The sequence below is a fragment of the Schistocerca cancellata genome, chromosome 3 (assembly GCF_023864275.1).
Source record: "Schistocerca cancellata isolate TAMUIC-IGC-003103 chromosome 3, iqSchCanc2.1, whole genome shotgun sequence".
Classification (NCBI taxonomy): Eukaryota; Metazoa; Arthropoda; class Insecta; order Orthoptera; family Acrididae; genus Schistocerca; species Schistocerca cancellata.
The window spans coordinates 671,463,601-671,535,689 of record NC_064628.1 but is presented as its reverse complement, the minus strand read 5'-3'; the positions used below and the strand labels follow the sequence as shown (position 1 = coordinate 671,535,689).

Below are 72,089 nucleotides of genomic sequence, written 5' to 3'. Positions count from 1 at the left end.
GTCGGTGAAGCCTGGCACGAAGTCGGCATTCCATAACATTCCAAAGGAGTTCTATAGAATTCAGGTTATTGTCGTGTAGCCACTCCGCCACAGGCCGTGAATTATGAGCACATACTCGATCGTGTTGAAAGATGCAATCGCCATCCCCAAATTGCTCTTCAACAGTAGAAAGCAAGATGCTGTGATAGATGCTGTGATAGTGCCACGCATAACAGCAATGGGTGCAAGCCCCAGCCATGAAAAACACGTCCACACCATAACACCACCGCCTTCGAATGTTACTGTTTGCACTATACACGATGGCAGATGACGTACACCGGGCATTCGCCATACCCACACCGTGCCATCGGATCGCCACATTGTGTACCGTGATTCGTCACTCCACACAACGTTTTTCCACTGTTCAATCGACCATTGTTTACGCTCCTTACACCAAGCGAGGCGTCGTTTGGCTTTTACCGTTGTGATGTGTGGCTTATGAGCAGCCGCTGAACCATGAAATGCAAATTTTCTCACCTCCCGCCTAAGTGTCATAATACTTGCTGAGGATCCTGATGCAGTTTGGAATTCCTGTATGACGATCTGAATTGATGTTTGTCCATTACACTTTACAACCCTCTTCAACTGTCGGCAGCCTATGTCAGCCAACAGACAAGGTCGGCCTGTACGCTTTTGTGCTGTACGTGTCTCTTCACGTTTCCACTTCACTATCACATCGGAATCAGTGGACCTAGGAATGTTTAGGAGTTTGGAAATCTCGCGTACAGATACCGAATCACCTGACCACGTTCAAAGTACATGAGTTCCGCAGAGCGCCCCATTGTGCTCTCTGACGATATCTAATGACTACTGAGGTCGCTGATACGGAGCACCTGGCAGTAGGTGTCAGCACAATGCACCTAATATGAAAAATTCTTGTTGTTGGGGATGTCCGGATACTTTTGATCGCATAGTGTATCTGCCAGACCTTGAAGAGGCTACTCCGTATCGTTAACAGACTCTACTATAGGTGGAACAAAGACTGTGAAAAAGGGAAATGAGAAAGCACCCTGAACCTGAATCAGAGATGCCTGAAATTGCAGCTATAATTTATACTACCTATGCTTTATTCGCGAAGCCCTTTAATGTAATACGTTAGGATCCAAAAATTTTAACGAATTTTACAAGACAGCGCATTTATTAGCGAGGGCTTACACTACTATACATTGCTCCTAGCCTACTGTTCGACAACTACCAACGAACTCTATTTCTTCGTACTCAAACGTTATTTATATTTTGCCTCCTGGGAATTTGCTGCCAGCGGTAAAATTGACACTGTTCAAGAATTCCAGAATATAATTTACAAAAAAGCTCCTTTCGAACAGGCTTCGGAAGCCCAATGGCACCACCGACCGCCATGTCATCCTTAGACGATAGGCATCACTGGATGCACATATGGAGGACCATGTGGTCAGCACACTGCTCTCCTGGCCGTTGTCAGTTTTCGTAAACGAGCCTTTACTTCTGAACCATGCTCCCCGCTTGCCAACAGCGCTCGATGGACCCGTGCAGTCACCTACCAGACCGCTAATCAAGCCCGACAGCGCTTATCTTTGATAACCTAACGGGTACAGGTATTAAAACTACAGCAAGGCTGTTGGTAGATAGTTTATAAACATAGTTCAAGAGGTTAAAAAATGTGATGATATTTATGCGAAGATGGTGGTTATGTGATATAAATTTGCCGCGCTGTATGAGGCTCCACGTCAAAGATTGCACAGCCCCTCCCGCCGGGGGTTCGAGTCCTCCCCCGGGCGACGAACAGCAGACAATGCTGACACCAGTACTAGCCAGGACAGCGTCTTATTCCCCAGAATCGCGGGTGTGCAAACTGTCGGCAGTGGTCTTCCAACACCGTGGCGAGCACGGAGACATAACGCCCTCTCAGTAACAATATTCTTAGTTAAGTACAGCTTCCATACAAGAGGTCGATTTTGGTGCACAGTAACAGGGTGGAAGGTGTGGCAACTGTGGCGGTTGCGTGCCACCTCAGCTTAAGGCCGCGTCCCACTTGAGCGACAGAAGCGACCAACAGCGTCCGACATTTGGACGTGCGACATTTTTGCTGCAAGCAGTAGCATAAGACTACATACTCGGGTGTCCTACGTGCGAGCGGCTGACTCTCTGTATAAGATGGCTACAAGAGCCGACCAGCTTTTACAGTCTCATTTTATTTCCTGTGTAAATCGATAACAAGAGCAAATAACACTGTATTAAGGTGCGACCTGTCGGCGTTGAGCAGTGCGTTTTGTGCTCTTGTCAAACGCGTGCCCGATCAGCTGAATGAGAAAGGTGTAACAACAAGTGTCAGGGACGACATACATATACATAGGCCGCTCTGTGGAATACTCTTTTTTAATTCCTCATTATTCTTAGTTTTATGCAACTGCTAAGTCTAACAGGATTTAGATGGAAGGATTCTGGTTTTGCTCGTACATGAAGGTAGACGTGTTCTGCACTAGAGTATTTCTTGTTAATTGTTGTGCGCCATCTGAGGCACATGCTGTAAGAGAGATTTTGTGTTTGAAATTGAATGAAAATGAAAGTTTGATGTCAAATATACGGAGAGTACTGTAAAAAGATCACTCAATAGATGTATGAAATTAAGGAGCGTCTCGAAAAATAATTTTTGTTTTACCAAGAACCGTTATCATGGTGTGACGCTACACTATAGACTGGAGTTGCACATAACGAGTGTGTGTGTGTGTGTGTGTGTGTGTGTGTGTGTGTGTGTGTGTGGAAGAATATGCACTTTCTACGAGGTCGTAATGTTCCTCATCACCGGATGATTTAACTTGCAAATCGAATTCACTCCACCCCAAAAACTTCGAATTCATACGCACATCGCCCTGGTTCCCAGAATTCCTGAAGAAAGACGTTGACTGTGGATATTGTATCACAGACACAGTCCCTTTGGCTGTTCAGAGATGTCACTAAACCCGCCCAAAGATGTAAACAACCATGCATGAGCAGCGCCTATTAGACGGAGGTGGTCCGACAGCCGATCAGTTCCAGTCATTTCACCAGGAATGAGGTACACGGCTCGTGTTGTCTGTAGTTCAATCATGCCTAAACGGTCAATATAACGCTCGATCGCTTCCATATTGTTAGTTTGTGGCAGGAGGGGCTCTCAAAAAGGGAAGTGTCCAGGCGTCTCGGGGTGAACCAAAGCGATGTTCTTCGGACGTGGAGGAGATACAGAGAGAAAGCAACTGTCGATGACATGCCTCGCTCAGGCCGCTCAAGGCCTACTACTGCAGTGGATGACCTCCACCTACGGATTGTGGTTGGGAGCAACCCTGACAACAATGCCACCATGTCGAATAATGCTTTTCGTGCAGTCAAACTGTGCGCAGTAGGCTGCATGATGTGCAACTTCACTCTCGACGTCCATGGCGAGGTCCTTCTGCAAACCACGACACCATGCAGCGCGGTACAGATGGGCCCAACAACATGCCGAATGGACGCTCAGGATTGGCATCATGTTCTCTTAACCGGTGAGTGTCGCATATGCCTTCAACCAGACAATCGTCGGAGACGTGTTTGGAGGCAACCCGGTCAGGCTGAACGCCTTAGACTCACTCGCCACCGAGTGCAGCAAGGTGGAGGCTCCCTGCTGTTTTTGGGTACCATTATGTGTGGCCGACTTACGGCGGTGGTGATCATGGAAGGCGCCGTAAAAGCTGTACCATACGTGAATGCCATCCTCCGACCGATAGTGCAACCATATCGGCGCATATTGGCTCGACATTCGTCCTCATGGACTGAATTCGCGCCCCCATCGTGCACATGTTGTGAATGACTTCCTTCACGGTAACGACATCGCTCGACTAGAGTGGCCAGCATGTTCTCCAGACATGAACCCCATCGAACATGCCTGGGATTGATTGAAAAGGGCTGTTTATGGGCAACGTGACCCACCAACCACTTTGAGGGATCTACGCCGAATCGCCGTTGAGGAGTGGGACAGTCTGGACTAACAGTGCCTTGATGAACTTGTGGATAGTATGCCACGACGAATATAGGCATGCATCAATGGAAGATGATGATGATGATGATTGGTTTGTGGGGCGCTCAATTGCGCAGTTATCAGCGACCGTACAAATTCTCAAACTTTGCTCAGTCCAATCTCGCCACTTTCATGAATGATGATGAAATGATGAGAACAACACAAACACCCAGTCATCTCGACGCAAGTGAAAATCCCTGACCCCGCCGGGAGCCGAACCCGGGACCCCGTGCTCGAGAGACCGCGTGACCACGAGCTGCGGACTCAATGCAAGAGGACGTGCTACTGGTTATTAGAGGTACCGGTGTGTACAGCAATCTGGACGTTCACCTCTAGAATCTCGCTGTATGGTGGTAGAACGTTCGATGTGTGGTTTTCATGAGCAATAAAAATGGCGGAAATGACGTTTATGGGATCTCTATTCCAATTTTCTGTACAGATTCTGGAACCGACGTGATGCAAAACTTTTTCTGACGTGTGTGTATGACAATTCAACGTTGCGCGCAGGTGAGCCCGTGATCTATCCCCACGGTGTAGAAACTATTGCTTTTTGTGTCGTACTAAACCTCTTCAAGAGACGAAGCAGTTTCCCGTGATCAATGTAAAAGGTGACGGAAATTCATCAAGTAAGTGAAAGCTGTGTGTTTGGTCTGAGTGATCAAGAGGATCAAGAGGTAAAGCAATATCGACGGATTATGCAGTTAAATAATTCTTCCATTAACAATAAATAATTAGTAGTTGCATCTGTATATCAGGTCATAATTTTATCTTTGGACATTCAGTGTAATTATTCGTGATTCATAGCAATGACTGTTATCATTTAAAAGTCAAGTTCATACTTAAGAGATACTCTGAAGGTCATATCTGTTAACTGTCAGTACCAGATAGTGAAATATTGAGTCAAGAGTTGAGATATCCAGCTATTTCAAACTTCAGAATTTTCTCAACATTAAGCGGTGTGTTCTGCGTAAGTGTATGTTGTGTAGCGCAAGCTCATTAGATTACACCATTCGCTATCCAAAGTACTTGGTCTTAAGCATCACATATACTTTTATATAGATACATACATTTCAGTTGCCAATAAACCTTAGAATGTTTTAGCTGCAGAATAAGGTTATAAAATTGGCTTTACTTACAAAAACAATGTGATAAAAGACCGCTGTGCATGAAATTCACAAAGACAGGAATCTTCATGAAGAATTTCATCATTTACACTGAAGAGCCAAAGAAACTGGTATATGCATGCGTAGTCAGATACAGAGATATGTAAACAGGCAAAATACGGCGATGTGGTCGGCAACTCTTACGTAAGACAACAAGTGTCTGGCGCAGTTGTTAGATCGGTTATTGTGGCTACAATGGCAGCTTATCAAGATTTAAGTGAGTTTGACGTTGTGTTGTAATCGGCGCACGCAAGAGGATGTGCTACTGGGTATTAGAGGTACCTGTGTGTACAGCAATCTGGACCACTACCTCTGAAGGTCTCGCTGTGTGGTGGCACAGCATGCAATGTGTGGTTTTCATGACCAATAAAAAGGGCGGAAATGATGTTTATATAGATCTCTATTCGAGGACACAGCATCACCGAGGTGGCGATGAAGTGGCGATTTTCCCGTACCACCATCACACGAGTGCACCGTGAATAACAGGAATTACGGTAAAACATCAAATCTCCGACTTTGCTGCGGGTCCTGAAAAAGATCCGGCAAGAACGGGACCAACGACGGCCGAAGAGAATCGTCCAACGTGACAGAAGTGCAGCCCTTCCGCAAATTGCTGCAGATTTCAATGTTGGGCCATCAACAAGCGTCAGCGTGCGAACAATTCAACGAAAACATTATCGATATGGGCTTTCGGAGCCGAAGACACACTCATGTATCCTTGATGAATGCACAACACAAAGCTTTACGCCTCGCCTGGCCCTGTCAACACCTACATTGGATTATTGATGACTGGAAACATGATGCCTGGACGGACGAGACTCGTTTCAAATTGTATCGAGCGGATGGACGTGCACGGGTATTGAAACAACCTCATGGATCCATGGACCCTGCGTGCCAGCAGGGGACTGTTCAAGCTGGTGGAGGCTCTGTAATGGGGTGCGGCGTATGCATTTGGACTGGTATGGGACCCCTGATACTTCTAGATACGACTCTGATAGGTGACACGTACGTAAGCATCCTGTCTGATCACTTGCATCCATTCACGTCCATCGTGCATTATGATGGACTTGGGAAATTCCAGCAGGACAATGCGACACTCCTGAACTCCAGAATTGTTACAGAGTGCCTGCAGAAACACACTTCTGACTCGAAACACTTTCACTGGCCACCAAATTCCCCAGAAATGAACATTATTGAGCGTATTTGGGATGCCTTGCAACGCGCTGTTCAGAAGGGATGTATACCGCCTCTACTCTTACGTATTAATGGACAGACCTGCAGGATTCATGGTGTCAGTTCCCTCCAGCACTACTTCAGACATTAGTAGAGTCCATGCCACGTCGTGTTGCTGCACCTCTGCGTGGTAACGGGGGACCAACACGTTATCAGGCAGGTATATCAGTATCTTTGGCTCTTCAGTGTGTATCAGCAACTACAAAGATACGTTCGGTTACCTCATCAATGAATTAAACACGTGTGTCTCTTAAGTGACAACGAACTTGCAACACTGTGTACGCAGCTAATCTCAGTGTATTTCTAAATGATGAGCAAGATGAAATCAGCGCATTTGACGCACTCAACGAATATCAAAGATCTACAGAACCAGAATCAAGATGGAAAGATCAATTTGTATTGACTCTATATTCAATTCTCGATATCGGTAGCACCCATGGCTGTAGACAGAAAACAAAATTTGAGCATAAACTCAGAATAAATCTTACGCATATGTCAGCATTCAGCTGGCAGGAGATGATGCAACCAATTACAGTGTTATTAAGGAGACAAAACCTTCAAAATACAGACAGAATATAAATGGCTTATGAGATCAATACCTATGTAATACCTAGTCTCAATCGTGTAGCTGCGTGCGTCCTATCTATACCTGAAACAATAGACAAATACTTTGCGTGGCCGCGTGGCATATCTGGAAGTTCAATTTGTTCAAATTGACTTTTCTTAACACAACAATCCCTTGCGTCAACTGCGAATTCGTAGTGTGAAATCCGTACAATCATTGGATAACAAATTTCCTTATACGAAAAAAACAAGCAATATGTTCATGGAAATCACAGGAAGTATAACAGGAAGTATGTTAGAAAATGTTACGCCCATCAGATTTAAAACCGACTACTTGTATCGATGCACAATGCAAAAATCATAAATGTGCCTACATCTATGTCTTGTAAACAAGCTACTTAGGATATAATGAATAAGTCCTCAGCAAGAGTCTACCAACAATTAAACCAATGAGTGCCTAAGCCCCCTATGTCAAGCAAATGTCTTCACACCAAATGGTCACACGTTTAGAAAAATGCCCAAGCAAAGATTGTAGCTACAAACAGAAGAGCTCCGTTGCTATACGTCATCACCAAGCTCTGTCCACCTCATGTTAAGAAATATAAAATCAAACTGACCCCCTCGACTTTATGCGAAGTGAGTGGTGTTGAAGTCGAATGGAACACATATACCTATGCAAGAGAACGATTAATATTTAAAATTGGGTAAGAAAAAAATCTCTGTATTATCACGATTAACTCTATAAATAAGTTAGTCTTCTACCAAATTTTGCGATCAGATTGGAAAGTTTTCTTTGACACTAAGCATCATACTTATGCCTGGCTTGTTGGACATTTGACATATTTTCTAGTCAAACTCTAGGGCATTGATATAGGCAATTTACTGGTTATTTGTCTTTGCCCCGAAGTTGGCTCCTACCAGTTTCTCCATTCGTCTGTAAAGAATTCGCGTCAGTATTTTGCAGCCGTGGCTTATTAAACTGATAGTTCGGTAATTTTCACATCTGTCAACACCGGGTTTCTATGGGATTGGAATTATTATATTGTTCTTGAAGTCTGATGGTATTTCGCCTGTCTTATACATCTTGCTCACTAGATGGTAGAGTTTTGTTAGGTCTGGCCCTCCCAAGGCTGGCATTAGTTCTAATGGGATGTTGCCTACTGCCGGGGGCTTGTTTCGACTTAGGTCTTTCAGTGCTTATAAGTGGGATAGGACCGAGAAAAACGTGGAAAATATGCCATGTATGCCAACAATACTGTTTGTACATCAGCACAATTGGAAAGGTTTCTCAGTTCAAAGCAGGCAGAACTTAGCCTTTTTGGTTAACTGACCCACCTGGAGATGACACATCCTCTTAGTATCCATCTGAATGCCCAGGACCTACACACATGCAGCCTCATCTAGTCCATGGATCGCTACTTCTGGTACCTATTGAGTACATTTTACTTGTTTGGAATTGTGTTCTGTGTGTTTTTATAAGATTAAGGATTAAATTATTGGCTATGAACTAGTGGCAAGGTTGTCCCATTATTCTCCTTAATATGATGTGCTTTGGTCCTTCGCCATGAACTGTATCGGGAACAGTCAAATAGGAACGAGACAGAAGGAAAAAATAAGTACACTATTCATTACTTCTAAAGTAATCATCACACCTGTTTAGACATTTATCCCGCTGTGAGAGAACACGGTCAGTGCCTACGTGGAAAAATGTTTGCGGTTGCCTATGGAATCATAACGTTCTACTAGTCGGCGCGTGCAATGTCAGAAGTTTGAACGTGGCAGCGAAGTTAGAAAATCTGAATATGGAAACGCAAGGGCTCAATCTAGTTGTCGTGGGGGTCAGTGAAGTGAAATGGAAAGCGACAAAGATTTCTGGTCAGATGAGTATAGCGTTAATTAACAGCAGCAGAAAATGGTACAACGTGAGTAAGACTTTTTATGAATGGGAAGGTAGGTGAGAGAGTGTGTTACTGTGAACAGTTCAGTGATAGGGTTGTTGTTATCAGAATCTACAGTAAACCAACACCGACAACGATAGTTCAGGTACACATGCCGACATCGCAAGCTGAAGATGAAGAGATAGAGATACTGGTAATAGAGTACGTAAAGGGAGATGAAAATCTAATGGTCATGAGGGTCTGGGATGCATTTGTAGGGGAAAGAGTAGAAGAAAAGGTTATAGGAGAATATGGGATTGGGACAAGGAGTGAGAGAGGAAAAAGACTAATTGAGTTCTGTGATAAATTTCAGCTAGTAATAGCGAATATTCTGTTGAAGAATCAAAAGAGGGGGAGATATAATTGGAAAAGGCCGTATGATACGGGAAGATTTCAATTAGATTACATCACGATCAGACAGACATTCCGAAATCAGTTATTAGATTGTAAAGCGTACCCAGGAGCAGATACAGGCTCGGATCACAATTTAATAGTGATGAAAAGTAGGCTGAAGTTTAAGAGATTAATCAGGAAGTGGAATTCAGAAGTCCTAAGGAATGACGACATACGCTTGAAGTTCTCTAAGGTTTCAGACACAGTAATAAGGAATTGCTAAGTTGGAAATACAGTTTAAGAGGAATGGACATCTCTGAAAAGGGCAATCACAGAAGTTGGAAAGAAAAACGTTGGTACAAAGAAGGTAACTACCAAGAAACAATGCGTAACAAAGAAACACTTCAGTTGATCGATGAAAGAAGGAAGTGCAAAAGTGTTCAGGGAAATTCAAGAATACAGAAATACAAGTCGCTTTGGTATGAAATAAATAGGAAGTGCAGGGAAGCTAAGACGAAATGGTTGCATTAAAAACGTGAAGAAATCGAAAAAGAAATGATTGTCGGAAAGATTGACTCGGCATATAGGAAAGTCGAAACAACCTTCGACGAAATTAAAAGCAAGGGTTTGTAACATTAAGTGTGCAACAGGAATTCCACTGTTAAACGCAGAGGAGAGAGCTGATAGATGGAAAGAGTACATTGAAGGCCTCTATGAGGGGAAAGATTTGTCTGATGTGATAGGAGAAGGAACAGGAGTTTCATTTTGAAGAGATAGGGGATCCAGTGTTAGAATCAGAATTTAAGATAGCTTTGGAGGACTCAGGAACAAATAAGGCAGTAAGGATAGATAACATCCCATTTGAACTTCTAAAATCATTGGGGGAAATGACAAAAGAACGACTAATCACGTTGGAGTCTAGCGACATACCTTCTGACTTTCGGAAAATTATCATCCATACAATTCCAAAGACTGCAAGAGCTGACAGATGCGAGAATTACCGCACTACCAACTTAATAGCTCATTCATCAAAGTTACTTACAAGAGTAATATACAGAAAAAGGGAAAAGAAAACTGAGGATGTCAGATGACGATCGGTCTGGCTTTAGGAAAGGTAAAGGCACCAGAGAGGCAATTCTGACGTTGCGGTTCTTAATGGAAGCAAGATTAAAGAAAAATCAAAACACGTTCATAGGATTTGTCGACCAAGAAAAGCTTTCGATAATGTAAAATGTTGCAAGATGTTCGAAATTCGGAGAAAAACAGGGGTAAGCTATAGGGAGAGACGTGTATTACAGAATATGAACATGAACCAAGAGGGAATAATAAAAGTGAGCGACAAGAACGAAGTGCTCGGATTAAAAAGGGTGTGAGACTGGGATGTAGTCTTCCACCCCTTCTGTTCAATCTGTACACCGAAGAAGCAATGATTAAAATAAATGGAAGGTTCTGGAGCGGTATTAAAATTCACGGTCAAGGGATACCAATGATACGATTCGCTAATGACATTGCTATCCTGAGTGAAAGTGAAGAAGAAATGGTTCAAATGGCTCTGAGCACTACGGGACTTAACATCTGTTGTCATCAGTCCCCTAGAACTTAGAACTACTTAAACCTACCTAACCTAAGGACACCACACACATCCATGCAAGACGCAGAATTCGAACCTGCGACCGTAGCAGTCGCGCGGTTCCGGACTGAGCGCCTAGAACCGCTAGACCACCGCGGCCGGCAAAGTGAAGAAGAATTACGTGATCTGCTGAATGGAATGAATACTCTATTGAGTACAGAATATGTTCTGAGAGTAAATCGAAGAAGGACGAAAGTAATGAGAAGTAGTAGAAATGAAAACAGCGAGAAACTTAACGTCAGGACTGATGATCATGATGTAGATGAAGTTAAGGAATTCTGCTACCTAGACAGCAAAATAACCAATCATGGGCGGAGCAAGGAGGGCATAAAAAGCAGACTAGCACTGGCAAAAAGCCCTACTAGTATCAAACGTAGGCCTTAACTTTAGGAGGATATTTCTCAGAACGTACATTTGGAACACAGCATTGTATGGTAGTGAAACATGGACTGTGAGCAAATCGGAACAGAAAAGAATCGAAGCTTTTGAGATGTGGTGCTACAGACAAATGTCGAAAACAAGAGGGCTTGTAAGGTAAGGAATGAGGAGGTTCTGCGCAAAATTGGGGAGGAAAGGATCATGTGCGAAACACTGACAATGAGAAGGGACAGGATGATAGGACATCTGCTAAGACATCAGGGAATGACTTCCATGGTAATAGAGAGAGTTGTTGAAGGCAAAAACTATAGAGGAAGACAGAGATTGGGATACATCCAGCAAATAATTGAGGATGTACGTTGCAAGTGGTACTCTGAGATGAAGGGGTTGGCACAGGAGAGGAATTCGTGGCAGGCAGCACCAAACCAGTCAGAAAACTGATGACTCAAAAATTAAAAAAAGAAAAAAAAGAAAACCTGTGGAACCGTGATTGCACTCATATTTACAACTCTTATTCCGAAGCAAATCGACGGTCACGAATGTCTATCTTCAAGGCTCGAGAAATATGTAAATCGCAGGGGAAAAGACTGGGACTATATGGAGGATTTAGAAGGGATTCCGAGAAATTCTGCATCGTAGTCCTAACAACTATGTCAAGATATGGGCGGGAATTATCCTGCAACAGGATGATACTGTGCGTGTACATTCCTGGGCTTGAATCTGATGACACACTACAATTTTTGCAAAGCGTCCTCGAACTACTGTGCGTTAATTATGGCGCCGTGTTCCAGGAACACAATGAGCAGCGGGTTCTCGAGGTCAAAGAAAAATGTCATCGTGACTTCCCCGGAGCTGGTGTGAACGGCTTTGGATTTTTTCCTTGGGGATGAATTCATGTGCTTCCTTTGTTGTCTCCGACGCTTGCTCAAAATGATGACATCACGTTTCGTCTCCCGAGTAAATATGGGACAGTAAACGACATTCCTCATCGTAACACCCAAGTAGGTGCTGCAGTAACGTCGAATTTCTGTTCAACCTCTGCTCCTCCATCAGGCCTTGGAGAAGCCTCTGCGTACAGACTCTCTGGAACTTCAGATGTTCCGTCATGATGACGTAAGCAGTACCGTGACTGATGCCCAATATGAACCAAATGTCTTCCGGCATCCACCGTCGGTCATTTCTGACGGCGGCGTCAGAAGGGGTAATGACACGATTGGCCTGTTCTGGCCGACTGCTGTCTTTCATGTCTATCAATGACATCCGACCTTCTCGAAATCGTTTAATCCATGCAAACACATGCGCATGTGACATACTTCGTTCGCCATACACCGCAGACATTCGGGATAAAATTTCACTTCTTGACACTCCTTCCGCAGTCAGAAACAGCACCAAACCTCGCTGATTCTTGCTCCTGGCCTCATAGTGAAATCGGACGCACACACGACTCGCTGACCTCACGCTGAGCTCGCCTGACAGACACATGGCACAGAGTTGAACGTTCGCGCTGTTGCTCCCCGATTACCAGCAGTTGACACTTCCATACACACTCCTACCTGCGTTAAAGTCCACGCCACGCTCATTATACAGTCTTTCTTGTTTCCATCTGACTGCCTCTTATACTTGAGCCATCAAGAGTTCAAAAAAATTTCTTCTGTGTCCCATGCCAATCATCTATGTAGACTAAATACAGAGTAGAGCAAGCACAGAGCACTGCGGCATAAAATACGTAACGTTTCTGCAGTCTGCATGTAATATTATCCTGTCGTATTTTTTGCTACTGTCACCCTCTGGTTTGTATCGTTAAAATGCGACTTTGACGATGCTAGGTAAAGATCTGTAATATCGAACCGTTTCAGCTTTCCTAGCAGAACTGTATGATCTACACAGTCAAAGCCATGGCAAATATTTTTTGGAAATTTGTGGTAAGGTCTTATGGGACGAAACTGCTGAGTTCTCGCGGTCCCTAAGCTTACACACTACTTCATCTAACTTAAACTAACTTATGCTAAGGACAACACACACACCCATGCCAGAGAGAGGACTCGAAACTCCGACGGGGGAAGCTGCGTGAACCGTGACAAGACGCCCTAGACCGCACGGTTACCCCGAACGACAAAGCCATGGCAAGGTCATAGAAATGTCAACAGAGTAACTTTCATTGTTTAGTTCTACTAAAATTCAGTTCGTGAGATCATATACTGAATTCACACGAAACCTAAAGATCCGAAAAATAAAAAGTTATTTTCAGCAAGACGGTTCAGTATTCAGTTGCAAGATATCTTAACAAAAATTTTGAGAAGACAGGAAGGACTGAGAGCTGCCTCTCGTTAGAGGTCAGTTGCTTACCTCCACTTTTGTATACTTGTGTTCCTACTGCACACTTCAGCATTTCAGGAGATACTCGTTGATGGCTCTGAGCACTACGGGACTTAACTATATACACGTTGACTCATCTACTGATTGCAAAAGGTAATTCAGGACTGGCACTACCAAGTCAGCAAACGATTATACTACTTTGGCCGAGATACAATCATAACCAGAAAAGTTAACAGTCTTTAGCGACCTACAAAAAGTGGAAATTTTTCACTGATACACACGAAAGACAATCAGTGTCTGAACACACACTTTTTTTTTTTTTTTTTTTTTTTTGAGAGTGTGTTGGCTTTGAAACTACCTGGCAGATTAAAACTGTGAGCCGGACCGAGACTCGAACTCGGGACCTTTGCCTTTCGCGGGCAAGTGCTCTACTGAAGTGAAGCTGTGAGGACAAGGCATGAGTCGTGCTTCGGTAACTCAGTTGGTAGAGCACTTGCCCGCGAAAGGCAAAGGTCCCGAGGTCGAGTCTCGGTCCGGCACACAGTTTTAATCTGCCAGGAAGTTTCATATCAGCGCACACTCCGCTGCAGAGTGAAAATCTCATTCTGTGTTGGCTTTGTTGAAGATTGTAATACATCATATTATTCCTCTCTCTTCTGGCTACAAACACCTATTTTGCAACATAGTCTCCCCTCAGAGCGACGGCCTTACGCCACCTTACGGTGATGTCCTGTATGTCCGCATTCTACTGGTCGACGTCGCAGCCAATGTCTTGCTGCCTCAATAACCTCGCCATCATGCACGTACTGCTTCCTTCGGGGTGCATTCTTCTTTGCGCCAGACAGATGTATGTCGGAAGGTGTGACATCAGGGCTGTAGAGTAGATGAGGAAGAGCGGTCCAATGAGCTTTGTGAGCTTCTCTCGGGTGCGCAGACTTGTGTAAGGTCTTGCGTTATCTATGAGAAGGAAGAGTTCATTTGAATTTTTGTGGTGGCGAACACGTTGTAGTCGTTTCTTCAGTTTCCTAAGAGTAGCACAATAAACATCCAAGTTTGTCGTTGCACCATGAGGGAGGACATAGGACATAATAACCTCTTCAGAATTTCAGAAGACGGTCACCATGTTTTTACCGGCTGAGGGTGCGGCTTTGAACGTTATTTTCGGATGATGACGATGATGATTGGTTTGTTGGGCGCTCAACTGCGGGGTTATCAGCGCCTGTACAAAGTCCCAACCTTTGCTCAGTCCAAACTCGCCACCTTCATGAATGATGATGAAATGATGAGGACAACACAAAACACCCAGCCAACTCGAGACAAGTGACAATTCCTGATCCCGCCGGGAATCGAACCTAGGACCCCGTACTCGGGAAGCGAGAACGCGACCGCGAGACCACGAGCTGCGGACATTTTCGGAATAGAAATGGCGTGGTGCCACACCATGGATTGCCGTTTTCTTTCCGGTTCGAAGTGACGAATCCATGTTTCATCGCCTGTGATGATTTTCGACCAAAAATTGTCATGATCAGCCTCGTAAAGCGCAAGGAGTTCCGCACACACGGTAGTTCGATGATGTTTATGGTCTTCTGTTAGGCGGTGAGGAACCCAGGGGCACAAACGTTTGAGTGACAAAACTGGTGTATGAGTGTAACACCAACAGAGACGTCCATTGAGCTGATAAGTGTTTGATTTTGATCTGTCGATCACCTTGAATGAGGAGTCATCTTTGCAGGAGTCACAATTACGCGTTGCCGGCCGGCTCGCAAGAGATCGGATCTCTAGCCCAACGACTCATCGTGCTTTTGCCCACGCTCAGGTCTCCGTAGACATTCGGCAGGCTCCTACGAATCTCAGCGATGCTCTGATTTTCCTCCGAAAGAAACTCAATGACGGCTGTCCGCATGGAACGCACCTCCGTTACAGACGTCATTTTGAAGGCAAAGTATAGTGCTACCACCCATCGCAACTACGTCAAACTATAGGAGCTGAAGCGGGAATATTCCATGATGTCCCAGAATAAATTCCGCGTTTTTTCAACTGAAACTGGTCGAGAAAAAGAAAGAGGTGTTGCATTACTTACTGAACGCCCCTCGTACATAGAAGGATGAAGTATTATGACTGAAGGGGATCTACAGCTGCATCTACATACATACCGTTCACACCACTCTGAAGTGCAGAGAAGAGGGTACCTAGCGTGGCACTATATATTATGGCATCTTCCAGTTCCAGTTGCGTATGGAGCGTGGAGAGAATGGCTGCTTAAGACCTCAGTACTTGTTCTAATTATGACTTAATGGTTCTTTTGCGAACGATGCGTTGACTGCTAAAGAATACCTGTAGATTCTTCACTTAATACTAGTTCCCGAAACATTGTAGGTAAGCACTGGTGAGATAATTTGCTTCTATCTTCAAGCATCTGACGTTTCAGGTAGGTAATCATTTCCGCGGCGCTTTCCCAGAAGTAAAATAAATCTCCGTCCATTCCTGCCACCCTCATTTGTATACGTTCAGTACCCCTTGCTAGTCATATTTGGTATTGCTCCACACACTTGAACAATACCTCGAGACGTGGCGCACAAATGATTTGTAAGCAGTCTCCTTTGTAGACTGTCTGCACTGTCACAATATCCGGCCAATGAACCTAAGCCAGCACCTGCCTTACCTACCACTGGGCGACGCGCTCATTTCATTCCATATCCTTCCGAGTAATCATAGGTTACTACTCTTCTGCGATTTGTGAAGTGCGCAGTTTTACAGTTTTCAAAACAAAAACCGTTGCCAGTTTTCGAACCACTTCGAAATCTTATCAAGATTTGACTCGATATTTTTCAGCGTTTTAGAAGTAGTAGCTCCAATAAAGTTATACATCACTAGTTCCCAGAACTCCTGAAGATAGACCAAAACTGTGCATATTGTATCACAGACACAGCCACTTTGACTGTTCAGCTCAAAGATGTAACAACCATGCATGAGCAGCGCCTATTAGACGAAGGGGGTCCGACAGTCATTTCACTAGGAATGAGGTACACGGCTCGTGTTGTCTGTAGTTCAATCATGCCTAGACGGTCAATACCACGGTTCGATCGCGTCCGTATTGTTAGTTTGTGCCAGGATGGGCTCTCAACAAGGGAAGTGTCCAGGCGTCTCGGAGTGAACCAAAGCGATGTTCTTCGGACGTGGAGGAGATACGGAGAGAAAGGAACTGTCGATGACATGCCTCGCTCAGTACGCCCAAGGGCTACTACTTCAGTTGATGACCGGTACCTAAGGATTATGGCTCAAGGAACCCTGACAGCAACGCCACCATGTTGAATAATGCTTTTCGTGCATCCACAGGACGTCGCGTTACGACTCAAGCTGTGCGCAATAGGCTGCATGATGAGCAACTTCACTCTCTACGTCCATGGCGAGGTCCATCTTTGCAACCACGACACCATGCAGCGCGGTACAGATCGGCCCAACAACATGCCTAATGGACCGCTCAGGATTGGCGTCACGTTCTCTTAACCGGAGAGTGTCGCAAATGCCTTCAACCAGACAATCGAGGGAGACGTGTTTGGAGGCATCCCGGTCAGACTGAACGTCTTAGACACACTATCCCTGCTGTTTTGGGGTGGCATTACTTGGGGCCGATCTACGGCGCTGGTGACCATGGAAGGTGCCGTAATGGCTGTACGATACTTGAATGCCATCCTCCAACCGATAGTGCAACCATATCAGCAGCATATTAGCGAGGCATCCGTCTTCATGGACGACAATTCGCGCCCCCATTGTGCACATCTTGTGAATGACTTCCTTCAGGATAACGAAATCGCTCGACTAGAGTGGCCAGCATGTTATGCAGACATGAAACCTATCTACCATGCCTGTGATTGATTTAAAAAGGCTGTTTATGGACGACGTGAGCCACCAATTACTCTGAGGGATCTACGCCGAATCACTGTTGATGGGTGGGACAATCTGGACCAACACTGCCTTGATGAACTTGGGAATAGTGTGCCACGACGAATACAAGCATGCATAAATTCAAGAGGACGTGCTACTGGATATTAGAGGTACTCTTGTGTACAGCAATCTGGACCACTACCTCTGTAGGTTTCGCTGTATGGTGATAAAATATGCCATGTGTGATTTTCATGAGCAATAAAAAGGGCGGAAATGACGTTTATGTTGATCTCTATTCCAATTTTCTATACAGGTTCAGGAACTGTCAGAACCGAGGTGATGCAAAACTTTTTTTGATGTGTGTAGATAACTGCATAATCCGCGAAAAGCAGTTGTTTGCTATAATATTCTCCGTCAAGCCACTTATATACAGTATGAGGAACAAGGGTCCCAACACATTTCCCTGGAAATCGTCTGAAGTTACTTTTACTTCTGTCGACTACTCTCTGTGTCTTCCCTACCAAAAACTCCTGAATCTGTTCAAAAGTTTTGTTTGATACTCACATAATCGTAGTTTTGTTAATAACCGTTGTTGCGGTACTGAGTCAAACGCTTTTCGGAAGTCAAGAAATATCATATCAACCTTACTTCCTTGGAGAAAAAAGTGGAAATGTTAGTGTTTAACGACCCGTCGACAATGAGGACATTAGAGAAGGAGCACAATGTCGGACTGGTAGAGACACGGAAAGGAAATCGGTCAAGCCCTTTCACAGAAACTATCCCTGCATTTGTCTGGATTGATTTAACGAGGTCAAGGAAGACCTAAATCTGGATGATCGGACGTGGTTCTCAACGTTGTCCTCCTCAGAGTGAGTACAGCGTGCTAACTACTACATCACCTCACTCTCTTGATCGCCAGGTTCCACGGCATTCAGGAAGTTACGTGAGAAAAGCTTAAGTTGCGTTTAGCTAGATTCAAGTTTTTGAAATCCGTTCTGGTTGACATGGAGGAAATTATTCTGTTCGAGATAACTCATTGTGGAGCTCAGAATATGTTCTAGGAGTCTACAACGGATGGTCCTCAGCGAGATTGGACGGTATTTTTGCGAATCACTTCTGTTACTTTTGTTGTAGACGATTGTGGCCTCTTCTTGTTTTGTGATCGCTGACCACAGCATTTTGTACAAGGGATTTATTTCAGAGGGTGGCAAAGTATTTCAAGCAACACCATCCACACAGATGACGCATTAACCAGAGCACGATGGTAAAACTTCTCGGAAACCAGTGCCGCCGCAAACAAACCGATAGCTGGACTGTCGTAAATGGTTGCGTGTGAAGGAACACCAACGCTATTCTGACATCGTTCTGTAAGAGTCTATAACGCTGTACTCACCTCATCAACTGTACACCAACAAAGACAATTTTGACCACACATAAATGACATCCTTATACAATATCAGTATTACGACAACTAATCGAAGGCAATCCATACCGTCGGATTCAAATGGTTCAAATGGCTCTAAGCACTATGGAACTTAAGATCTGAGATCATCAGTCCCCTAGACTTAGAACTACTTAAACCTAACTAACCTCATTACATCACACACATCCATGCCCGAGGCAATATTCGAACCTGCGACCGTAGCTGCCGCGTGGTTCCGGACTGAAGCGCCTAGAACCGCTCAGACACAAGGGCCGGCTCGTCGGGTTCAGTTTGCAGAATGAGCGACACATAAGCTGGACGTAAATCATCGTTTTCCGTACGACATACTACTGTTTATGAGTGAAGTTAATATCTATGGAAACGGAGATGTAAATAGAAAGAATTACTGGTACTGCTCAGTTATGGACCCTCACTGGATGTTTCCATCGAAAGTAGGTGGGGCATCGAAAGTGATGGTTTGGTGCTGCGTATAGAAATCTCATGTCTTCGGGCACTTCTTCGTTCAGGGTACTGCAGCAGCAGCCTGTTATCTGCAGTTGCTAGAGGAAGATGTGCCGTCTTCGCTACTGACTGTAGACGGGACATTGCCAACTTTCTTTCAGCACGTCAGTGCCCTCCCCAGCTGTCTATTTTCTCCATAGATCGACAGGTCGTCGACGTCGTGTGAAGTGGGCACCACTTTCCCTGGATTTTACTCCATTGGATCTCTATCTGTGGAGACAAGTGAAGCCACTAGCGTATGCGGTGGAGATCAAAAACCTTACGTACGTCAGGGAGAGGAGTGTTGCTGCTTGTGCTGCGCCTGTCTGCTGACGCTGCTGTGGTGTACGGGAAAGTGTCGTTGTTGAGTGATTGAAGGCAGATACAAGTTGACTTAGATAAAATTTCTAGTTGATGTGACCAAAGGGAGCTTGCTCTAAATGTAGGAGAATTTGAGTCAATACAGATTATTAGAACCAATCCAGCAATGTTGAATACAGCATTATTAGTGTACTTCTTCACACAGTCAATTCGATTAAGTATCTAGACATAATGTTGCAAAGCGATATGAAATTGAACGAACATGTAAGGATGGTAGTGGGGAAGACGAATGGAGAATTTCGGTTTATTGGGAGAATTTTTGGAAAGTGTGGTTCATCTGTAAAGGAGACAGCATATAGAAAACTACTGCGGCCCATTTCTGAGTACTGCTCGAGTGTTTTGGATCCCCATCAGGTCTGATTGAAACAAGACATCGAAGCAATACAGAAGTGTGCTGCTAGATTTGTTACCGGTAGATTCGATCATCACTCGAGTGCTTCAGTAATGCTTTGGGAACTCAAATGGGAGACCTTGGAGGGAAGACAACGTTCTTTTCGCGGAACACAACTGAGAAAATGTAGAGAATCGGCGTTTGAAGCTGACTGCAAAACGATTCTACTGCCGCCAACATACATTTCGCGTTAAGGACCACGATCATAAAAGAGATTAGGGCTCTTATGGAGGCGTTTAGACAATCGTTTTTCCCTCGATCTCTTTGCGAGTGGATCAGGAAAGAAAATGAATAGTAGTGGTGGAAGGTATTCTCCGCCATGCACCATAAGGTGGCCTGCGGAGTGTCTATAAGGATGTAGATTCCGCTACATGTGTGCGCGAGGAATGGATAAAGTGGATAGTACCAATCCTACAACATGATGGAAACGTGTTAAGAACATCCTGTAGCCTTTATGTACTATGATCAGCATTTGTCTTGTTCTGTACAAAATGGGACATAATTCGAGACCCAATTGAGTTACGCTCAATTCAATTACATCATTGTTTTCCCCGTGTAACTGTCTCTCTATTTGTTGAGTCACATGATCTCCCTTTCCATTCCAAAATTTTGAGTTACGTCCAAGATGGTGGATTCCACAAGCTCTCTCATCGCATACTATTTAGCTTCCAATTTCTGTTTGCCCTCACGGTATTTTTTTTTTTTGTTTTTGTTTTTGAAGGATGGTTTCACACCTACATAAACTGTATTCGAAAACGGCAAGGAGAAGAATTTACAACTGAATCTGTCAACAAAATAAATAGTAGGAAGCGCTACAGCGACTATTTTAATTCAGTGTCCAGATGAAGTTTCTAAGAAGTATTTCTTTTGGTTTATCTATACTCTGAACCGTTCGACGTTCCTCAAGCTTCTCCATTTAGAACACATTGACTGACAGACTCACTTGCAGAAGAGATTTAAATTGCTAATACAAAATAAAAGCATGTGTACATAGTATTAAATGCATCAGTTCAATATATCTATGAAATAAATGAGGAAATACGCAATAAATACGAGTTCTTGCGCCAAAAATGCATCTGTTAATTCGAACTCATCAAGAAATTGTTTCAAAAACATTTTCTTCCTCTTTATTTTTGTTTTCCGATGAAAACAGTGGGAAATTATTCGCCAATGAGGATTCGATTTCTTCAGTAACGCAGCGAATGATGTCTGTTTCTTTTTTAATTTCCTATAAGGAGTTAAAGGAGTTCACTACCACGCAGATGCCCCATGGAACCCTCTCGAGTAATCCGTGACCACTTCACTACGTTACTAGGCACTTGTTTGACCGATATAATTGGTCCTTATTTTCTAATGAAAGTATCAAAACAGCCGATTCCTGAAAGGTACCAAAAAATTATTTCTGAATATGCTGAAATCTCACATATCAATTGTTCCACGAATAATGTTGCATTCAGTTTTCTACATAATGCAAGTAGCTCCTCTCATGCGCGACTGTTCTTAACTGTCCTGACAATAAATAGATTATCAGCAATAAAAACATCTCACTAAGTGGGTAGCAATGTCACAAAAATTAGCCAATATGAATGATCAGTTTATTGATAACGAACTGTGAATGATGTTGTTGACAACGATGTGGAAACGATCCTCCTATCTTTCCATTAGCAATGTGGTAATTAAATGATAAGTTTCTCTTTATATAAGTGCCGAATAGCAGGATGTAGAACAAGAGCTGGCAAGATGAAAGTCATTGCTTTGATTCTTACACTTGCGGCAGTAGCCTCAGGTTCGTAACAAAACTGCACACTTTTTTATCAGTGGCTTAACAAAATAACGTGTTCTAATACCTGTGGCATTTCTACTGTTTGTTGCTGCCAATTTATAAAGTATATGCATTTGCAGTAAAAAGATTATCTGAGCCAAATAAAACTCTTTCGTGTATATTCTGCCATTTCTTAGACCTGAGCGACAGTGTTTTTATTTCTCAAAACTTACAGAAATCAGTATTGTCAACAATCTGTGTCAAGAGCGTCCCGAAACCCACCTTAAAATCCTACATTTTGTGGTGTATATATACATTAAAATAAGAACTAGAAGAAACACTCTACGAAGATTATTAATCAGTATAATTTAGAAATGAATCGAGTTGTTAACTTTTTAACACTGTCTGTTCATTGATATCGTATGTAATATTATTGTGGAGTAAGTCGTCTATTGCAGAGAAAGTTTTCGTTAGATATAAGGGTGCCATCTGAATTATCCAGGGTGGCACAGGAGGAATGGTCAGTATTTAGGGGTGTGGCAGGAACGATCATTCGAAGCACTAAGGTCTAGCAAACACAGGCTTAAAAATGCCAGCCTTACGAGCTGTAAGCTCTTCTACAGTAGAAGAGATGTGTTTCATAGTTGTGAAGATGAACAAATACTCATATTTCTTAAGGTACCCACTTTAAAGGCCTGTTTAATGGACTTTTTTCCTTGTTTTGGCCCGTGCTACCATCTCTCAAATTATGGAAATTTATTTATTATTTATTTATTTATTGTCAAATTATAGACCTGTTACGTTTTTAATATAGATCGTGCATCTTACCGTTTTCGTTTTTCATCTATTTTGTAGTTTTTTGTTTTGTTTCTATCTACAACATTTTACAAAGAATAATATTTTTTAATATAACAACAATTTAGTATTGAAATATAAATACAATTTTGTTGTTTTAAGAAGTGTATAAAAGGATGATAGGACAGAGGAGAGATTTGTAAGTGCCATCACCGACTGTGACTGGCGGTGAATACCTCGGAATGGTTTCTTCAAGTTGTTGACCGCCAGTCACAACAAAAACAGTTTGGTTAGTAATAGAGAAAGAATATCGCTAATACTATGCATTAACATTAGGTGCTCATCCAACATTTGGAGCTTTATGGGCTAGATGGCCAGCACCTTTCGCTTATTTACTGCCACATCTCGTCTTCCTCCACCTGTTCCTCTTCAGTGTCACTGTTCACACTGTCACTGTGAGGGTCGCTGTCAACCTCTGGAGATTGTTACATTGTTGTGGGGTCTGAATGGGGTACGGTAAAGTTTGGCATGTCCCAGGGATCAGTGTTGGGGCCACTCCTGTTCCTTATTTATATAAATGATATGCCCTCTAGTTTTACAGGTAACTGTAAAATTTTTCTGTTTGCTGATGACACTAGTTTGGTAGCAAAGGAGGTTGTGTGCAACATTCCCTCAGTTTCAAATAGTGCAGTTCATGACTTAAGTTCATGGCTTGTACGAGGTGCATTCAACTTCTAAGGCCCCCGATTTTTTTTCTAATTAACTACTCACCCGAAATCGATGAAACTGGCGTTACTTCTCGACGTAAACGCCCTGCAGACGTACACATTTTTCACAACGCTGACGCCATGATTCCATGGCAACGGCGAAGGCTTCTTTAGGAGTCTGTTTTGACCACTGAAAAATCGCTGAGGCAATAGCAGCACGGCTGGTGAATGTGCGGCCACGGAGAGTGTCTTTCATTGTTGGAAAAAGCCAAAAGTCACTAGGAGCCAGGTCAGGTGAGTAGGGAGAATGAGGAATCACTTCAAAGTTGTTATCACAAAGAAACTGTTGCGTAACGTTAGCTCGATGTGTGGGTGCATTGTCTTGGTGAAACAGTACACGTGCAGCCCTTCCCGGACGTTTTTGTTGCAGTGCAGGAAGGAATTTGTTCTTCAAAACATTTTCGTAGGATGCACCTGTTACCGTAGTGCCCTTTGGAACGCAATGGGTAAGGATTACGCCCTCGCTGTCCCAGAACATGGACACCATCATTTTTTCAGCATTGGCGGTTACCCGAAATTTTTTTGGTGGTGGTGAATCTGTGTGCTTCCATTGAACTGACTGGCGCTTTTTTTCTGGATTGAAAAATGGCATCCACGTCTCATCCATTGTCACAACCGACGAAAAGAAAGTCCCATTCATGCTGTCGTTGTGCGTCAAAATTGCTTGGCAACATGCCACACGTACAGCCATGTGGTCGTCCGTCAGCATTCGTGGCACCCACCTGGATGACACTTTTCGCATTTTCAGGTCGTCATGCAGGATTGTGTGCACAGAACCCACAGAAATGCCAACTCTGGAGGCGATCTGTTCAACAGTCATTCGGCGATCCCCCAAAACAATTCTCTCCACTTTCTCGATCATGTCGTCAGACCGGCTTGTGCGAGCCCGAAGTTGTTTTGGTTTGTTGTCACACGATGTTCTGCCTTCATTAAACTGTCGCACCCACGAATGCACTTTCGACACATCCATAACTCCATCACCACATGTCTCCCTCAACTGTCGATGAATTTCTATTGGTTTCACACCACGCAAATTCAGAAAACGAATGATTGCACACTGTTCAAATAAGGAAAACGTCGCCATTTTAAGTATTTAAAACAGTTCTCATTCTCGCCGCTGGCGGTAAAATTCCATCTGCCGTATGGTGCTGCCATCTCTGGGACGTATTAACAATGAACGCGGCCTCATTTTAAAACAATGCACATGTTTCTCTCTCTTTCCAGTCCGGAGAAAAAAAATCGGAGGCCTTAGAACTTGAATGCACCTCATACATAATAAACTAACGCTAAATCACAGTAAGACACAGTCTTGACAGTTTCTAAGACACAATTCAACAAAACGTAAAGTTTTAATTTCACAGAATGGGCATATGATTAGCGAAACTGAATAGTTCGAATTTCTAGGTGTTCAGATAGACAGTAAAATGTCATGGGAAGCCCACGTTCAGGATTTTGTTCGAACACTTAATGCTACCATTTTTACTATTCGAACGGTAACTGAAGTGAGTGATCGTTCGACACGAAAATTAGTCTACTTTGCTTATTTTCATTCTTCTTCGTATGGTATTATATTTTGGGGTAACTCTTCCCATTCTAAAAGGATACTTTTGTCTCAGAAACGGGCAGTTCGGGTAATAAGTGGTGTAAGTTCACGAACCTCTTGTCCACCCCTGTTCACCATTCTGGGTATTTTGACATTGGCCTCTCAATATGTATGCATTTCTTATTGTCATTTCTTGTTAACAATATTAGCTTGTTACCAAGAATGAACAGCTTTCACTCAGTTATTACTCGGCAGAAATCAAACCTGAATTTAGAGTCGACTTCCTTAATTCTTGTGCAGAAAGGTGTGCATTATACTGCTGCATCCTTTTTCAATAAGGTACCACTAGAATTCAAAAATCTTAGCAATAATCCACGAACTTTAAAGTCGAAACTGAAGAGTTTGCTCATGTGTCACTCCTTCTATTCTTTCGAGGAGTTCCTTGAAAAAGTAAGCTGATTCTTGTTGTATTGTTGATTGCGTTTACTTACACATATGGCTTTACTTTTTTTGGGTTCATAAACATTTTGTTTTTATCTGTTATTACTTTTATGTTGTAATTTCATATATTGACACGTACCACTGCCTTAGACATTTGCTCCGCAATTTGGTCCTACGGAACTTGACGTGTAAATAAAAAATAAAAGTTGCATATAGGCATGTCTGTTATGTCGTGTCCGCAGGTACTCTTCATGTGTTGTTTTTGAGATACTGTTTGTCCGCAGCTGGTGGTCGTGCGGTAGCCTTCTCGCTTCCCGCGCCCAGGTTCGATTCCCGGCGGGGCGTGATGACTGGGTGTTGTGTGATGTCCTTAGGTTAGCTTGGTTTAAGTAGTTCTAAATTCTAGGGGACTGATGACCATCGATGTTAAGTGCCATAGTGCTCAGAGCCATTTTTTTTTTTGAGATACTGTTTGTCAATGCGTTTAGCTGCACCCATTGTTCTTCGTCTCTTATTGCTGCGTATATATGTATATCTGTTTCTGTGTAGTCCAAGTGTAGTGTATATTGTTGGTGTATTGCCCTCAGAAGAAGACAGTGTATTCTGGGAAACGTTCTTCCCCACATGTGCATGTGTGTCTGTCTCAGACACACACGGTTGTGGAAATGAAAGAGCTTGCAGTAGAAGAGATCTGATTTACAGTAATGAAGATGAAAAAGTGCTCATAGCTTGCAAGGTATGCATTTTAGAGCACACGTTTACTTCACTTTTTTTGTTTCGAATGATCGTTCCTGTCATGTCTACTAATATTGAGCACTCCTAATGGGACACCATGCATGCAGTGTTCCCCTATAAACACCACAGAATCACTGAATTTTATTGAACTTAATCATTAAATGTTGTAAGTGAGTAATAATATCCACAACTACGAAATTATACGAAAGTTATTGCCTCCATTACTCTTCTTTAAAACTGAATTTCTCCGAAATTTGGGCCAATTACACTACAATAAACATTTCTCATCATAATATCGAAAAGGAAACACTTACTTGATATTCTGAAACTGTTATTTCGCATATCACAAGGAAGCTTTCAGATTCTTAGACCTTCGTCAAGTAAAAAAAAAAAAAAAAAAAAAAAAAAGATAAATGATTCGTTATAAAATACATAAAGTGCTCTCTTTCTTATATTATTGTCACTGTCTGTCAAACGCCGAAGTAAAGGGTCGGCCAGATACTAAAATTAACTTTTATTTAGTAATATATGAAATACATAGTGCATTAGCTTGGATCACATGTGTCCTAATTCTGAAGTATTCTACTTTATTGTGTCTACAATTCTCGTTCTCCTTCTTTCTTTGTAATGGCATCCGTGTGACCACAGGTAGCTCCTTCATGGATTGGGTTTTCCTCCGGCAATGCGTTCATTGTACAGTGAGGTGACATAAATCATGGACTACCTCCTAATATCGTGTCGGACCTCTTTTTGCCCGGCCTAGAGCAGCAATAAGATGTGGCATGGACACCGCAAGTCGCTGGAAGTCCCCTCCAGAAATACTGACTCTTGCTGCCTCTATAGCCATCTACAACTGCGAAAGCGTTGTCGGTGCGAGATGCTGTGCACGTGCTAACCTCTCCATTATGTCCCATAATGGTCGATTCGATTCATGTAGAGCGATTTAGCCAGCCAAACCATTCGCTCGAAAGGTCCAGAATGTTCTTCAGACCCATCGCGAACAACTCTGACCTGGTGAGACGGCGCATTGCCATCCATAAAAATTCCGTCGTGGTGTGGAAATCATTCCCAGTCAACGATCAGTTTAGTTGGACCAAGGTATCCAGTCCATTCCTTGTCAAGACAGCCCACACTGTTACGGAGCCACGACCAGCTTGCACAGTGCCTTTTTGACAACTTGGGTCCATGGCTTCGTGAGGGCTACGCCACACTCGAACCCTGCCATCAGATCTTACCAACTGAAATCGTTTCTCATCCGACCGGCTCATGGTTTTCCAGTCGTCTAAGGTCCAACCGATATGTCACGAGTCCAGGAGAGGCGCTGTAGGCGAAGGCACTCGCATCGGTCGTCTGCTGCCATAGCCCATTAACGCCAAATTTCGCCACACTGTTCTAACTGATACGATCGTCGTACGTCCCATATTGATTTCTGCGTTTATTTCACGCAGTGTTGGCTGTCCGTTAGAACAAACAACTCTACACAAACCCTGCTGCTGTCGGTCATTAAATAAAGGTCGCTGGTCACCGCGATGTCCGTGGTGAGAGGTAATGCCTGAAACCTGGTGTTTTTGACACATTCTTGACACTGTGGATCTCGCAATATATGGAATATCCCATTCCTCTAGTTCCAGCAACATTTCGCGCCCAAAGTCTGTTAATTTCTAGTTACAAGTACTATTCCGCATTTAAAGTCTGTTAATTCCCGTCGTGTGGCCATAATCAACTCAGAAACTTTTCAGCGTGAATCACCTGAGTACAAATGACAGCTCCACTATTGCACTGCCCTTTTACACCTTGTGTATGCGACGCTACCGCCATCTGTATTTGTGCATATCGTTATCCCATGACTTTTGTCACCTCAGTGTAAACAAGTGTTACAATATGATTTTTTTTTTAATTTTATGATGGATAGCTACAATAGACTTAGAAGCATCATATGCGCCTCAGTGTATCGAACATTTACGTATTTTGTGACAAGTTACCTATTAGCTTTTAAATGAAAATATATTAAGATTTTCTTTGACTTATTCCACATTCATGAGGACATTGTTTCACTTCGAATTTGTGGGGAGTAAATAAGCAGTTTTATTTTTCTTTGCAAATATTTATTGTGCATACTTGTTTTTGTGACATGTTCTACCTCCTGGAGGATGTTCAAATGGCTCTGAGCACTATGGGACTCAACTACTGTGGTCATAAGTCCCCTAGAACTTAGAACTACTTAGACCTTACTAACCTAAGGACATCACACACATCCATGCCCGAGGCAGGATTCGAACCTACGACCGTAGCGGTCATGCGGTTCCAGACTATAGCGCCTAGAACCTGGATGATGTCCCAAGTAAGCATGTACTGGAACGAAGTAGTTTCTACAAATCTTTTTCCTGTTCTCTACCGCTGCCTCACAGCCCTTGTTCCACTACACATGTTTTGTGTAGGCTGCCATGACTGTTGAAACAGTTGCTCTTGAAACATTCAGTAAGTTGGCTGTCTTGGTTACTGATGCTCCAGTTAATAGGGCGCCCACAATCTGCCCTCTGTGGAACTCTGTTAGGTCTTTCATTGCAAGTTGACCTCGGCCTCTAAATGCAGATACGTTGTGTGTACTACTAAACAACCTGCACCGATGCCTAGTCCGTACTGAACACGCACAGTCCAGTGCAACACGTGCCTTACCTGTGTTGTTGACCATCAAACACAACCACCCGCTTGCTTCCACTGTTCACATTATTTTGCCCATCCCCTGCAGATAGCTGACTAATGTGCAAGAAGCGTGCGATTTCTGTAAGTGTTATCTGGCAGGTGATTCACAAGTACTTCAGAGCCTCAGATCACTTGCTATGGGCTAAATAAGTTTAAGCGTCCAGGTCTTGGCATGTTCTGTCCGTTCAGTTCAGTTTTTTTCTGAAGACATTGTAGATAAAATACATATTTTTACTACAGGAAAATAGTTCCTAGAATGAATCTTTGATCATAGTGAAATTCTGTCAGTAAAACTATGTTTTCTTTTTTTTGTATATTATATTATTTTCTAGTATTTTTTGGCTACTGCCACCACGACCTCTTGTAATTAAAAACAAAAAATGATACAAGAGCGAAAAGTTATGCGCATAAATTAGCAATCAACAACATAAAATCTCACCCAGCAAACGCACTTCTTATGAAATAAAGTTTGATATCAGCGTGTACTAATGACAAAATTGGGTGCCAACTGCTAGCTTGCCTAGTAAATTGAAATAAAATGAAACCATCGAAAATATAATGACATGAAATACCAGTGAAACGTGGTTCTTTTCTTTCTTTTGCGTCGTCACTATTCTGATCATTTTCACATGCCCGGCCACGACTTCCTCTTATTCCACAGCAGAGAAACATGTAACAAATGAATGTCTGAGCCGGGCCCAGACTCGACCTGAATTAATTTCTGTTCGGAAGCAGTCGCCTTAATGTTGAGGTACCTGAACATACGATTCCGCGTCAACTTTCATGATTCCATTCGTGATTTTCGAGTACTTACAGGAAATAACACCAATGGAAGATTTGATTTAGGGAAGGAATGTACCTTTCTGGTATTGAGAGGGTAGGGGGTTAATGTTGGTTCGTGTTTAACCGGCTTCTGGCTGGTTGGGGGGACATTAACGAAATTTCAATACTCTGAAAAAAAAACCTTATGAAGTCAAAGGTTCTCAAGACAACGTAACTACTAACGGTTGTTGAAAAATGTTATGTGCATACACAAATATGTTTTAATTTTTATGGGTGTTATAGGTTTTTATTTATAAACAACTGAAATTTTAAACCAAGTGAGTACAAATATTCCTTTTTTTAAAAAGTGTTTCAGAACGAAATTAATACATTTTTGTACAAAACTTGATATACCATTATTACAAATATCTGTGGAATAGAATTTTGATCTCTTATTTTGCTGGATTTTTACAGCTCTCCAAATATCTGTCAAAAAAAAAAAACAAATTTTAGGGTTTCTCTCTTACATTTCCATTCTATTTAATGATAATTCCTTTCAGAGAATATTTCACTATAGTATTGACAAGTTTAATGCCAAATTTAAGTACTCTAACGCTAATGATTTCTAAGGAAAAGGTACATGATTTTCCAAAATGTAAGTTACGGGAAACCCGACTCAAAAACCTAACAGGTTTAATGTAAGACTTTGCCTTCTGTGCGTGAATTAATGCAAACCATATACATACTCCATTTCATCCTCAAGGAGTCTTTTCTCTGATTTTCTTCCTTGAATAATCTGATTTCAAAATAAGTAGCAATAATGTCAGCTGTAGAAATTCTCCTGTTATCGATTTCCTTCAATATCGATAGTGTGATAGCTCCCGTATCAAACCCTAGCCTCTATGGATTTCGTAGTCTGCCAAGATTATTAAAGTGTAGTAATTACACTTTACTTGAACTGGGCTTGCTACAGATTGTAATAATACGAAGGAGGACCCAAAAATAACCGGAATTTCTTTCTAGAAAGCATATACTTTATTGTTCTCAAATACAACCTTAATCTCCTTCGAAGTACTCTCCATTAGCTTTAATACACTTGTCCAAACGTTCATTCCAGTGTTCGAAGCACCTTTTGAATTCGTCCTCTACGATACCTGCTAGCACATTTATGACATTGCGTTTTACGTCTTCCACATCCGCAAAACGCTTCCCTCTCAAGTCTCTTTTCATCCTCGGGAATAGGAAGAAGTCCGAGGGTACTAAATCCGGCGAATAGGGCGCGTGGGTCGAAGTAGTCGTCTTCGTTGAGTCCAAAAACTGGCGAACGCTGAGAGCCGTGTGCGCGGGAGTGTTGTCGTGATGCAGGAACCACATGCCAGAATCCCACAAAGCCAGACGTTTTCGCGACAAACTTCTGCGAAGCCGTTTCATAACCTCCAAATAGAATTGTTAGTTTAGTGTCTGGTTTTCAGCGACAAATTCAGAGTGTACGATCCCTTTGATGTCAAAAAAAAACAAAACCAGATCAACATCGTTTTCACATTCGATTTCACTTGTAGACCTTTTTTTTGGTCGAGGTGAACCAGGTGACTTGCATTGTGATGACTGTTGTTTACTTTCTGGACCGTACCCATAGCACCATGACTCATCACCTGTAATGATTTTGTTGAAAAAAATGTGGATATTCTTTGAAAGTATTCTTCATTTCGAGACAGGCTTGAACGCGACGATCCCTTTGATCTCTGGTAAGAAGCTTCCGCACGAATTTTGCTGCCACACTTCGCATCCCTAAATCGATGGTCAAGATGCGCTGAATTGAACTCCAGGACAACCCGGACAAGTTCTCGAGTTGGTCGATTGTCCTGCGTCGATCTTCACTGATGAGATCACGGATTTTGTCGATGTTGTCTTCGTTTCGAGAAGTTGAAGGTCGACCGGAACGGGGCTGATCTTCAACCACCATTTCTCCCTTTTTAAACCGAGAAAACCATTCGTACACTTTCGTTTTACTAAGAGCATGGTCTTTGTAGGCTGTCTGAATCTTCGCAACAGTTTCTGCTGCGTTCTTGCCGAGCAAGAAACAAAACTTCACTGCCGCACGTTGTCACGTCTGCACTATACGCACACTCAAAGAAGTGCCAAAGAAACCACTCTTGTCACTGTTGGGTGACGCCGCGTGGCAGAATGACTCAGCAGAGCTCCTACTACAACCTTCTGGCGGCGCAACCTGCTACTACAAGTACATGATGTGCAGCATTACGATTCCGGTTACTTTTGGGTCCCCCCTCATAGATCTACACACAGTTTCTTAAACTTTACTCCTTTGCAACCACTTGTAAACAAACACCATAAACCAGAGAATACAGAATCAATGGCAGTGTTGCTGTTTTACAACCTTGTTGATGTACTACACAAAAATTCCCTGCATGAAGATTACATAAAACTGGAAGAAAAGGCCACAGGAATAAATAATATGAAGAAATACAGAACAAGAATGAGCTGTGGCCGTGTGCAAGCTTTTGCCAGTTATTATTTTCATCAACTTTAGGAGTGTAATCGGAACGTAACATTCAGGAATTGAAATTTCAGTACCATGTAGTAAATGAAGAGCGAATTAAAAAAAAATCACAATGTCAGTTGCTTTCATGTACATCCCCCCTTAACTATTGGGCAATCTGAACATGACTTCATTGGCTTTGATGATTTCCGGGCACTACAGCCAGATATTCCATCGCAGGAAATAACGCCAATGAAGGAACTGATTTGGTGAAGGAATGTAATTTCGTTCGTTGTGGGGAGGGGAGGGGCCTTGATGTTTAACCAGCTTCTGGCTGGTTTGGTGGAACTCACCACAGCGTCCTATCCAATGCCATCCTCTTCATCTCAGAGCAGTAATGGCAACCAATGGCCTCAATTTTTTGTTGCTTGTATTACAATCCCTGTCTTCCCATACACTTTTTACTCTCTGCTGCTCCCTCAATTACCGTCGAACAAGCCTGCAACTGAAAATTTCGAAAACGAACTCCAATATGTTATTTCTTTGAAAAGTTGACTTCAGATCAAGTTTTCTCAATTTCCAGATTATATGGACTTTTGATAACTCGAAAGATCTTACGTCCCACCTATTCTAGACCAACGAAGTTCCACTGTGTTTCATATTAGGTCTTCGCGTTAAATTTCAGTAGCCTGCAGAAGCACACGCCTCAGTTACGCAGACATATAATCTTTCTGTTACAGCTCGTCCTCGCCGCTGGGAGCTGGTTCCTACGAAGGATGGCGGAGTCGAGCTGTACGACCTGACCCAGCCTCTGCCAGAATTGCGGGTCGATGCAAGTGATGTCGTCTTTCAGCTCTACACTCAGTAAGACAAATGTCATCTGCAATACGTATTATAACCGTGATATTTTATTCTTGTGTCTCTTCTGTGTAAATTTTAGTCTAATACTGAACTCACTGTGATATTTAATACTGGGAACATTTGCGGTGACATGTGGACGGGCTGTCATGCGTGTGAAGACCCTATTTGTCTTCTGGCAACACAAATACAGAGAGGCACTCCTGACATTGAGATTGATGACAGAGATAATACTTAACGAAAAATCAAGACACTTAGATATACTGGATTTGTCGAACTAGAAAAATCGTTCGATAATGTAAAATTGTGCAAGACGATTGAAATCCTCACAAAAATAGGTATAAACCATAGAATATTTATTAAACACACTTGTGGTCGCGTGTATGATGTTACCATTCATTATTTTTGGATGACCAGTTTCGATCTACGACAGAAATCATCATCAGATCTACATTCCTTGTTTGTAATAGGAGTCTCTGGCGTGGAGCAGGCCCGTACGTGCTGGCGTTGAGAAAATTGCTCAGTGTTCCTATGCAATTGGTACAAGAACCAAGAGGACACACTAGGAATGGAACGCCAAATTGAGAAGTGCTTGGATTGGAAGCGGTGTGAGGGGATGTAGGCTTTCTCCCTTGCTGTTCAACCTTTGTGCTCCTATATCAAGGACTAAATGACACGAATAAACCAAATGTTTAGCAACAGAGGCATACCAAGGTGATCCTGCGACCTGGAACAACTACCTAAGCTGCAGCCTCCCTCCTTCCCCCTCCCCCTCCATCCACACCTACCCTGTAAAACTGCCTTTATGCATTTTTTTTTTTTGCAGTTTTAGCAAATTTTATAATAAGGTTTAATATAATGAAGCAATATTGAAGAACATATCTAAGACATCATCACTGAAAAGTGTTGCACACAATAAAATGAGTGTGTCGTTGTAGTAAATAAACGGAAAACTGTATAAACTTTATAAAAAAATTGAAATAAAAATAAAATCTGTATCTTATTGTTTATGGGCTTACCGGTTTACTGGTTGCAGAACGGTGATTAATAAATAACAAATTTTCTTTGCTGCTCATAAATTACTAATAAAGCAGAAATTAGTAATTGGAAGTAAAAGAAGAAGGGCTATAATTAAGAACTGCCACTATATCCCTTTCCAGGAACTGTGTTTTTATTATAATTTAATTTCGATTTCCGTGTTTTGAGTGAAGCAAACACGTCAGCTACATCGTTTAAATCAAGTTTATCACCTGTGTCGTGTTGTATCGAGAATGCAGCTAACTCTGACAATCTGATCTCAGCATACACGACCTTAAGTATCTTTCTATCATTAATTCGCAGAAACTGCATTTACAATATGCTCCGGTCACTGCCACTGCCATACTATTTCGTTGTTTTGATAAGTATCCTTCACGCCATACGTTGAAAAACAAGATATTCGGAATACCCACATGCGAAGCCATGTCAATGCTCTTAATCAGCTTCTTCACATGCAACTCTAAAGTAGTTACTTCGTTAACTAGATCTGTCTCTGCCATATGTTGCACCAAAATCAATGGCACATTTTCTGCGATTATATATAGAGATTTCATTTAAGGCCTTACTTAACAAGAAACTACAGTCAGATGAAATTGTGAGATAAATATGAGATCTGTCAGTTTCACCTATATTCTATGAAATGCATGAAACGCTTTAGCTCAAAAAGTCTGTCCATTCCTTAAGCTGCTTCATTGGTAGAATCCGTTTGGTCAAAGAGCGTATTTGCTTCAGCATCCCTTCGCCGACCTTTGAGTTCCTGTAACATCCCAGCGATTTTGTTGAACGAAGCCAGGTGCAAAGGCGTCACCTGTGGGAACAAAGAGCACTGTTGCCACATAAACCACGTTAACGGTAGACGCCTCTTAGGTTGTCAGTAGCCGTTTCCTTATGATGCTGCTTAGACGAAATGACACTATGACGACAGTGTGCGTTTACATCGCAGTCTGAGGGAAAAACTGCTTCTCAAAAGCAGAAGATAGGAACACGAAAGGTAGGAGACTCTCACGTACCCCCTACGGTTAACTCTTGAAACTTCCTTCTTTATTGTCTTCTTTACCAGTCATTTTTTATGTCCGACCTGTGTCTGTTCACTTGCGGAGATGTATCTTACCGTCGCCACAGGACTGTCCCGTTAAATTCGAAGTTAATGGATAGGACCTGTTGAATGGAATGGACAATCCAACGAGCACAAAATATGGATTGAGAGTAGGCCTCAATTAAAGAAAGACAAAAGCACTGGAAAGTAGCATAAATGGAGAACGTTGGAGCAGAGGAAGTTAAGCAATTTTTTTACCTTCGAACCATCTGATACAAGATGGATGTAGCAAGGATTATATGAGAAGCAGACTAATGCAATCGAAGAGGGTATTCCTCGCTAAAATAAGTCTGCTTAAATCAGATATAGGCCTTAACTTGAGGAATACAATTCTTGCACGTATGTCTGGAGCACAGCAATGTATAGTATTAATTATGGGCTGTGGGAAAACCGGAAAGAAGACTATCGAAACGTCTGAGATGTGGTGTACAGAGAAATGCTGCAGATTAAGTGGACTAAGAATAAACCCCTTCAGTGAGAGCTCGCAAGTTCAATCTTTAGTAAGGCTGATTTGAAAGTGTTGTGGCAAGAACTATGACAGGAAAAGTATTATCTGCTAATGACTCACCATGTGCTTCAGGAGTGCAACAGAAAATTTGTGTCCGGCAGGTGCAGAGACACATTCCTTCTATGAGTTGTATGCATTACACTTCACAAAATGGACATCGTCGACATTCAAGAAATGCTCAAAATAACCACGAACTTGCAGCATGAATAACAAATAAAAAATGGCGTGTACAGTGATCAGAAAGATTCGCACCACCAAGATCGAAGGCGAACTCCTCCGAAGATACAAACTGTGCGGAACAATCAAATCGGTATGCACTCTTAAAGAATGCATACGGTATCGTAGTGGTGTAACTGGTTGATAAGAGCTGACGGGATGTGATGGCATGCAACCAGAAGCGAAACAGGCTGTCGTGGGGCTTATGATGAAACTGGGTATCCCTTAATGCGTAGCTTGTCAGGAGGGATAGTTTTGCTCCAAACGGGTATGGTTTTTATACACAGACCAGGAATCCAGCAAAAGTAAGTTATTTTGACCGACTACTGCCTAAAAACAGTGCTCATACCATAGCTGTAATTCTCTTACACCAATTTTCCCACTCCTGTTTGCTGTGGCGTAAATACTCCCTACTGCCCTTGCAAGATCACGCACATGAGAAAGAACTGCAGGGGACAATACAATGAACAACTTTCGTGCCAATTTACCACACAAATTAACAGTCGGCATAATTGTTTACACATACGTTAATGCATTGATGTTAGTTGATCTTGACACAGTTCTCATGGTACCTCTTGTTTCCAGAGTTCCTTTCATATGCATTTCCTCTTCAGATACCGATTGGTCGGAGTTGAAAACAAATTCCTTACTAACCGAAAGGATAAGTTTGTTTATCTCATCTACCAATTTTAGGGTCGATTCAATAGTGGACCTTTTCCACCCTTGAATATCTGAAGCTTCTCTTATGAACCACACGATCATATTGCTGTGGACTTATTCGAAGCATATACGACACCATACATTCCACTGATTCATCTTGCAGAAACGTTGATATTTCATCTTCTGCTTCTTTCTCACTCTACGAAATTCCTTGGGTTAATTTCTGACGAAATGTCAATTCCGGCAACTGTTGATGTAGATATAACGCAATGTTTCCTTTGTTTATCGCAGCCATTGCTCTGCTTTGCATCAACACCACTAGCATTGTAGCACTTTTGTCAGTTACTCTTCTACTAAGCAGTTCAGCTACGCTCCGTAGCCTCATACTGTGCTCTCTATTGGGCAACTCTAGTCCCGTCCCCTGTTGACATTAGCAGCCAATATACACTCCTGGAAATGGAAAAAAGAACACATTGACACCGGTGTGTCAGACCCACCAAACTTGCTCCGGACACTGCGAGAGGGCTGTACAAGCAATGATCACACGCACGGCACAGCGGACACACCAGGAACCGCGGTGTTGGCCGTCGAATGGCGCTAGCTGCGCAGCATTTGTGCACCGCCGCCGTCAGTGTCAGCCAGTTTGCCGTGGCATACGGAGCTCCATCGCAGTCTTTAACACTGGTAGCATGCCGCGACAGCGTGGACGTGAACCGTATGTGCAGCTGACGGACTTTGAGCGAGGGCGTATAGTGGACATGCGGGAGGCCGGGTGGACGTACCGCCGAATTGCTCAACACGTGGGGCGTGAGTTCTCCACAGTACATCGATGTTGTCGCCAGTGGTCGGCGGAAGGTGCACGTGCCCGTCGACCTGGGACCGGACCGCAGCGACGCACGGATGCACGCCAAGACCGTAGGATCCTACGCAGTGCCGTAGGGGACCGCACCGCCACTTCCCAGCAAATTAGGGACACTGTTGCTCCTGGGGTATCGGCGAGGACCATTCGCAACCGTCTCCATGAAGCTGGGCTACGGTCCCGCACACCGTTAGGCCGTCTTCCGCTCACGCCCCAACATCGTGCAGCCCGCCTCCAGTGGTGTCGCGACAGGCGTGAATGGAGGGACTAATGGAGACGTCTCGTCTTCAGCGATGAGAGTCGCTTCTGCCTTGGTGCCAATGATGGTCGTATGCGTGTTTGGCGCCGTGCAGGTGAGCGCCACAATCAGGACTGCATACGACCGAGGCACACAGGGCCAACACCCGGCATCATGGTGTGTGGAGCGATCTCCTACACTGGCCGTACACCACTGGTGATCGTCGAGGGGACACTGAATAGTGCACGGTACATCCAAACCGTCATCGATCCCATCGTTCTACCATTCCTAGACCGGCAAGGGAACTTGCTGTTCCAACAGGACAATGCACGTCCGCATGGATCCCGTGCCACCCAACGTGCTCTAGAAGGTGTAAGTCAACTACCCTGGCCAGCAAGATCTCCGTCTCTGTCCCCCATTGAGCATGTTTGGGACTGGATGAAGCGTCGTCTCACGCGGTCTGCACGTCCAGCACGAACGCTGGTCCAACTGAGGCGCCAGGTGGAAATGGCATGGCAAGCCGTTCCACAGGACTACATCCAGCATCTCTACGATCGTCTCCATGGGAGAATAGCAGCCTGCATTGCTGCGAAAGGTGGATATACACTGTACTAGTGCCGACATTGTGCATGCTCTGTTGCCTGTGTCTATGTGCCTGTGGTTCTGTCAGTGTGATCATGTGATGTATCTGACCCCAGGAATGTGTCAATAAAGTTTCCCCTTCCTGGGACAATGAATTCACGGTGTTCTTATTTCAATTTCCAGGAGTGTAGTAGTTGCATGGTAGCCACTATGTGGGGTGTCGAATGTCATAAACATTACTGCCCTTTTGCGACCTCGCACTCATGAGAAAGTCCTCCGACAAATCGGCAAGAAGAGATATGTGTAAAACAACGACGACAATGAGTGACAAGATAATAGCGTGTGTTACAATGGAGGTAAGTTTAACGTTACTAGAGCAGGCCATAAAAGGCGAAATCTGTAGCAAACACAGAGACTGGAATATATCGAACAAGCAGCTAGATCAATGCGTATAAGTGATGACGTCCACGAGCCGGCCAGTGTGGCCGAGCAGTTCTGGGCGCTTCAGTCTGGAACCGCCCGACCGCTACGGTCGCAGGTTCGAATCCTGCCTCGGGTATGGATGTGTGTGATGTCCTTAGGTTAGGTTTAAGTTGTTCTAAGTTCTAGGGGACCTCAGATGTTAAGCCCCATAGTGCTCAGAGCCATTTGAACCATTTGATGACGTCCACGCAGGGTATAAGTCACGGTGAGGAACATAAAATCACCTAGAAGGCTAATGGTAAACAAAAAGTTCTTCTTGTTATGTCCATGGTTTCTACAAAAATATGGAACCGAGGAATTCCGCCTTATGCAAGAAACTTTATTTTCTGTTTTGTTTCACCCAGACATGTTTCAGCCCTTTTTCGGCTATCTTCAGTGACTTATTTATTATTTTCTAATTGTAAAATTATTGTTACAGAAAAATAAAAGTTAGGTTTTGCTGTTTGCAGATGAGACGTTGTAGATAGGTAGCAGAATAGCTACCAAAATAAATGTCCAATAGCATCATGTAAGGTATGTAAACTAATGCATACATCCACACTTTTCGCTAATAAAGTTGTAAATAGAACTTTTACATAATGTTATTAACAACACACAGTCCATCAGGTCGTTAATACATATCTCAGCTGTGAACTATGAAAATATGATGTATAATATTTTACAACAATTATTCATTCACAATTATAAATATTATGTACCAAAAGGTTAGCTAAATTTTGATACGTAACAACAACTTTACAGTTAGAAATAATAAATAACCCACTGAAGATAGCCCAATAAGGGCTGAAACATGTCTAGGTGAAACAAAATAGAAAAAAGGTGTCTTGCATAAGGCGGAATTCCTCGTTCCATAAGAATGATCTTTCTGCGTTGTGCTGGTGCATTCTGTTCCTGCGTGTTTCTCATAATTATAGAGTACCGGTAAAGTGGTGCGAAAAGTTGTAACAAATAAGTTCTATTGTGGAGAAACAGTTGTTCAGACACATGTCAAAAATGTTTCCTCTTACATGTTTGAGAAACGTATATATAATGTTAAGTCGTAACCTTTTCTTTTGCTCTATAAAGATAATGAAAAATGGCCGAAAGAGGGAAGAAACGTCTAGTAGCCAAGCCATTTATTAAGGCTAACAGCTTGTAAATTGCAGCGACTGTCACCTTGGATGGTCCATTAAGCACTATAAAGTTCCTCCATTAAGCTCGAGTCTTTTGTGGGAGACATAAAAAACAAGGGCATATTTTTGGGAATTGTTCGAGCTGTTGGTTGTTGAGAACTAGTCAATACCGACTATTCATAAGCATGAATCACAGATAAGCATGAATATGTTCTATGCTACGATATCACACTAAAATAGCTTTTAAGTTTTTTACAGTGTTAACAATTGACCACTAAGACTATATTCGCAAGGTGAACAATTTCCACAAAAATACGATGATGTCCCCAACAACAATTTCAGATGACACACACAATAATTTGATTGATCGAACGGAGATATATTACCAACAATGATTTCTGTTTGTCAACAGAGCAAATCCAAGTAGCCCTCAAACTTTGACAGCAGGTGGATCTTACATTGGAAACTTCGTTGCCTCGAAACAAACAAAATTTGTTAGCCATGGATGGATGAACACAGGGGATCACATGAGTGACATCCGTGATGGTAAGTGCTATTCTTTAAAACAAAATAGTGTACATCACATACATTCAAATCTACAAAGTCAGTGGACATGTCATACATAATTCCAATCATCAAAAGTGAATATTAGTTATGGGTTACAGAAATATTATGATCTACAGTTACTGGATTATTTTAACATCGCATGTCAGGTATCTACAGTGAAAGAAGTTCTTCAGTCTACTGCTTAAGTATGTTATGGTTGAAAAGAATACAAAACAATCTTTATTAAATTAGTAAACATAACCAAATAAACTAATGGGAATACCACTGATATGGTGGGACTTATTTGACAGATCCTTTTCAATTGGTGTGACTGCAGTATTCATGGTCAGCTTGAAACAAAATAAATTTATCCCTCACTTCAAACACGCAAACTTAAATTCATCAGTTTCAAGTATCAAGCTAGCAAACTGTGCTTGAGAGGGGTATGTTAGCAATGTGAACCACATTCTTTGCTTTTCACTATGTTGCACCAGCCAAAAATTCTCTTATAATAGGTGTAGCCATGTTAGAAAAATTTAACATTTCAATTCATGCAGCTTCTACAGATCACACATTAACACCGGCGTAAGCATGCTGTGATAACAAACATTAAAATCGTCTTAGAAAAAAAAGGAAATTAAGAAAAAGAAAAGTGAATCAACGAGATGGAGGAGAAAAGAAGTTGTGCTTCTGAAGACTAAGCTGTGCAGAAATTTTTCTCCTTTGTCATGCCAGGAAAATTCTAAAACTCTATGGCTCCATGCAGTCTTACGTTCTTTGATATAGGTATAAATAGTACCAGCCAGGTGATTCAGTTTATAGGTTCTGTAAATTACAGAGAATTAACAGAATTTCACAAACTATAACTCATTGTACAAGTTATGAAACTAATATCATAACTGCCATAAATATGGAAGACTTTGTTGTAAAATCTAGCATGAAATATATATATATATATATATATATATATATATATATATATATATATATATATATATATGAGGGTAAATCAATATTCATCAATTAGGAGAGGTGCTGAATAAGAAAAGGACACATAGAGACGATGACAAAATAGTAAGCTTTCAGAAAAGTCATTATTCAAAGCTACACAATTAACATGCAGTAGAACTGTTGTATTTTGACACTGCAACCTAACTGGACCAGGAGTTAACAGTTGCTGTGTGTGTGTGTGTGTGTGTGTGTGTGTGTGTGTGTGTGTTTGTTCGTTAGCTTTGCAGAAAGATGCTGTCCAGAATCTCATAATTATGTTTCTTTGTTCTTGTATCTCTCTCCTTCTCATAACCATTTCTTTCTGGTGAGAAGTAATCTGGTTTTAATGAACATATTATGTAACAAATGTGGAGCAGTTAGACTGAAATGTTGTTATATATTTCCAGAAAACAAAACTAAAGTCGTTTAAAATATCAAGACTTGTCAGTTACACACAGAAGAAAGTTACATGTGGCTTTGTGATATGTAATGCAGTTAACATTAAGTATTGTATATGACACTATCGCTGTTCCACAGGGCAGACATGGGAGAGTAGCATACGTTATTTTACATGTTTGTTCCTGTAACAGAGAAATGATCTATCTCTTGGCATAAGTTAAGTAAATAATACTTACTTTGTCCCCATTACAACCCTTTCCTTACAGGGTATAATGGAATCTCAGAATAAGATAAGGAATACTTTTCGTACTTGATAAATCTAAACTTGTATATGTATTGCATTATTTGGATGCTTGGCTGCGTGGAGGGCAACTTCTGTTACGTTTCTCAAATTGAAATGACTGCATAATTTCCAACCCACTAGCATAATTAGCTTCTCGTATTTTACCTTCGCTGTAACTCAGAGTCCTTTGTTCTGTAATGCCAGGCAGAATAAGAGAGTTTTATTTGCATATTTTTCAGGCTGGTTACGAGCTGGAGATTACAATGTGATTGTCATAGACTGGTCAGTCCACGCAGGAAACTGGAATTACGCTCAGGCAAAAGCTGCTGTAGCAGGAGTTGGTGAAGTAGTGGCAACTTTCATCGACTGGCTTGCTTCTCTTGGAGCCAGCACCAATAACATGCAGCTTGTAGGACACAGCCTAGGTGCTCACGTCTGTGGTGTTGCAGGCAATCGTGTTACTGCAGGAAGACTAAACAGAATCACAGGTATGGTGCTATTTTAAGACACTTTGTTAAACGCATTAATAACGCCAGATATAGCTTATATATCTGCTATTCTGTCACTGATTCATTAACTTCCTGCCTCTTTTTGTCTGTTGTAACAGTTTTCTGAATCTTTCCTACTTCAGTTTGTTATCTCTATTATCTCTTTACACATTTTCGTTTCTGCTTTTCTCATTCTAGTCCTGGAGGATGTTGTTTATTTACAAAAGCTCATTCGTGTCATTATATTATGTTTCATTTATAAGGAGATCTTACAAATAAAGTCTGTATTCGTTATGCTTTTACTTCGTATGAAAATATTTGATACTGACATCATGGCTGTTCATGTATTTCTTGCAAGAGGAACAACCGCTTCTGGACCATGTATTTCAAGGAATATTGATGATAACTTTCATGTTTGTTATAACTGTCATTGTCTTTGATCACAATCTTGGATTATTGTAACGTTCTTAAATGATATGAATCCGTAATTTTAACTCAGCTAAACTTTTAAATTACTGCACTATATTTTATTGCGAATTCACTTTCTTGCACTTTTGATATATGAGACATGATTGACATACATTAATGATGGTGATATTCTGATGGTTTAATATCACAGTCAATAAACGAAAAATGACCTGCAGAAACAAAAGAAAGAACTTTAAGTACTGAACCACGTAAGGTTAAAAGAAAACTTACAGATTCACTGATACTCTCCATCCTTCACTATGGTGTCCCTATTCTCCAAGGGATTTCGTATGAGAGCTGACATCGGCTGGGACTGGCGATGAACGAGGGTGTGCTATACATTTGTAATGTACGCTATTTCGACCATACTGCTCCTGCCAATGAACATTTATCATGTCTATATGGCGATAAGCGTAGAGATTATCGTACCCTGTGTTTGCCGCATCGTCTTCTCAATCATTGCTCTGATTCCTATTTATCTTCAACTCTTAACGTATCTATCTGAACAGTACAGCAGACATACTCTTTCCCATCAAAGTAAAACCACTCTGTACCACTAGACAACACTGTCATGTTCTCTAAATCATTATTTGTGTCAGAAACCCTCAGAAATCTTCCTCAAAACATTAGGGAAATTAAGATCCTTTGAAACTGCAGGTCCTAATATGGTCAGGCTTAAAAAGCAATAAATAAATAAATAATAAATACTTGTTACTTCGGTCAAACATGAACATTAACTGTAATTAGAGTGTAGGGCACAATGAACTTACAGCTGCACTCAAAATCAGCGTATTAATTCAGAGGAAATAAAACCATTCTATAAATATCTTCTCTTCTAGTTGCCTATTTGATGTGGAAAGCTATTGATTGCATGGAACAAAAATAAATACAGGAAATTAATGGATGATTCACCGATGATTTATTTATTAATTTCAATGTACAGCAAGACTTTTTATAATCTTAAATATAATACTTATGAAAATATTCCACCCACAAAGAACCAATGACAAAATCCAAAGAATTTTGCTATATAAGCCAGTACGAATTTAGTTGCAGTAATAATTGTAAAGGAATAAGGAAAGGAAGCAGCTATGAGTATACTGATACAAATATATTGTCTCTTCTTGTCTATCAGAATTTAATTCCTCAAAAATCTGATTTTATCTCCACAGGCATGGACCCAGCAGCACTATTCTTTGATTCAGAGCCCACCTCAAACCGTCTTGATGCAAGTGATGCTAGCTTTGTACAGGTGATACATACCAATGGTGGATATCTGGGGTGGTATGATCCTATGGGAACAGCTGACTTCTATCCAAATGGTGGAAAATGGCAGCCTGGTTGTGACTTTGATGTTACAGGTTAGTTATTTATGAAATTGTGCACTTTAAGTCCCAATACCAAAGGTAGCGGTGGTTGAAGTATTGACATGCAAGCTGTTTCATACCAACAGAATTGATTATGTGGTAGATGATGATATATGACTTTGCCTGCGTAAAGTTAATTTTTTGTTTTTGGCATACAGTAGGCAGAAGAGTTGCAGCTTTCACATTTCAGTTAACCAAAAAATTCATGTATGTGTAAAAATCTATTGTGAAATATGGTCCTCTTTTTCAAACCTAATTATTTCAGACAAAACAGATCCTTACATTTTTAGAAGTATAGAGAATCTTTAGTACTGTATATCTATATATATTACTACTTAAAGTTCCTTGCCACATTATTCAGTCAGAATGTCGAGGCAGATCTCAGAAAGTGCTGGTACAGTTCTCACTGATAACTAGACAGATTTATATGGAAGGGTTTTGTATATAATATTCGTGCAGATTGGCTGAACTATAATGGATTAAAGTCCCCAACAGCTTTTTTCTCTCTTTTTTCCTTTCTGTATGAACTACTGTAGAGATTTTGATGCGGTTTTCACTAATAGATAGATTGATTCACAAAGAAGGTTTGTGTATATAATCTATTAGCACTATGACAGAGACTCTTCCAGCCATAGGTACTTAGTGCTGCCTATGCAAAGCCAGGTTGATTCGCTAATTACAATATTATTTAATGGTCTTTCTATTAATTAATATGTAGATATAGAGAAAAGCTTGTTCTTCAAATATTATGGTTTCTGTACAGCCAAAATGTTGCTTCTAGATTGTTGCTGTCTTTTCTTTTTTAATCATTACTTTATGATGTTTGCTCGTGTGGCACATAATTCTGCATGGTAATTCTTTATATACTAAAATGTTTATGTCAACCATTATAGTGAAAATTATACATATGTCTTTATTCTGCAAATCCACAGGTGCGTGTAGCCATGGTCGGTCAACTGAATTCTTTGCTGAATCCATAACATCAGGAACAGGATTTAAGGCATACCAGTGTGGCAGCTGGAATGACTACAATGCTGGAAACTGTGCTAGCAACCCAACAGCTCTCATGGGAGAGACTGTCTCAAGCAGGTACAATACATTCAGTAATGTGTAACGTTGTTTAGTAAATGACTTACTTTAGGAACACTTGAATGATCTATATCAAAGTCTAACGAAAATTACTGTGTGCGTACTATTAGACGCCAATGTAGCGAAAGAAACTCTTCATCTCAGAATCAATAAACGTTTTATTCAATTGCACAAAGAGTTATCCAACGACGAAACTAGATCAAGGCGTTTTACATGAAGGTAGAGCCGCCCCGATAACTAGAACATTCAGTAGTCAAATGTAACTCCGAAAATAGCTGACAACAGAATGAAAAACTATTCTAAGAGTAAGGGAAAGAGCGTCACAGAATACAGCGCCTCTGGCGGCTGGCTCGAAAGCACTTTGACAGCGCCCACAACTTAACGCTCAAAAACTACACAGCTTGCTCTGTCTGCTACATCAGCCCCCGCCGGGAAAGCGGAACGATGTCCAAAATGTCCTAGGGAAATGGACTCGTCGACCCGAACGTGTTATGTGTCCTGAGACCTTCGCATCGACGGTTGCCGGAGATGGTGGTGACGAAGCATTTGGGACTGGGTCGGGATTGTGCTGCGTTGTCCTCGTCGGAATTTCTTCTTGAAAGAGGCATGCAGGCTTCAAGCGCCCAATGAGGCAATATTGCTTTTGCCCTAAACAAAGATATCGGGCGTGCAGTAGTAAGGTGGTAGTAATGTTGCTTTGATGCCGTCAGAGAGTAACATTACGTGTGAGCTCTTGTTAAGGTCTGGGCATTTGCTGGAGCCTGATGCGGGAGATGTGTTCTCTCAACTGGCAAATAAAATTACCATCTGTCAAGTTGGGTAGCTGTAAGGACTGTTAATACACGAACTCTCCTGACAAGCGTAACGTTTCACTGGACACACATTTGGCAGCTGAAGGGTCCAAATCTCGCTCGTGTGTGTTTCCCAGACCGAGCAAAACCATTGGTAGGGTTGTTTTTCAACTTGCATCATGACACACCAGGTCTCCTTTCAGTGTTTAGTGCCAGTGTTCTACCAGCCCTTTGCTGGTGGGGTAATAATAGCTCATCATTCTATGATGATGAGTGCCACATAATTTAGTCATCCGTGAAAACAGGTCGGTCTCTTACAGGCGTCCGCGATCTACGTGACATGCGAAGGGCATCCAAAACGTGACAACCACGTAGGAGGAAAGGCATAAACTAAGGTCTCGCCAAGATGTTGTCTACTGGTGCAGCTTCTGGGCAGCATGTGAAGCGATCCATCATTGTTGGTAAATAACGTTGGCCGTTCCATGGAGGCTAGGAGCCAACAACATCGATATGAACATGCGGTTGTATCTGGAAAGTTACCAACTGGCGCGCGCACTGTCCTTTCGTTTTTGTGCGTTGCCATTTAATACATGTCCGTTCCAAATCTCGGCAGTCTTTCTTGACTCCTGGCCACACAAACTATTGGAGGCTAATCGTGTTGTCGCATGAACCCTGACGGTACAGGTTACATATGTTCTCGAAAACACACCACCGAACGCCATATGTAGGAAAGGGCGAGGTTTGCCACTGGACACATCACAAGACAACTTGGCGTCGATGCCAGGAATCTCTAGCATCTGAGGTTTGGGTGATGATTTGGAGTCTTCAAGGAGGTCGTGCAGGTCGAGGTGAACAATTCATGTTATTTAATGGGACGCCATATGCGAGTGGCTTATGGTGGGTAGAGGTGGTAAATGCTTGGTCTCCAGCTGAGATCAGAATTATTTAATGACATCGTAGTTTGCTAAAAGCTCTCTAATTCTGTTGAGACGGAGACTGCAAATGCGAGAAGAATGCTAGCGTTGCCATGCTCCATGATGTTGTTCAGCGCTGTGCGGATTGCCGTCTGACTCGCGTCAACTACCAGATCCAATGATGCACTCGGTTCTGGGTGTGCGAGTAATGCCGCGTTCGCTAAACGCTTCTTCGTTGCTTAGAAAGTCGAGATTATTTCATCCGTCCAGGCAACTGGTGAGTTTCCCTTGCTCTTCTGGCCACTGAGTGCCGCTCTTGAAGGCGCTTGTAACTCAGCTGCATGAGGTAGATGTCGGCAATAAAAACTGAGGACGCCAAGAAAGCGATGCACTTCCTTGCAAGTCCCGGTCGGGTCATCTGCAGAATGACTTTAACTTTCTCTGGCAAGGGTGGGAAGCCCGACATGATCCTGTGGCCCAAAAAATCAGCTTGTGCTTGGCCGAAGACGCACTTGGCGGTGATTAGAACAACGCCATACAGTTCCAATTTTCTGAACACTTCAGTTCAAAAATGGTTCAAATGGCTCTGAGCACTATGGGACTTAACATCTTAGGTCATCAGTCCCCTAGAACTTAGAACTACTTAAACCTAACTAACCTAAGGACATCACACAACACCCAGCCATCACGAGGCAGAGAAAATCCCTGACCCCGCCGGGAATCGAACCCGGGAACCCGGGGAACACTTCAGTATGACGCTGCTGATGTAGCAGTAGAGAATGTCATCGTAGCTGGTGTCTTACATGAGTTTAGCCGTGTGCACTGCCGCATCTCGCAGAAACCTGCAGCTGTTAACCCACTGACGCCATCAACAAGCCGCGTATTCGCCATGTCGGGAAGCAGTTGATAATGCGCCAAACAGTCTGCGCCTATTATGGGTTCTGACGCGTCTGCAAGCAAGAAATGCCATGTAAAGTCGCACCATAGTCCGAGGTCCAGGCTGATTCACAACGTTCCGTATGTCGATATAGTTGAATTGTTGGCGGCAGTCAAACGGAAGTGGGTGTATGGCCGCTTGCTGTACTACTTCGTGTGCAGGAACACGCATAGGTCAGAACCAGTATCTATGAGATATTTCTAACTGCACTCACGATTACTGACGAACAGGCGCTGAGAGGACGCCTGGCAATCGGTTGACGCGCGTACATCCGTTTGCTGCTGTTTTCAACTTCTCCTATGCGGCTGTCGAAGGCAGAGTGGTGATCACATCTTCAATCTCCGATGCGTATTTCTGAATCAGCGGGCTCGTACTGTGAACAAGGGTTGCAACGAGACTGAGGTGCCCACTTTGGAAAGTGTGGGCAAGTAAACATGGTGTTGCTACGAGCGCCATCTAGTAGCCGCAGAAACAACTAGGCTACTGTACATTCAAAATTAGACACACGAAATTGTGATGCAGCTGATTCAGGCATAACGTAAGCATTAATAATAACAGGATGAAGTTACATATTCATCTGCTTTAAATAGAGATACATTTTGTAACGTAAAAAACGTTAGTATTACTTACAAGAAAACAGCAAAGATGTGACAGGAAAACAACATTTCGGTAAACTGCATGAGGAAATATGAATCAAAGATCAAGCAATGGTTTTATACAGTCAAAAAAGTTTGTATTTCGCAGCTGCAGCTGTTCGTTGAGAATGAGGGCATCATGACGAGTGAGATGTTTGAGAAATCTCCAATTCCTCTAAGACATCTAACCTACGCCCCTTCTTTTCGGTAAGCAGAATATTGTTATCGCCTATGGCTTTAGGCACGTGTCCAGTAATTAAGAGATGATCGGCAAAGGATCAATTTAGGGGACTGGTGCCATTCTTTCTCAAAAGATGTTCTTTATATCTGATGATGAAAGCATGTCCAATTTGCCCTACATAATAGGAGGAGCAGGTATCACAGATGATCTTATAAACGCCAGAACTTTCTGTAGGGGAGCGAATGGATTTCAAATTATGAATGAAGTTTCTCTTTAGATTATTATTAGTAGAGAAAGTAACATGGCAGTGGTATTTGTTGCGAATCATGCGCTGAATCTGATAGGAAATGGGTCCTATGAAAGGAATAGAAAAAACGTTTTTTTGGGTTAATTTCAGTGCATGAGGTGTTGCGCGTGGTAGTTCTTGCAGTTTTATTTTTTAGGATATCGTCCACTACGTTAGGCGTATATTCATTATTGACTGTTATGGTTTTAAGTAAATTAATCTCCTCATTAAACTTTTCTGTTGAGAGTGGTATGGAGGTTGCACGGTGGATGGCAGAGTGAAAAAAGGCCATTTTTTGAGACTGTGGATGAAAAGAGGAAGCAGGCACGATTTGGTCAGTATACGTTTCTTTTCGAAAAATATTAGAAGTGATGTTATTGTCTTCTATTGTCAGCGTCAAGTCTAAATAATGTAATTGGCGGTTTTCGTTTTCGAGTTCAATAGTGAAAGAAATTTTTTCATGGAGGTCGTTAAAAAGTTTAAATATGTGATCAATTCTAACGGCGGGTCCGTTATAGATGACTAGAATATCATCAAAGTATCTTGTATAAGAAAGGATACCTAGTGAAGCGGCTGAGACACGGTTAAACAGCTTTTTTTTCCCAAGGAATTGATAAAGATGTCGGCAAGGATGCCGGCTAAAGGGTTGCCCATAGCGAGCCCATCAGACTGCTGGTACAGTTGTCCGTTAAATTCAAAGTAGTTGTACTTGACAACGACATTAATGAGATTCATTAAGTCGGTAATCTGTTCATCTGATAGATCTTTTTTAAATTGACGTAAGTTTTCTTCCACAATGATGAGCGTCTCATGTACCGGGACATTGGTATAAAGATTTTTAATATCTAAGGAAAAAAGCTTGGTGTCTGAACTGCATACTAAGTTTTTAATATTTTGGACCAAAACGTGGCTGTTAGGAACGGAATAATTATTTTCGAAAACGAAGGATTTTTTCAAAGTTTCGCGTAGAAATCGGGCCAAATCGTGATATGCGCTATTCATGCTGTTGGAGATTGGACGTATTGGATGATTAGGTTTATGAATTTTGAACTGGGACCGAAGTTTAGGGGGTTGGGGATTCATATTGATGAGTAGTTTCTTTTGGAAAGCTTTTATAATAAATTTAGCATTGTTAATGGCTGACCTTACTTCATTCTGTAATTTAGGAGTCGGATCATCATGCAGCTCCGATATGTTGTTTTCACTGGAGAAATTTTCACTTTTAGAAATATACTCAGAAATATAAGCAATGACTAGACAACAACGTTTATCGGATTTAGTTATTAAAGCATTTGCTGTTTTAAGTATATTATTAATGGAAGTTACAAAAATTCTGTCGTTATGTGTAGCATTAGACAAAGTAGCTGCATTTTTCTCTAGCATGCGGGTTACATCATACGCAATTCTGGCTTGAGAAGCGTTATCTATCTTATTATAATCGAGACCGATTTTTAAATCAACAAGCATATTTTCTCTTACATTTTTGTCTGACAGGTTAGGCCTGACATTGTATTTTAGTCCTTTTCCTAACAGGAATTTTTCATTCTCAGTAAAGACGATGTTGGTTTTATTTAAAATTCTTTCATGAAAGATGTGGCTGCTTTTTTGAAATGTACTCTGAGGGTATTTTTCATTAGAAAGCAGACAAAAAAGATTGCTGAGCTTCTTCTCGTGTTTCTGCATTATACCTATTTTACAAATCTCTAGATGTTCGTTAATTTGCGTCCACATGTCGCCAATATTAAAATTATAGTTAACACGATAAGTGTTTGTGATATTTCAGTACAAATGGTATGCTTCTTCGTTAAGACGGTCTTTTTTTGCGTACAGCTCTTTTATTCTATTACAAATAATATTCTTAATGATAGGTCTAAAGGACTTTGGATTTTTCTAATATACAGAAAAATTGATGTAGGCTTTTGTATAAGTCGGGACAAGTCCCCTTTTTTCACACTGCTTGTTAAAATAGATAGCCATACTTGTATTTAAAATTTTCTTTTTTAATTCTTTATATTTAGAAGCAGCCTTAGATACCTGGGCAGGTAAGAAACGTAAAAAAACTTTGAACATAGCTGCTAAGGTTCAGTGACCATGTCAGAATTATATTGGAACAAATAGGCCCTCGGGCACAAATATTAAGTCAAAATTGACCTGGTTTCGACGCTACTATGAGCGTCGTCTTCATAATTAGACTGTTCTAAAACATATTCGGTATATAGTACATTAATAAAATTAAAGTTTGTACTGACTGGAAAAGATGCAGTACTTACAAGTCACATATTAAAAAAGGATCTTAGCCGGAAAGGTGACGTCATGAACAGTTGTGAGATGGCGAGCCGCTAAGGGCTGCTCGTACTGTGAACAAAGGTTGCAACCCTTGTTCACAGTACGAGCAGCCAATATTATATGCGATGAGGATCCATTGGATTGTGGTTCTGAGTTTCCTTTCCTGTAAGGTTATGGCTTGCAACTCTTGTTTACTTCACTGTTTTGTGTCCTCTGCCACGTGAAGTAGATCTCTACTCTGACAAACCAGTTATAAATTTCTATGGTGAGCACATACTCTCTGTGCATATTATAAATATTTTCACATAATTAATAACTATTTCTTATATTTCAGTTATACTGTACAGATTTTCTTTTTTTTTTTCAGCGCATCTGGAACGTACTTTTTGGAAACTGCAAGCTCTTCACCTTATGCTCTTGGCTAGATGTTGTGTATTCTGCCCAGGGCTTGGGATACATCCAAAACTTCTATATAAACCTGGAGCAGTAATCTTGATGTTGATTCAGTGCACAACTACCATTAAATAAATTATTGGTATCACTCTGAAAATACCCTTTACTTTCCTTCCACACAAAAGTACTGACTACACAATTTTAATTAAACAGAATCCCCAAACATACTTCTTTAAGAGTTGTGCTGGCTGTCTTTGCAAACCCTGTAATTGCCTATTTTATTGTGCTGGTATGGCAGTATCAGAAAAAGTAAAAACAATACAGGTCTCTGTATTTCTTCACCAACTGAAATAAACCAGACACCTAGATTACAGTCGAACTTCCCAAATCAAGCTAAAGTCTTATGCGAAACTGGAAGTTTTTGGCTTTGCACTGGTCATCAGCATCTGTTTCAATTCCTTCTAAACAGTTGGCAGTGTCAATACTGAGGAGTCAATGAAACCAGATACAACCTGACAGTGGTACAACTATAAGTGAAACTTAGAAGGCAAAGTATTAAGAAGCCAGCAGCGCTTTTTTCACTCAGTAGCATTTATAGGGCATGGTGAAAAAGATAGCAAGGTTACATGCCAGATTGGTAATAACAATTACTGAACTTCCTTAGTAGTGGATAACAGGTGAGCAACAATTTTAAGGTAACTGGAGATGTGAGGTTGTCATCGTGTCTAATTAAAGGTTTTAAAAAAGAAAATAACATCACAATCACTGAGTGTTGATGCAATATTTTAGAACAGGGCCTTAATTATGCAATGAGGCATGAAATAAAGCTCGCAGCTGAGGATGATTATCATGCCATCGTGAAGATTTTGTTCCTTTTTGATCTATACGATAGATGATGGGTTAAATATTACGTTTAAGTAGTAAATATAGAACTCCAATAATTTCTAATAAAAGTGAGAAATTCACGCTTGTGCATGTATATAGGACCAGCCACTCCTCACTCTGTCAGGCCACATATATTTTGTATGTCTGAATGCACCCAGAAGAGGTAAGTTGCATAAGAACATAGGTTATTCAGAAAGTGAAGTTGTAATTTAATGTGAGAAAATCCAACTCACAGTTGTTTCTTCTTTAGTTCCTCTGAAAGGCCACAATTCTCTAGATCTCTTTTATGGCTTAAAACTAAATTTGATGCTACTGCTATCGTTCTAAATGACAAAAGTGAAAGTTCATGCTGCAGTTCGCTTAATGAATTCAATGTAGGTACGAAGAATTCAGTGTCATTTCCATCCCGATTGTAGTGACAACAGTAAAAATTGAAGGAATTGTGTTTGAATTTCAAAACCCAAAAAATGATGTTCATAAGGAAGAATAAAGGAATTTGACATATGGGGATGTGAAACAGATCGATCACATTTATTGAATCACAAGCAAATCAGGTGACAAAATTTGGTTCATTGATAGGATACTGGGAATATGCAGTCAGTATACAAAGGATATTGTTTACAAAATATTTGTGTGATTCATTCTAAAGTGTGTGATACACATACCAAAAAGTCTAGTAGGTAATATTGAAGAAGGGCAATATGAATGACCAGACGTTTGTTTGACTCACGGCAGAACATCACAGAAGAGCTGAAAAACCTGAATTGGCAGACTTTCGAAGATTGACACTAACTATACTGCTTACCACTATTTAAAAATATTAAAAATCGAGTATTTAGTGAGGAATCTGGGAATGTACTACAGCTCCCTGCCCTTTACTCCTGTATGATTAAACAAGGCTACATTAGAATAACAACAGCATCCACAGGTGCATTTAAGTAATCTTTCTTTCCACACTCCACATGCAAATGGAGTGGCCAGAAAGTTTGATATGTTGTACAATGGGAAGTACCTTTTGCCACGCCTTTCACTGTGATTTTTAATTGAATGGCTGTACATTCCGATATAGATGTAGACGAAAGTATGGAAGAAATATTGAAGCTGATGATGTTCAACGTTCAGTGAACTTCAGAACCATTAAGAACTATCTAGTATAACTCAATCTCTATATAATTGTTGATGAAGAAAATAGAAAGAGATTTAGTTATGCTAGATGCCGAAAATGAAGTCCAAAAGCCTTGCAACGTCATTACAACTTCGCATTTTACTCATTTTTTGTGATATATTGAATAGTCTGTTCAGTCCCCTTGAATAATACTAAAGATATGGTGCATGTGAGATTGTATAAGATCAACTATTCATCATCAATAGTAATATTAATTACTACATCATTGTTGTGAATATATATATTATTTTTTATCTTCTCATAAGAGGAGGCAGCTGAAACCAAATAAACTTCGAACTTCTTCATTAATAAAAAATAAAAGTGTAATTTCATCACAGTAATCATTGTTAATTGAGGTACCCTCAAAAGTAGTGTTCTTTAGAACTATACCTCTACCTAAATTAAAGATTATATTAATGATATCAAATGACATAGTTTTAGAAGCAAGATTAGCAACAGTCCTTTTATCTGGTCCAATAGTCTGATTCTTAAAAGCTGAGAAACATTCAGTATTATCCTTTACATCCACATACAGTTAATGTAACTTCCAATAATAGCTCGATTTTAACATTCATTTGCTTTCATGCTTGTAGTAGGTTTCTCTGTATGAAAAAAATTTTCCTGATTTTTTAAACTATATTGACTAACAATAAATCCTATCATTTCAGTGTTAAAATATAACTTGTAATTTTTTGCTATGACAATAGGAGTTAATACAGTTGCATGCAACAACCTTTACTACAGCATTAAAACAATATTTAAAGGAAACACTTTATCTTTCACTTAGAAATATTGAATAACTACTCAGTTTAAATAATTTACATATTCATTAGTAATTAAATGAAGATACATGTAGAATTAAAGTAAGACATCCAGAGAAGAAGACAAAAGTAAGACATTCTAAAGATTTGCTAAACATAATTTATTGTGCATCAGTAGATGTAAGTGGTTATGGAAGCACAACGTTAATGATTGATAACTATCTATTAAGCTGAAGAATGTTCATTTAGAATAAAATAAATCATGAATTCATTCACCAATCAATAGTGTGTGAGATTTGCAGTTCGCGAGATGCACGCCGGGTCGATTTCGTAGCGCTGTTGACCAAACGTCGTCTTCACTCGCTCAAGGACATCGTTAGATATGCTTGGACGACCAGATGATTTCCCATATCTTACTGAGCAACCTGTTTTTATAAAACATTTATGCCACTCATGAACTGTAGGCCTACTAGGAGGATCTTTAGCGTACTTGGTATGGAAATGACGCTGAACTGTTGTTGTCGACCTAGATTTTTCAAACCAAAACTCACAGCTAGCACGCTCGGGTCCAGTTAAGGCAGCCATCTTTAACGCAACTGCCGCTAGTGCTCCTTACGGTGCGATTCGGCATAAGCGAACTATGCGACACAAAACTTGATGTATTTCCCCACAAATTGACGCTATAATAACCTCAGTAGATACAACGAATTACTTTATATGAATTTTCAAATTTGTTAAGTCCTTTTTGAAACACTGTAGTTTTGCTCTTGTTTCTGGCAGAGCCTTCATAGAAAGATGGACATAAAAAATTGAAAGGATCTGTAAAAAAAGTGAATTAAGGTATATAAACTGTTAAATTATAGCTCAGTGACGTGAGTTTATATTAAATTGAAAAATCACAACAGCAACAAAGAGAAAACCACAAAAGAAAGTGGTCATAAACACTCCCTTTAAATTCTACTTATATCACCAGGTGTTTTAAATTCCCACTGTCTATCACAATACACGTCTGCTAGTGCAAGCGCTTCTGGAAAGTCTGAAGAGATTCCGTCGATATCATTGAACATGGTGCAACAATACGATGCTTTAAATGCTCTGGAGTCGTGGGACTTGGACACAGACTTCATCTTTGAGATGAGGTCAGTTTATACCGCCCTTACATCCTATCCAGGTACATAGAAAGACCTGGGTGAGCGCTTTTCTGGCCACAAGCGAGCAGTGAGCCAGGCATTCGCAGTTCCAGTACGACGTACATCTACGTATTTCAAATGGTACTTTCCCCAGGAGAGCTGGTAACACTTCGGTAAGAAAATGTGTGTATCTTCTATCAATTAAGGTTGCCGTAATGAATTACGGATCAGTCACTGATGGTAGTCTCCGATAATGCTGGAGCAAACATTTACACTCCCCTACCTGCCCAAGCCGTCGGCACATGGACCGTGCATTCGAACGTTGACTGTGTCGAATTTCTGACTTCATAGCGAGGAAAGTCTTCCGTCTTTCAGAACGTGCAGAGTAATATCTAGCATGTCAGATATCTTGAACGTGCGTCTGAACGTAAACCAATGAGTTGGAAGAACGCCACTAACGTCATATGACGCCACTTTAGTACAGCGTCGTGAGACGCCATACTGGTTTCAGTTGAAACCCATATATGTATAATCACCAAACTGAGGTACCTCGAAAATTTGTCTTTAATTGTATGATTTGTTATAATAAAATAACTGGAAACATTATATTGGTGGTTAAAGAATTAGTGTAACTTCTGTATTATGAATGTATGCTGTTTCAAGGCTACGGCATATTGAAAATCGATGAAAAACTGATTGTTCTTGGTACAATTTGTCATAATTAAATATCAGTTTAAATTATAGTTACGACTGGAGCTTTCAGGAGATGGTATGATGGAAAATATGGCCGTGAGTTATTCAAATTCGGTGTAGTGTAACGAATAGAGAGGCAGAATCGTAAGCTAAGAGGTGATATGTTGATGGTCTGAATCTCACTGGATTCCAACATATATATAGTAACTGTTACGTCTGCCACAGACGGCCCCTGCCAGACCGACTACACTCAAGACACCCCTGTGTACCATATAACATACACAAGCACTTGCAGGCGCAACCAAGAGGAAAACAATTCTTCAAAACAAACAGAACTTGCTAGAGACGAATACGATCCTTCTTCTGCAGAGGTCGCCTCACAGATACAGGGAAAGTTGGAGTACTCCGCCGACCTCTGGCGGCTTTATAGAGCCAGCGCAGCAGCAGTACAGCCAGTTCCTCACTGAGCTAGGACCAGCTCTGACGGACCTCACCGACGCTCTTGATGAATTTGTTATCATTTGTGTGTATATAGTGATTGTTCGCGAAGTGTAGTTCACTTTCAATGACCGACATTACACTGAGTGTTCTACAGTATTCTTCAGTGGCGACGAGTATTGTGGAACGAACCGACGAGAATCATGGTTATGACAGCAGCACCTATGGAATGGCAACAACTCTTTCAAGGACTTCTGCACCAGTTTTTGGAAACTCAGACACAACTGATCGCCGAAATCCGAAGCCTCCACCGTCCCGCAACGCCACTGCCGTTCCAAGCATTCAACGATGAAGTTGAAGAATGGGAAACATACGAACGAGGTCTCCGGCAACACTTCACGATTCATCAAGTTACCCAAGAAGACAGGCAGCACGCTTTTTTCTTGTCATGGAACCAATCGCAGATGTATGTCCTGCTCACGAAACTACAGCCGCTGGACCCCGACTCCCTCTCCTTCACCGCCATCTGTGCGACGATAAATGCCTACTACAAACGCCAATATCATGTACTCGCAGCCCAGAAGAAACCCAAGCAGACCTATCGCCAGTGGGTCGCCGAGCTGCAAGGTTTCAGCAGGAAATGTAAGTTTCACACACATCTTTCCAAGGAATCATACGCTGATGACATGGTGCGTGACCACTTGATACAGGCAGCGCCAGACGCCGCTTTCCGCTATGACAGACTCAAGTTAGAACACCTGTCCCTCGAGCAGGCTATAGAACTAGCCTATAAGTTCGAAATTTCTACAGCCGCCTATCGCCGACTGGAATCCTGGGCAGATGTAGCAGCAATCCGTAACTACGCCACGACGGACGCCAAAGACGTCGCAGCAATCCAGGGCTCCACACCGCGCTCCTACCGCCGCCGCGGTCGGAGACCGCCTACACAACAAGACGCCGAGTCACACCATCCCGGCCGGAGCCAGAAGCCACTGCAGCAACAACACAACCAGCAACGTCGTCGTGGGTATCGTTTCCGCCTGCCCTTCTGCCGCACGTGCTAATCAACACATGATAGGAAATGTTGCCCAGACCGCTGGGTGCAATGCACACACTGCGGCAGGGAAGGCCATTTAGCGTCCGTTTGTCGCGCTAAAACAACCACCTCCAGCAACCCCCAGCCCAGGCCACATCCAGACGGCTTTAACAACACCCCAATGGACGTCAACCAGGTAGACAGTCAAATTTTTATAGACGTCACTATCAATGACAAGCCTCTGCGTCTGCAAGTGGACACAGGTGCAGCAGTATCTTTGATTAATTACACTTCATATGTCAACATTGGTTCACCACCCCTCTCTCCAGCCCCTAAGCACCTACTGGCGTACAATAAGCAAGAGATAGATCTCATGGGACAATTCATGGCTCAAGTCAAGAACAAATTGGTTCACTGTCCAGTCATGTTTCTGGTTGTCAACAATTCCTCCACAGCAGACTTATTCGGACTGGACGCCTTCCGCTTATTCGGATTTTCCATTGTGGACGATGTTCACCTGGTGTCTCAGTACGTTCCTTTCCCTGAAGCTGATGCACTCTGTAATGAATTCCAGGACCTGTTTTCACTGGGCACAGGCTGCGCCAAGGACTTTGAGGCCTCGCTCCAACTCCGTCCCACTGCCTGGCCCCACTACTTCCGGGCACTCCAGGTACCAGTGGCGCTACAACTGCTGCTCAAAGAAGAACTTCAACATCTGCAAGATGAAGGGGTTCTCCAGCCTGTGTGGTTCAGCTTGTGGTCCACGCCTTTAGTCATCGTGCAGAAGCCAGGCTGCCACCTTCGCCTTTGTGGTGACTAAGTCTACAGTCAACCCACAGCTTCTCGTTGATGACTATCCCCTTTCACGACCGGAAGATCTTTTTCGCAAGTTGGCAGGGGGCTCCTACATTACCAAAATCGACCTAGCAGAAGCATATCTCCAAACTCCTCTTGATCTTTCCTCCCGACAATACACTGTTATAAATACTCCTTTTGGCCACTTCCAACTAAACTGACTAATGTACAGTTTAGCCAGTGCTCCTGCAATCTTTCAAAGATACCTTGAACAACTTCTCACTGATATTCCGGGCTGTATAAATTACTTAGACGACACAGTCGTCACGGGGTCCTCCTCCGAAGAGCACATAGCCAACCTCCGCTTCCTCTTCCTCCACTTCCGAACTGCAGGTCTAAAATGTAATATTTCTAAATGTTCATTTTTCCAACAATCTATTTTCTATCTGGGTCACATCATTTCCCAGAATGGCATTTGTCCATCCTTCTCTTACATCGACGTCATTAACAACCCGCGTCATCACCGGGACCTTCACCAGTTAAAATCCTTCTTGGGCAAAATTTCGTATTACAGGAAATTCGTTCCTTCTGCAGCTAAAGTGGCAGCACCCCTGTACCACCTCTGCCGCAAAAATATCCCATTCTGTTGGACTGCAGTCTGTGAGACCGCCTTCCATACCCTCAAACAGCAGCCCCAATCCACTGCATGTCTCATGCCTTATGATCCAAATCTTCCTTTGATACTTGCTATGGACGCCTCTGAGTATGGTGTGGGCGCCGTCCTGTCTCACAAATTGCTGGATGGCACAGAGCGCCCCATAGCATACATCTCAAAAGCTCTCTCCACAGCACTAATCAAATATTCCCAAATCGAGAAAGAAGCACTTGCCATGGTTTTTGCCTATTCCAAGTTCTATCCCTTTCTCTATGGCAAGTCCTTTCACATTATTACTGGCCACAAACCGCTCCTCTCTTTATTTGCGCCTTACGCGCGATTACAGACCAAAACATCCCAGCGTCTCCAGCGCTGGGTGTTGTTCCTGTCCCAATTTCGCTAGACCATGCATTTCCGTACCACCTCCCAGCACGCCAACACAGACGCCTTGTCGCATCTACCACAAGGTCCGGAGCCTGCTTTTGACCAGTTGGACCTCCTCGTTTCTCAGATTGATGATGACGTCCAAGAGGCCCTGAAGGCATTTCCCGTTACAGCTGTCAAAGTAGCTGCAGCCACCGCAGCAGATTACCTCCTCCGAGTCGTCCAACACCGCGATCTGCATGGTTGGCCATCCTCGCTGCCTCCTCAGGATCAACGACACCTCTGGTTGTACTATTCCATCCGACACCAGCTTTCGGTGGTGGATGGAGTCCTCCTTTGCTTAGATTCAGCAGAACCACGGGTCATCTTTCTGAGATCCCTGCAGCCGACGATCCTCCACATTCTTCACCAAGGGCATTGGGGGATCGTTCGCACCAAATTCCTCGCAAGAAGGCATGTTTTTTGGATCAGCCTCATGTCTGACATCACTGAGATGGTGTGGCGCTGTACCATCTGTGCCCAAAAATTGCCCCGTCCCACCCAAAAATTCCTTCCCTGGCCTATGCCAAACGGTCACTGGGAACGCATCCACCTTGACTTCGCTGGACCATTTCTTGGCCACCAATGGCTCGTAGTCACGGATGCATTTTACCATTTCCCTTACGTCATTTGGTGTTCAGCAATCACCACGCACGTTACCTTATCAGCCCTCGCAAAAATATTTTGCTTGAAAGGATTACCAAAAGCCATAGTCACAGACAATGGACCACAATTTTGCAGCCAGGAATTCCTCTCCTTTTGCACTGACAATGACATCCAGTATCTTCTTACCCTGCCCTTCCATCCCCAATTCAATGGGAAAGTGGGATGCCTGGTCAGAACTTTCAAGACACAAATGCTCAAATACACCAAAGACCACTCCCTTGAAGATGGTCTGACGCTATTCCTCAGTTCTTATCGAGTCACTCCGATAGGGGACCAAAGCCCAGTGTAAGCACTCCACGGCCTCCTACATCTTCTCTTGCCTTCTCCAAACATTCAGATTCCTCCTGGACAGTCCCAGTTCTTCCTTGGCTCCTTAGTCTGGACCGGAGGTTTTGGCACTAAGGCAGGTTGGCTGCCCGCCTTCATCCAGCGTTCCCGGGGTCGCCAACATTTTGATGTCATCTTGGATGGCCACATAGTTCGTCGCCATCGAAATCAATTGCGTCCTCGCTACCCTGCGCCACCTGCACTGCACCCTACGACACGGACCACCACCATCTCTACAACCCATTCTGGACCACCTACACAGACCCCTTCACTAATGCTGTCTCATCGTTGCATGGGTGACGTTTCAGGGCATTAGTCGCCGCCACCAGCACCACCAACACAGCAGCTGCAGCCGATGGATCAGTTGCCCGGCCCCTCTTCGGCGCCTCCCCAACAGCCGATGGCCACCGATGAAGATGAACTGATGCCACTGGTCCCACCCATGCCGCCATCACAACCAGTACGCTGGTCAGTCCGCATCGCAGGACATACAGCACCATATTCTCCAAGAGGCAGCCTCCACAGCCTCCTCCAGGGAGCCGCAGCCGCAGATGTCCACGACGTAGCAGCTATCAATCCTTCGCACGGCTCTCCCCCAGAAGGGAGGTATGTTACGTCTGCCACAGACGGCCCCTGCCAGGCCGACTACACTCAAGACACCCCTGTGTACCATATAACATACACAAGCATTTGCAGGCGCAACCAAGAGGAAAACAATTCTTCAAAACAAACAGAACTTGCTAGAGACTAATGTGAACCTTTTTCTGCAGAGGTCGCCTCACAGATACAGGGAAAGTTGGAGTACTTCGCCGACCTCTGCCGGCTTTATAAGGCCAGCGAGACAGCAGTACAGCCAGTTCCTCGCCGAGCTAGGACAAGCTCCGATGGACCTCACCGATGCTCTTGATGAATAGTCGTCTACATGTTATTTGTTTTCTTTGTTTGTATATAGTGATTGTTCGAGAAGTGTAGTTCAGTTTCAATAAACGACATTATACTGAGTGTTCTACAATACTGAGTATTCTAGAGTAACCTTCGCTTTTTCCAATAAATTCTCATACTTTCTTATTAGTTTATCAATAACATGTATTTCTTACATTCAGCTTTGCATGATTTCTAAAGATAACGTCCCGCAAAAGGGAACTCTCTGAAGAAACAACCAAATGACATACTGTTGCATCAGAACCGAGAGACGATAGCCCATACATCTTCTACAGTCCCACTGGATAATCTGCTGGTGAAGTGATACGCTACAGATGAAAGCTGTTCGCGCAAAATGCGGGTAATTTAGATCTAAAATTACACAGGAACTCGTAATTTCTCTGGAGTTAAGACAGATTACGAATAACAGCTGTCCAGATATAAATTTCTTTTGCTCCCCTTATTTTCTAGCGTTTATGTGGTATTTCAATGGCATTGTAGTAACAGTTTTCAGACTTTCACTGAATCGTTATTCTCGTTGGACTTTGTCTGTCAGAATACTTATGTGTACGAGGTGCGGCAATAAAGTAATGAGACTGATGTGAAAAAAAATGTTGCTTACCGTTTTAGTCAAGTTTAGTGTTGTCTCCTTCAAAGAAGTTCCCTTCTGACTGTACACACCTTTTCCAGCGCTTCTGCCATTGATGATAATATTTCTGGAACTCATCTTCTGTAATATCCTCCAAGACCCTCGTCACAGCTTTTTGGACATCTTGTGCTGTTAGAAAATGGTGTCCCTTGACCGCCAATTTGACTTTTGGAAATAGAAAATAGTCGCATGGAGCGATATCTGGTGAATAACGTGGTTGTGGTAGTGCTGAAATTTGTTTTGAGGTTAAAAATTGCTGTACTGACAGAGCAGTATGTGATGCCGCATTATCGTGATACAGAATCCAATTATCAGCAATTTTGGCATGGACACGAAGAACTCTTTTACGGAGTCTTTCTAAAATTTCTTTGTAGTAATATTAGTTAACTGTTTGTCCAGGAGGCACCCACTCTTTATGAACAATTCCCTTGCAATCAAAGAAGCACACAAGCATACATTTCACTTTTGACTTTGAATGCGAGCTTTTTTTGGTCTGGGTGATCCCTCTGGCACCATTGCGAACTTTGGCGTTTTGTGTCTGGATCTTACTGAACTTAACATTACCTCCTCTCCAAAAGTCTTCTGAAGCTCACCGTAAGTTGTCGTCGCATTTCGGAGGAAAGTGTGCGTCCGTTCTGATGGAAGTGATCAGTGGACGCCCATGGCCGCATTATCGCTGCAGTTAATTTTTTGACCCTCCCGGTCTTGTCACCCTATTGCCGTGTTGTCAGCTCTGTTCTGTATTTCTTTTTTTAGCCTGTGAGGAGCTAGTAGGATTAATTCGGTCTGAGCACTCCGACAGTGGCAGCAGTGCCATATGCTTTCCCAGCCATTATACACTGAAGAGTCAAAGAAAGTGGTACACTTGCCTAATATCGTGTAGGGCCCCCGGGAGCAGGCAGAAGTGCCGCAGGATGACATGGCATGGACTCGGTTAGCGTCTGAAGTAGTGCTAGAGGGAACTGACACAATAAATCCTGTAGGTCTGTCCATAAATCCGTTAAGACTACAAGGGGTTGGAGATTCTTCTGAACAGCACGTTGCAATGCATCCCAGATATTCTCAATAATGTTCATATTTGGGTAGTTTGGTGGCCATCGTAAGTGCTTAAACTCAGAGGAGTGTTCCTGAAGCCACTCTAGCAATTCTGGATGTGGGAGGGAGGGGGGGGGGGGGTGTCGCATTGTCCTGCTGGAATTGTACAAGTCCATCGGAATGCAAAATGGACATGTATGGATGCAGGTGATCAGACAGGATGCTTACGTACGTGTCACCTCTCAGAGTCGTACATAGACGTGCCAGGGGTCCCATATCACTCTAACTGTACACGCCCCACACCATTACAGAGCCTCAACCAGCTCAGCTGACATACAGGGTCCATAGATTCATGAGGTTGTCTACATGCCCATACACATCCTTACGCTCGATACAATTTGACACGAGACTCGTCCTATCAGGCAACATTTACGCAGTCATGAACAGTCCAATGTCGGTGCTGACGGGCCCAAGTGAGGCGTACAACTTTGTGTCGTACCGTCATCAAGGGCACACTAGTGGACCTGCGACTCCGAAAGCCTATATCTACAACTACATCTACATCTACATGATTACTCCCCAATTCATATTTAAGAGCTTGGCAGAGGGTTCATCGAACCACAATCATACTATCTCTCTACCATTCCACTCTCGAACAGCGCGCGGGGAAAACGAACACCTAAACCTTTCTGTTCGAGCTCTGTTTTTAAATATTAAGTGTTTGTGTTTCGAGTTACGTAAGATTTCTTTAATTCATTTCTTTTGTAACCACGCCTTTAATGGCAAGTTGTTATATCTCTAGTGGTAGTGATTATTACATTTCTGCCTCCCTTTTCTTTTTGGACCGCTCTTTTTCCGAAAAAATACTAAATATCCGTTGAAAGGTTCGTATGCTGAGACTTGTTGATGGCCCAGCATTGAAATCTGGAGCAGTTTGCAGAAGGGCTGCACTTCTGTCACGCTGAACGATTCTCTTCAATCGTCGTTGGTCCCGGTCTTGCAGGATCTTTTTCCAGCCACAGTGATGTCGGAGATTTGATGTTTTACTGGATTCCTGATATTCACGGTACACTCGTGAAATGGTCGTACGGGAAAATCCCCATTTCATCGCTATCTCGGAGATGCTGTGTTCCATCGCTCGTGCACCGACTACAACATCACGTTCAAACTCACTTAACTCTTGATAATCTGCCATTAAAGCAGCTGTAACCGATCTAATAAATGCGCCAGGCACCTGTTGTCTTATATAGGCGTTGCCCACCGCAGCGCTATTTGTACCTGTTTACATATCTCTGGATGGGCATGCCTATTCCAGGTTCTTTGGCTCTTCAGTGTATATCGAGGTATCGCTCCTCCCTTGTTGTTGCATTATCCATATTATTTTACCCAGATTTAATGGCGAGATACCGGCCAGTCAGGCGCACTAGCTCCACTTAAAGGAAGAGAAACAGAACAACTCACGTCTGTTTTTAGCGAACAACGTCTGGTTAGGGAAGCCAAGGAAGCCCCCTACTGCGACATTACGCTGACAACACCTGTGGCTAGATGTGCACCGAATGGCGCTTCTAGTGCGGACACATATTTCTGCCTTGTTGGTGTTCCCAAACGTACTTGTTCTTTCGCTACTCTTTCTGGCAAGTGTCACTTTCAGATTTCCTACCGCTACTCTGTTAACTTCAGGGATAACGATATGGTGACAGAAGAATATATTACACAATTCAGAATTTTTTTTCTCCGTATTGGATGTAGTAGAAAAATGGAGTATGCTGCAATGAATAGAGCATATACTGAAGTTTTTGAGGAAATTTTAATATCATCACTGTGTAATTGAGATTTTCCCGAGGCAGATCTGAAAGGAGGTAGATCGACAGTTTCCGTAAGTCCGCTTATGGTTATCTGAAACATGAAATTAACATATCAGCCTGATCCTTACAGGTGGAATTTTAGTTTATCGCAGGGATTTGAAAAAATAAATTATTTGGCGAAATTATAGATATTTTTTGAGCCCTCTTTTTCAAAAAAATACTAAATATCAACATTAAAAAAATCGGCTTCGATGAACTGAAGAGAATTCAGGGGAGACCAAAAATCATTAAAATCGGATGAAAATTGTAGCATGGGAGACGACAAAACTGCCGAAAAACATGATTTTGATAAAAATGCGTTTAAAGTTTGAGAATTATTTATCATATAAAAAAGGGTCAAAGCTTGAAACCTACGGGATATCACCCCCGCTAGTGAATAGTCGCTTTCTGCTACTTTGACCTGATAAGCCCTCATTTTCGTCCTCAAAGCCCTTTTGGTCACCGAGCCTATAACTGCTGGCTTCTCTATCTTCACAGAAGCGGCGCATTTCATCGATTTCGATTTAAAAAGCATTTGCCACTTGTATTAAAGCAGTGTGGCCTACACTGAATGGACTTACGACCAAATCTGAAGCAATGTTGACAATTTCACTTTGGGCTGGGTGTTATTTTAGGAGTGTATCTCCGAATGAGTAAAACCGTCCAAAAACGCTCCAGCAAATCAGATTTACTCAAATCGGTATAGACAGAGGTGATGACTTCGGTAGCAACGTGTGGCGACCGGTTCTCTCACACCGAGGCGGGCCGTGCACGCTCGGCTTCAAACGCCGCGCAGAATCGTTCCTTTTCAGAGTTCGCGCATAATATTTTGAGCAATAATTCTTCGATGTAAATACATTCCGTAATAAAAAAAAATCGAATTTTTTCCATGGAAATCCTGACGCTTCCCTTTTAGCCACGAAACATCGAAGCATACTTTAGTTACCCAACAGCTTCAGTTTTGTATTCGGACGTAATGGATCGATAAGTAATCATGAACAATGGTCCCATTGTAACTTATTGTATATGCGCATAGCTATGGATACAGCATGTTTCCTCGATCCTTAGCTGATCAAGATACTTACCTGCTTCGTTTTCGTGCCAAAAGCGCGTTAGATGACAGACTTGGTCAGGGGTAGCCTGAACACTAAAATCTATTTGTCTAGCTTTCGCCTTCTTTCCACAGTCATGATCCCTATTTTAGCCAACCGTTCACCTAATCTTTCGTCGGCTTCTTGCAGTGACGAACCGGCAGTATTATCTGGCGCTCACACAAATGCGGCCTGTTGCACGACACGGCTAGTCACGGTCCTGCTTGTACAGGATGTTCTACTTACACACAGTCATACACGCACCTTCACAATTTACATTACAATTTTTATACTCTACATTTTAGCACTCGTTACTGCTTGTGGATGATACACCCTTGCAGTCCAGCTTGTACTACTGTTCATAACACTAACACTAGAAGTGTTATTCTTTGATTCATTAAGAAATATGAACTAGGTACTCATTATCATGTTAATTATACCATTATGCTACCCCCTGAGGTAGCAGAATCGGTACACTTTGCTAATACAAGCAAATAACGCAGTAACTAATCATTTCCCATCTTCTGTTAAACTTCTTTCTTCTCAGTAAGAAATGTAAGCGCACTTCAGCAACTTCGTTCCGGCACTAGATGCACCTCTCACTCACATAATAAAATGGAAACAAATTTAGAAATAATGGTCACATAGAACCAATTAGCATTAATCCGTTCCGTGCGCGTTCGTGGCTGCACTTTACATGGTTTCTGCTACTAGATGGATAGGAAATCCTCAATCACCAAGTTCTGAATGGCACACACTATAAATTATTACAATCGAGTGGTCATTGTTAGTGTTACGTCTGTACCTTTAGCTCTGTTTGTCATTGGGTTTGGTATCGATTATACAGGGTGGTCAGAAAATGCGTACGAAATGCTTGTAGGGATGTTACAGGGCAGGTTGTACTGAGACATAAATGTTAAGAAAGAAATTCGATACGTTACTCCGTTTCCGAGTTATTTAGCACAAAATTTAGCCAATCGGGGCGTCGCGCGCTCACGCTCAAGCGGCCTACCAAGGGCGGTGTTGCCCAACGAGTGCTTTGTCACGTTAGCTGAAACTTGAATTTACCCGCGCGACGATCTGATTGGCTAACTTCAATGCTAAATAACTCGGAAACCGCGCAACGTATCGATTTTTTTTTTTGTAACATTCATATCTCAGTACAACCTGCCCTGCAACATCCCTACAAGCGTTTCAGTCATTTTCTGACCACACTGTATATAAATATGGGTACGGTAAACCAAGTGGGCCATCACCACAGACTGTGCCAGATCCCCAAACAGCTCGTGAACATCGGAGTTAAGTGTCACTTCACAAGCATGGTCCTCCTTTAGGTTAAGATATGAATTCCTTTTCTAGTAATTACTCCAGTTCTGATGCAGGTGTAATTAAATTGATTTGTAAAGGGGAAACCTAACTTTACGTGTTTGTAAATATTAAGTGTTTGCTATTTTGAGTTACGTAAGATTTCTTTAATTCATTTCTTTAGTAACCACGCCTTTAATGGCAAGTTGTTGTATCTCTAGCGGTAGTCATTATTACACTTCTGCCTCCCTTTCCTACAAAATGTAGACTACTCGTACCCCCACCGATGCGGCTCCCGTCCGTGAGTATTGCAGCCACATGCAGCCGACCCACTTGATGCACGTCAGCCTTGACTCCGGGACTTCACCTTTTCACGGTGCCCGTGTAACCCTGGACCCGCTCAGCTACAGCTCAGCTGGCTGTTGCTACCGTGCTTACGGCCACGCCTGGATGACAACCGGCCACTGCACCAACTCCGGCCACGTCGCACAGTCGGGAAGTAACATTTCAAAGAAAACTGTTAAACAAGACGCTTCAATAACTAGTACGTTCGCCTACATGTCGCATTTTGAAACCGGATCTTTGCGAAACTGCGCCAAGAATAGCCCATGTGTTGACATGTCTGCACGTGTGTCCGGCGGAAGCGCGGCCGCGATCGCTGACGTCACTTCTCTGCTGTGGCCGCAGGCGGAAAGGGCCCGGCTGATACACTATTCTGGAATACGACAGCCAACCCTAAGAGCAACGCTGGTGAACATATCTACCGCTGGTCTTAAAAGTTCTTTATTACTTTATTTATTACAAACAACTGATTTTATTTCCATTAACATACTCATAGTCGTGATTCTTGAAGTTTTTCCGGCGTACTGACAAGGGAAACTCCCCATCGCACCCCCCTCAGATTTAGTTATAAGTTGGCACAGTGGATAGACCTTGAAAAACTGAACACACATCAATCGAGAAAACAGGAAGAAGTTATGTGGAACTATGAAAAAAAAATAAGCAAATCATACAAACTGAGTAGTCCATGCGTAAGATAAGCAACATCAAGGATAGTGTGAGCTAACGAGCACCGTGGCCCTGTCATTAGTGTGAGCAGCTGCGGAACGAGAAGTCCTTGGATCAACTTTTCCTTCGAGTGAAAAGTTTAATTTTTTATTTTCAGACAATTATCAAAGTTCAGGCACTCACACATAATCAACTTCGCTCTCCAAAATTCCAGGACGTGTTCAGATTTGCTTGGACATATGCAGAATTCGACGGTCTACACACGGAAAAATTTGAAAACTTTAAAACATGTTTTGACAGAGCACAGAGAAAACTGTGCGACTGTGAAACTGTTGCATTCATTTGTTGCAGTTTATGTGACAAACTCTTATGCTTTCATCACTTTTTTGGGATGATTATTACATCCACAAGAAAACCTAAATCGGGCAAGGTAGAAGAATCTTTTTACCCATTCGCCAAGTGTATAAGTTAGGTGGGTCGACAACATATTCCAGTCATGTGACGCACATGCCGTCACCAGTGTCGTATAGAATATACCAGACGTGTTTTCCTGTGGATGAATCGGTTGACCTATGACCATGCGATCAAATGTTTTCGGTTCCCATTGGAGAGGCACGTCCTTTCGTCTACTAATAGCACTGTTTTGCGGTGCGGTCGCAAAACACAGACACTAAACTTATTACAGTGAATAGAGACGTAAATGAACGAATGGGCAGATCATAACGTTGCGAAAATAAAGAAAGTACAATTTTCACTCGAGGGAAGACTTGAACCAAGGACCTCTCGCTCCGCAGCTGCTCACGCTAACCACGGGACTACGGCGCTCCTGATCTCACACTGTTCTTGATATTGCCTATCTTTCGCATGGACTACTCAGTTTGTATATCTTGCTTATTTTTTTCATAGTTCCACACAACTTCTTCCTGTTTTCTCGATTGATCTGTGTTCAGTTTATCAAGGCCTATCCACTGTGTCAACTTATAACTAAATCTGAGGGGGGTGCGATGGGGAGATTCCCTTGTGAGTGTTCTATGAGATTTCGGGATTGCAGCCGGATCACGTTGACTTCTTGCCACGATATTTCGGCTGGCAATCGGCCAGCCATCTTCTGGTGAGTGTCCTTCACTGGAGACTGAAAGTTCCCAGAGTCAACTTTACAGCAAAAATTGGCGTGAGAACGCATGCGCATTGATCTCCGTCACAGGAGCGCCATCTATTGAAATCCGCGTCCTCTGAAACTACTGTTCTGTCTGTGGAGTGCAGGCGCATGCGTATAGGTGAAAACGACATGTCCGCCCTCTGTTGGAATGAGCACCCACGTCGCTAAAAACAGACGACAGATGTCGCCGGACGAGTCATTATGAACAATCTGTCTTCTCTCAGAGGAAATTAGAGAGATCTCCGGGTCCCAGGCCTTGTCCAGTTGAAAACCGCCATCACGATTTACAAGATTTTGCGCGAGGCGTATCTCCACAGATTCTTTAATTACTGAATCCCAAAAATTTTTCCCTGGCGCCAAGATTTTCGTGGCAGAAAAATCCATAGCGTGTCGTGTGCTAATACAGAACTCAGCTACGGCCGACTTACTGGGCAGCGAAAGGCGAGTATGGCGTTCGTGTTCAATGCACCTTTCATGTACTGTGCGTGTCGTCTGACCGATGTAAGCTTTGCCACAGTGGCAAGGAATTTTATAGATCCCGGCCTTCCGCAGACCCAGATCGTCCTTTACTGAACCGAGAAGGGCACTAATCTTCGGCGGTGGCCGGAAGATTAATTTAACTTGATGTTTCCTTAGGCTCCTGCCTATTTTAGATGAAAGATTGCCGGCGTATGGATGGAATGCCCTGGACTTGAATAGCTCCTTATCTTCTTAATGTTGTAGATGGTCACGTTTCTTCCTTCTTAGCGCTGTTCTAATCGGATGTGGAGAGTAACCATTACCTCTGAACACCGATACTAAATGTTCCAGCTCCTTTGTAAGGCTGTCTCCATCACAAACAACATGAGCCAGGTGCACCAACGTTTGCGCAGGATGATGACAACTCGACGCTCACAGGTAAAGGTCCGTATGTGTTGGCTTACGGTAGACAGAATGCCCTAATGACCCATCCAATCTCTTAGTAACCAAGACATCGAAAAAAGGCAAGCAACCATCCATCGTAAAGTGGATGTTCTTGTGGATTGCATTCAGATGTTGCAAGAACTTTGACAGTTCTTCTTCATCATGGAGCCACACTACAAAAGTGTCATCTACATATCGCCAGAAAACTCTCGGTTTAAGTTTTGCCGAATCTAGTGCCCTTTCCTCTTAGTCGTCCATGAAAAAGTTTGCTACAAAAGGCGAGAGAGGACTGCCCATGGCAACACCGTCAGTCTGCTCAAAATATTCGTTGTTAAATAAAAAGTAGTTGAGGAAAGGACGTGATGGAAAAGTCCTGTTATATCAACCGTGAACTTATTGCTAATGAGAGACAAAGAATCCATAAGAGGAACCTTAGTGAAAAGTGAGATGACGTCGAAGCTGATTAGTAAGTCAGTTTCACTGCCGGCCGGAGTGCCCGTGCGGTTCTAGGCGCTACAGTCTGGAGCCGAGCGACCGCTCCGGTCGCAGGTTCGATTCCTGCCTCGGGCATGGATGTGTGTGATGTCCTTAGGTTAGATAGGTTTAAGTAATTCTAAGTTGTAGGCGACTGATGACCTGAGAAGTTAAGTCTCATAGTGCTCAGAGCCATTTTTTACAGTTGCACTAAGTTGAAGTGACTTCAGTCTATTGATAATGTCAGCCGAGTTGCGAACATGATGCGCGCATTTCCCCACAAAAGGTCTCAGTATAGAAGCGAGGTGTGTCGCCAAATCATACGTGGGGGCGTCGATATTCCTGACGATCGGCCGTAACGGAACCTCTTTTTTGTGGATCTTCGCAAGGCCGTATACTCTTGGTGGCACAGAACATTGAGGTCTTAGTCTTTTCGACATTTTTTTTTTCCTTTATTGAATTTCGATTCCCCCCGAAGGGGGCGGGCTGGCAGCAGCTTAGTACGCTGCTCTGCAGCCTACAGACTTTTTAAAACGTAAGAAGAAGATAAGAAACAATAAAAGCAGGCGATAAAACGGTGACTTAAATTGTAAAACGGCGGAAAATTGTGGAAAGTTAGAACATAATGCAAAGGGTTGGCAATGCTAATAAAATACACAGGAAGCAGACAGGTAACATAGCAGACAGACAATTAAAAAACATGGCGACAATCTGGTTTCTGTTCGCAAGAGATATAAAAATCACACCCAGCGACAGTATGATGTCCGTTCGCAGCAATTCGGAAAAGATACACAATACTGAACACTCACTGTAAACACTGCACTAAAATGTCGGC

General features: G+C 42.4%; 1 protein-coding gene across 1 annotated transcript; it reads left to right on the top strand.

Annotated features, from left to right (window-relative positions):
- Positions 1-21,912: 21,912 nt before the first annotated feature.
- LOC126176944 (lipase member H-like) lies at positions 21,913-52,051 on the top strand. Its single transcript, XM_049924144.1, has 7 exons — positions 21,913-21,969; positions 32,929-33,052; positions 40,251-40,384; positions 42,296-42,544; positions 44,185-44,373; positions 45,312-45,468; positions 51,866-52,051. Exons 1-7 carry the CDS (start codon positions 21,924-21,926, stop codon positions 51,921-51,923), a joined length of 957 nt encoding a protein of 318 aa, XP_049780101.1. The 5' UTR covers positions 21,913-21,923; the 3' UTR covers positions 51,924-52,051.
- The last annotated feature ends 20,038 nt before the right edge of the window (positions 52,052-72,089 follow it).

Excerpts from the sequence above, each read along its gene's own strand:
- LOC126176944 (XM_049924144.1), top strand. The coding sequence starts at position 21,924 with ATGAAAGTCATTGCTTTGATTCTTACACTTGCGGCAGTAGCCTCAG. Across the intron at positions 33,053-40,250 it reads GTCTTTCAGCTCTACACTCA|AGCAAATCCAAGTAGCCCTC; the intron begins GTAAGACAAATG and ends GTTTGTCAACAG. Across the intron at positions 42,545-44,184 it reads AAGACTAAACAGAATCACAG|GCATGGACCCAGCAGCACTA; the intron begins GTATGGTGCTAT and ends TTATCTCCACAG.